This window comes from Phyllostomus hastatus, unplaced genomic scaffold (genome assembly GCF_019186645.2).
Source record: "Phyllostomus hastatus isolate PE091 unplaced genomic scaffold, TTU_PhHast_1.1 phas_contig_113, whole genome shotgun sequence".
Lineage (NCBI taxonomy): Eukaryota > Metazoa > Chordata > Mammalia > Chiroptera > Phyllostomidae > Phyllostomus > Phyllostomus hastatus.
In genome coordinates this window covers 8,007,392-8,069,604 of record NW_025333530.1, presented here as the reverse complement: position 1 = coordinate 8,069,604, position 62,213 = coordinate 8,007,392, and the positions used below count along the sequence as shown (strand labels likewise).

General features: G+C 39.0%; 4 protein-coding genes across 10 annotated transcripts; 2 read left to right on the top strand and 2 right to left on the bottom strand.

The window, feature by feature from the left end:
- Positions 1–27,359: 27,359 nt before the first annotated feature.
- Positions 27,360–38,269, bottom strand: SDHD (succinate dehydrogenase complex subunit D). Of its 2 annotated transcripts, XM_045837864.1 has the most exons (4): positions 38,115–38,269; positions 35,279–35,392; positions 33,306–33,450; positions 27,360–28,308 (listed from the first exon to the last, which is right to left on the bottom strand). In XM_045837864.1, exons 1-4 carry the CDS (start codon positions 38,164–38,166, stop codon positions 28,143–28,145), a joined length of 477 nt encoding a protein of 158 aa, XP_045693820.1. In that variant the 5' UTR covers positions 38,167–38,269; the 3' UTR covers positions 27,360–28,142. The 2 variants fall into 2 exon arrangements, with proteins under 2 accessions (XP_045693820.1, XP_045693828.1); XM_045837872.1 differs by lacking the exon at positions 33,306–33,450.
- A 4-nt stretch (positions 38,270–38,273) lies between these two features.
- On the top strand, positions 38,274–40,268 carry TIMM8B (translocase of inner mitochondrial membrane 8 homolog B). Its single transcript, XM_045837885.1, has 2 exons — positions 38,274–38,424; positions 39,882–40,268. The coding sequence occupies exons 1-2, from the start codon at positions 38,341–38,343 to the stop codon at positions 40,047–40,049; spliced, it is 252 nt and encodes an 83-aa protein (XP_045693841.1). The 5' UTR covers positions 38,274–38,340; the 3' UTR covers positions 40,050–40,268.
- Positions 40,269–40,470: 202 nt separating this feature from the next.
- On the bottom strand, positions 40,471–53,226 carry NKAPD1 (NKAP domain containing 1). 4 transcript variants are annotated; one of them, XM_045837849.1, is made up of 7 exons: positions 53,161–53,226; positions 52,608–52,640; positions 51,933–52,009; positions 49,824–49,924; positions 47,140–47,289; positions 43,414–43,467; positions 40,471–42,782 (listed from the first exon to the last, which is right to left on the bottom strand). In XM_045837849.1, exons 3-7 carry the CDS (start codon positions 51,999–52,001, stop codon positions 42,284–42,286), a joined length of 873 nt encoding a protein of 290 aa, XP_045693805.1. In that variant the 5' UTR covers positions 52,002–52,009; positions 52,608–52,640; positions 53,161–53,226; the 3' UTR covers positions 40,471–42,283. The 4 variants fall into 4 exon arrangements, with proteins under 4 accessions (XP_045693805.1, XP_045693796.1, XP_045693813.1 ...); XM_045837840.1 differs by having other exon boundaries at positions 52,608–52,736; positions 53,161–53,211; XM_045837857.1 differs by lacking the exon at positions 52,608–52,640 and having other exon boundaries at positions 53,161–53,219.
- A 56-nt stretch (positions 53,227–53,282) lies between these two features.
- Positions 53,283–58,811, top strand: PIH1D2 (PIH1 domain containing 2). Of its 3 annotated transcripts, none has more exons than XM_045837812.1 (6): positions 53,283–53,368; positions 54,349–54,551; positions 55,269–55,392; positions 55,761–56,006; positions 56,330–56,595; positions 58,461–58,811. In XM_045837812.1, the coding sequence occupies exons 2-6, from the start codon at positions 54,375–54,377 to the stop codon at positions 58,593–58,595; spliced, it is 948 nt and encodes a 315-aa protein (XP_045693768.1). In that variant the 5' UTR covers positions 53,283–53,368; positions 54,349–54,374; the 3' UTR covers positions 58,596–58,811. The 3 variants fall into 3 exon arrangements, with proteins under 3 accessions (XP_045693768.1, XP_045693758.1, XP_045693776.1); XM_045837802.1 differs by lacking the exon at positions 53,283–53,368 and adding an exon at positions 53,385–53,530; XM_045837820.1 differs by lacking the exon at positions 53,283–53,368 and adding an exon at positions 53,394–53,530 and having other exon boundaries at positions 54,333–54,551.
- Positions 58,812–62,213: the final 3,402 nt, after the last annotated feature.

Here is a 62,213-nt window from a genome sequence, read left to right as displayed (position 1 = left end):
TTTTTAGTTGGCTAGAAGCTAAAATCAGTTTGCCACAGACCATACATCAATGTAAGAAACATCCAAAATTGTAGAGAATTTTTATCAGTTTAGTTGAGCCAAACTGCTGACAATAGCTGGGAAGCAAAATCAAAGCTTTGAGATCATACTCCAGAGAATGACAGTTTTGCACCTTATTTTATACGTTAGAATCAAAGGAGGAGGCATGAAGGGGTTACACGAAATTCATTGGTGGTAGACTAGGGAGGTGGGAGAAAGCAAAATGTGGAAATCTCTGGAACTGGATAAAGAGTACAACAGAGGCACATGCTTCTTGTACATTGTTGGGTACAGAACAGTTAACGGTTAACAATGAAGATTTACAGCACATAGAGATGGTATTCCAGGAACAACAAGACGATGAGGGGTTCTGTGATCTTCTGCTCTGGTGCAATGGGTGTACTCTGAGGGGTCTGGAAAAAAGGTTATTCTGACAGTCCAAGGGTATGTTACTTTAGACACAAAAAGATGATAACAGGGTTAATTAAAGTAACAAGTGACCTTGGTCAAGGAAGCTGAGGGCCTAAGATATGACTACCCACCATGACTTACTTTCAGTTAGGAATTTTTATGTTCACATCATCTATGTGGTTACTTTTGATCTCTGAGTATGTAGGGCCTACAATGTAAGCCTCCCCTGAGCTTGTCGGGTTTAGCTCATGTGTCCCCTTTTCTGTCCATACCCAGGTCTTAGAGAAAATAAATTTGATCATGTGTTGCTCTCTTATCTGTAAGCCTTCTTTTAACAAAGTTGAAAATCTTGAAGTTTTTAATAAAATAAAAAATAATGATTAATACAGAACATAATGCATCTAATAACAGCTTTGCTTCATCACCCCTTAGCAGTTGTCTCAGGCCTTTCCAGATTTAAGAAACTGAAAGACTGAGTCATACCCCTTTGTTTTCTAAACTCCTCTGGTCTTGCTTCCTTATATTTTGACTCCTAAAAATATAATGTGGATATTTCAAGAGGCAGTGAGTGTGACGTGATGAAATGAGAAGAATGAGTTTTGGAGACATGCGACTTTGTTTGAATCTTGCCCCATAACCAAAGTTCTTATCTCTTGTATACTTTGGACTCATCTCTCTGAGGCTCATTTTTGGCATGGACACATGAAATGGATTGTCAGTGGTCAGAGGGGTGAGGGAGGGGGACTGGATGAAAGAATGCAAAGGGATTAGCAAAAATAACCACAGACACAGACAATAGTGTGGGAATAGACACAGACAGCAAGAGGGAAAGGGGGTGGGGGTAGTGGGAGGTAGGTAAAGGGAGGAAATGGGGACCAAAAGAGACTTTGCTTGGGGTGATGGGTGCACAATACAGTGTGCAGGTGATGTCTCATTGAGCTGTACATTTGAAACCTGTATGGCTTTGCAAACTAACTTCACCCAAATATATTCAAATTTTAAAAAATAGCTACTTCATATGGTAGTTGTACAGATTAAGTGAAATAATGTAAAGCTCTCAGTAGTATCTGGCACTGGAACATGGTAGCTAATAAGTATTATTTCCCTGCTTTCACTTCTCCATGCAGCCACCACCCACTTCCCCCTGCACTTTCACATCACACACATGCACACATCACCTGTCAGAAAAAATGGGACCTTTCCTTCCTACAGGAACTAACCCACCCTGTTTTACGTAATTTCTTTTCCTGCAATGTATCAACTCTTGCTCACTCTTAAGAAATAAAAACATCACTGTTTTTCCAACATTTGTTCTGGCTCTTAGACATATGTAGCTTTTCTCTATCTTCTCTCAACACATGGGTTTTATATTTGAGAACATGTCATGTCATAAAAGCCTGTTTTGTTTTGCTTTTCATTCTCCAAATTTTAAGCCCTTGGTTTTGTTGCACAGAAGAAATATAATTTCACCTAATCCATAGAAAATAGCAATTCACAATCTGAAATTTTGCTAAATCTATTAATGATGGTCTCTGGACCTCCAAAAGCCATACAGCAAAACAAAATTTTCTATTCACATCTGAGCCATGCTCAAAATTCAGCCTTTGACTTTTCTTCCAATGGTAATATGTTTGCTTGTGGATAGACCCTGACCCCATGAGTGTACCAGGATTTTTGTCTATCTCATGTGGCTCAGCTCAGGAAACTAGAAAGTAAAACATCAAAGGTGTTGGCATTGGAAATCACCACATTGGGGCAAGATGCCGTGAGACTCCACCTGTCCAGAAACAGCTCCCCACCTGATCACAAAGGAAGCACTTTCTTTCTGGTTCTTCGACCACAGGATAGTCTACAAGATATTTTTAGAATCATTAGCTCTTTTTTTAAAGCCACTTGACAAAAACAAAACAACAGATATTTATTGGAGATATTCCCAGAAATAGCTGGACATCAGAAATATCAAAAACAGGTAGAGCTATTTCCAGAAAACTCTCAGATACTACATTGTTTTTTTTCCATTTTTTTATTGAAATTATTGGAGTGATATTGGTTAACAAAATTACACAGGTTTCAGGTGCACAATTACATCACACATCACCTGTACACTGTATTGTGTGTTCACCACCCCAAGTCAAGTCTCCTTCCATCACCTTTTATTCCCCCATCACCTCCTCCATCTCCCCCTCCCCTGGCAATCACCATACTGTTGTCCGTCAAATACTATATTCTGAACATAATGCCTTTAAGACCAGAGGCCGACATTAGACAGGGTCTCAAGCCTTCCAAAGATATTCAGTAATATCTGAATATCTGGTGGATCCTGACTGGCCCAGGCATAACCCCATTCCTCTTGCCTTAATGGCAAATCCTTAATCACAGTGGTTCTTTTAAGGGTAAGCATGTGACTGAGGCTTGTGCAAACTGAAGTCCAGGACTATTTTTCCACAGTTAGAAAAAGAAGTTCCCTTTCTAAACAGGCAGATGTGAAACCTGGGACTGACAGAACCATTTTTGCTATTAGGGCAGAAGCCAGTCTGAGGACAAAGCCAACACCCATAAGACAACAAACAGCAATGCAGCCAGTATCTGATCAACTCACTCCCACCTCTGACTTTCTTTCTTTCTTTTTTAAAGAGAGAGAGAGAAACATTGATGTGTGAGAGATACATGGATCGGTTGCTTCTTATATGCCCCCAACCAGGAACCTGGCCCACAACCTAGGCCTGTGCCCTGTCCAGGAATCAAACCAGCAACCTCTTGGTTTGCAGGCCAGCACTCAATCCATGGAGCCACACCAGCCAGGGACCACCTTCTGACTTTTATTACTGAACCACTAAAATCCATTTATTGTTTAAATCAGTTTGAATTGGATTTTTTTAATTACTTCTATACACAAGCATTCTAATGAATCCAGCCTACTTTATAATGACACACCTGGGTACATTGAAAATACTCCAGTTCTTCTGGATCCACTGGGGCTCAAAGAATTCTGAGAGGTGTTTCAGGTCTTATCTACTAAACATACCACATAACCATTATTTTTTTTACTGTCTTGCTGCCTCCTAGGGCTCAACCCAGAAGAGGGGGCATAAATCTCTATTCTTACATGTAACAATGCTATCTGTGTGTATTGGGAGCAGGAGTGTCAAATGATCCCCCCACCCCACCCCACCCCTAGAGCTCTGGCTGGTGGGAAATCAGGTCTCCAAGACCTACTCACCAGGAAATCTCTCATTGGTTCCCTTCCCATATTTAACCTCCTCTGCCCTGAGGTTTCTTTTCCTAGTTGGGGAAGAAAAGTGGATACTAGCTGTAGGAGGGTAGCCAGCTCATCCCATATCTCCAAATCAACTGTGTCTCCTTTGGGTCCTCTTCTTTTCCTTGGCTAAACTAGTGGGCTGGGTAGAAAAGGCCAAAGTATAACAGGAAAAATCAGAAACAAAAGGGAGAATGATCACAGGGCAGTGCTCTCTGGCCAGAGAGGACAAAGATCTGAAACAGAAATAAATACCATATAAACATTGACTTTCAAATTTATATTTGAAACTCAGAGCACCCTCCTGAAACACAGACTCATATTCGGCTCTCTACTGAACAGTTCTATTTGAATGCCTAACAGATGGCAATCTTCCTGGCAAGTATCCTCCACCCATATTTGTCACCAAAGCCTTGATGTCCTTCAGACCATGCTGTATGGTTGAAGTCCTTTAGAGGAACCTTCTGTGGCCTAATCAAGACAAGCTCCTCCCAGAAAACAGAGGCATCTCTGCTGCTGTCACCACTAAACCCTCCCTTTCTGCCTACAGTGTCATTGCACGTGTCTCTGCAGGGCTCTGCCTATAGTCCTAGTGTCTAGAAATATCCTCTAAATCCACCCTCTGCACCCACGGTAGTTGACAGCAAGCTTGTATATTACCACTGACTGATTAGGGTACAGTCCCTGGCAAACAGAGAAATATAGGCCAATAGTGAACTGTACAGTGTCTCCAGTTTGATGTCTGTTCTAGCACCACAAGGGCAGATTTCAGTTTTGTGGGGGCCTGAGGCCTATCCAATTGAATAGCTTCTTTAAGAATAACACATACAGAATCAACCAATGAATGCATAAATAAGTGGAACAATAAATTGATTTTTTTCTCTCTCAAATTAATTTTAAAAAATAACAATACAATATGATAAATAAAATCAGGTGCAAAAATAAATATTTAGAATAAGAAAAGAAATTAAATTATAATTTTTAAAGCTTACAAATATCACAAATAATACTATATATACATATATAAATGATATTAAACTATATATAATATACATAAATAATATTAATTTCCTGAAACACCTACATAACATTTTTTATGCTTTAATATATTAATTTTTAAATCAACATACTATAAAATTAACTTCAGTTTTGTGTGCCGTTTATGATTTTAACAAACATAGATTTGTGAAACTGCTAATACAATCAAGATGTAAAACAATTAATCACAACCAAATTCCCTTAAACTGTCCCTTTCTAGTCAAATACACCTCTTCAACCCTAATCCCTGGAAAACTAGGGATTTGTTCATCTTCCATATGGTTTTGTCTTTTCCAAAGTATCATACAAATGGAATCATGTACTATGTAAATATTTTTGAACTGGCTTTTCCATTCAATGAAATCCCTTTGCAATTCATTCAAGTTTTTGCTTGTTTATTGTTGAATTCTCCCCAAAACCTGCTCCACTCATGGTTATTCCCATCATAGTTGATGACTACTCTGTCCTTGTAGTTGTTCAAGCCCAACACCCTTACACATCTCTTGACTCCTCTTTTTCTCTCAACTCCACCTTAATCTATCAGGAAATCAGGTTAGCTCTGTCTTTAAAACACACTGAGAATCCAATCACTTCTCAGCACCTCCACCAAGACCACCCTGCTCTGAGCCACACCATTTCTCACCTGGGTTACTGCAGCAACCTCCCACCTTGTCCCTGGGCTACTGCCTTTGGCTTCCCTACAATCTATTCTCAATATAGAGAATAGCTGCAGTGGTCCTTTGAAAATGTAAGTCAACTCATCAGACATCTCTGCTCAAAATTCTGCACAGGCTCCCCATTCCGTCACAGTAAAAGCCAAAGTCCTTCTGATGGCTTACAAGGCCCTATAGCATCTGGTCTCCACTTACCTCTCCAATTTAATCTCCCACTTCTCTTCTCATTTTTTCAGCACCAGCCACACTGGCTGTTCTGTTCTTCGAACACACCAAGCAAACTTCCACCATAGGGTCTATTTGTTTTCTCTGCCTGAAGTTCTCTCCCTGCAGATGCCCATTGAATAATTCCTCACCTTTGATAAAAATCTCTTTCTCAATGAGGCTTATCCTGGCTACTCTATTTAATACCATAACCTGTCCCATCCCACCTCCAGGCACTACTGATCCCCCTTGTAACTCATTACTTTTCATTTGTAGGCCCATCACCTTCTAATATACTTGATATACTGTATAATCAACTTATACACAATGCTATTGTGTACTGTGAGATTCTCCAATGGAATGTAGGCTCCATGAGGATAGAGACCTTGTCTGTTTTATTCACTGATGTATATCCTAAGCATCTAGTGCAGAACCTGGCATATAGCACGCACTCAATATATGAACATATGTGAGTGAATGAAGAAGGGAAAGTATACATTCTGGTGCTTAATACTTTGATACAGATTGTGCAGGTTGGGCAATTAAATGCACAAATTTCCAAGTTCACTTAAGTCTTCAGGACTCCAGATAATAGCTTCAGCTTTCTGAGGTGAGGGAAAAGGGCAACAACTATGACTTTTTATTTTGCCCATTCTCAGCAGTGGCTGTAGCCGCAACATCTCCCATGGTTAACTACTGAACAACAGAAGAGAGAACACCAATATCTGCTGACCCAGGGCACTGAGGAGAGCTGCAGGCAGGAGCACAATGTACAAAACTAACACAGTGGCCCTGGCTGGTCAGCAGTCCTTTCCCACCTTGTTGACACTTTCAACTCTCACCTTTCCAGCATCCAGAAAGGCTCACCCTTCCCTCCTAGAATCCTGACAGGGATAGTTACACCCAAGAGAGAGTAATGAAACTCCACCTTATTGAATGGCTATCATGTGCCAGACATTATTTCATTAACTACACAGATTTCCATGAATTGAGTTCCAAATGCAGAGGCTCCAAAGGCCATTATAGTCTATGGCAGGTGCTCACAAACTGCTTAAGGAAGTAATAACAACCTGAAGCACTGGGGGTTAGGGCAGAGTCTCCCTATTCCTCAAAGTAGTGATTAAGCCTGAGCTGGCTGCCAAAGTCATAAGCTTCATCAGTTGGTGGTTCCATGAAGACAAGAGCCTGTTTTCCTGGCCCCTTCCCATCTTCCAGTCTACCAGTCTTTGCTCTGTCACCTTACCACCTCACCTCATTGCCTTTCAGTCAGCATGCTTTGCATCCCTGAAGCTCACATGTTAGTTTCACCCACAAGTAAAGGGAAAACCAACATAAGAAGTATCTGAGTGTTTTTCATGCATCCAATAGATAGTTACTGAGTGCCCGCAATGAGCCAAGATCTTTTAAACTCACTAACAATTCAGCAAATAAGAAAGACACATCCCTGTCCTCAGAAGCTTACATTATAGTAGAGGGCAAATGAGACTAGATACTTTTTTTCTTACAGATCAAAATATCAGACAGTGAAAAATGCTATGTGGAGAATTCAGAACCTCTATGAAGAAGTGACAGTAAAACTAAGACCTAATGACCAAAACAGAGGTCCCCATGCTAAAATTATGAAGAAGTACATTCTACACAAAGAAAATGGCTAGTGCAAAGATCCTGAGGCTGGAATGAGCTTGGGGTGTGTGAGGCAGAGAAAGAGGTCTTTGTGGGTGGAGGAGATTTGGCAGAAGGGGGTGTGGCCATGAATGGGGTGGGAGAGGTGGTTGGGGCTTGGTCAGAGGATTTGAGGATTTGTGGGACTTGGGTAAGGAGTGTGGATTTTATCTAAATGCTAATAGGGGGATGATGTGGTCTAATTTATGTTTCTAAAAGATCATTCTGGACACTAAGAAGAGAATGGACTTTAGTGTGTAAAGGTGGAAGCAGGGAGACAAGAGGCAATGCATTAGTCCAGGTGAGGGTTGATGATAGTGAATGAGGACATAGCAGTGGAGACAGAAACAACGCAAATTCACTTGTGTTTTGGAGGAAAGGCAGCAGGAATTACTGGTGGTTTGAACATGAGGGTAAGAATAGTGACCCCTGGTTTCGGATCTGACATCACTGTTCTGACAGACACCTGGCTTATCCAACCTTACCTCTCAAGTAAGCTGCATATCTGAAGAGTATAATTCATTTATCATCTTCTTTCTCTACCAAATCCTGCCCCTCTACATTTACAATGGAGCTGTCTGTGGGCAAAATCACACACAGCTTTGGAGACAGATATCTCCAAAAAGGCCTCCAGACAGGTCTGATATTCCTGAATTGCCACATGTTTGAAATGATGACTACAAAGGGTATCTTTGATCCCTAATGCAACCGAGATAAACCTACCATATGTATATTCATAATAACATGTACAACCAACATACATGCCTGTGACTTTGAAAATTATTTGAGACCCAAAATTAAACTGCAGACCATATTTTTCCAGGCCATAGAATTTAACATACAGAACAGATCTTGTTTAAAATCACAATGCCCTAATGAAAAGACAAAAGATAAAAAGTGTTATCCCTATTGCACAGAAGAATAAACTGAGCTTCCAAGGAAATAAAAGATTTCCTGGAAGCTAAGGAGGTGAAATATTTTGCCCAAAGATCACAAACTAGTCCCTGGTAGTGCCAAATCTCCTGGCCCTTAGTCAATCCAGTGTGCTCTTTCCAGAATGCCATAGGTTTTCTCATAAACCATTACGCTATTTATTGAACATCCCTAAGCCCCGAAGAGAGAATAAAAATGAAGTTCAAAACAAAGAGACTAATTGAGACCTTTATGGGAGCACTCAAGCCAATATGCACTGAGCATGCCTGAAAGAGAGCAGGTAAGATCCCTGCCCTCACGAGAGTTAAGTCAGAGAGTTTGTCACCTGGCAGATATTATTAAGCACCAACAACATGTCAGGCATTGTATTATGTGCTTGACATACAAAAATGAACCAGACACAGTACCAGCTTTTAAGAAATCTGACTGACTATAAGGAACTAAAACAAATATATTGGAAAAATGTTAAAAGCAAACAGACAAAGATGATACTATAGACTGGGTATTGAACCATAATCATCCACCCATTTAGTGAATTTACCTTTTAAAACTGCTTTGTTAGTGGGATTTTTTTTTTTAATTAGGCAGGTTATCTGGCATCTTGCAATTGAAGAAAGGCAATTGCTTAATTTTTTTTACATGTATTAATAATTCTATTAACTATTGCAGTTACTCATGACCTTACAGAATTATAATTATTTATACTGACAATAAGTGTCAGACAGAGCAATAGTATATTAAACACAAAAATGTGCCCTGGCTGGCGTAGCTCAGTGGATTGAGCGCGGGCTGTGAACCAGGCATCGCAGGTTCGATTCCCAGTCAGGGCACATGCCTGGGTTGCAGGCTATGGCCCCCAGCAGCCGCACATTGATGTTTCTCTCTCTCTTTCTCTCTCCCTTCCCTCTCTAAAAATAAATAGATAAAATCTTTAAAAAAAAACAAAAAACACAAAAATGTTTATGTAATAACATAAATACAAATAAATAACATGAATAAACATGGTAATAACAGGGGAGTCAAGTCATGTAAGGTTAACCAGTGAACTCTTCCTAGAAAAAGGGACTTGAAATCAGACTTAAGGTAAGAGACTTGTTTTGGTAGAGAAAAAGGAAAAAATTGCTACATATTGCCAACTTCTCAAAAGTGTCATAATGTGTTTTGTTTGTTTTACAGTAAAAAGAAGAAGACAGTAGAGGAAATTTTGTGTTGGTGGGAACCTCCAGTGTCTTTTCTTTAATAGAGGTATAATGGATAAATAACATATTCATTTCAGGGATAAAACATAGTAATTTGATATTTGTATATTTGCAAAATGATCACCACAATAAGTCTAGTTAATATCACATAGTTACAGAATTTTGTTCTTGTGGTGAGAACTTTTAAGATCTACTCTCTTAGCAACTTTCAAATATAGAATACAATATTATTAACTATAGTTATCTCTGCTGTATATTACATCCCCATGACTTATTTTATAACTGGAAGTTTATACCCTTTTGACCACCTTTACCCATTTCCCACACTCCTTACCTCTGTCAACCACTAATCTGTTATCTGTGTCCTTGATGTTGGGTTTTTTGTTTGGTTGTTTGTTTAATTCCACATACAAGTAAAGTCATATGGTATTTGTCTTTGTCTGACTTATTTCACTTCACACAATGCACTCCAAGTTCCATCCAACTATCACAAACAACATGCTTTCATCCCTTTTTATGGCTGAATTTATTGCATTGTATATACATAATGCATTTTCGTTATCCATTCCTCCATTGATAGACCTACGGAGACTCCTCCAGTTATCTAATTCCAAACCTATGGGAACTATTTTACCACTCTTTAAGTCACACATAACTGCTAGCAACACAAAATAATACCTGCCTATAGACATGCAAGGTCTGTCCTGTGCAGAAGAACAACTGACTTCCCTCCTCCCTTCTAGAGAGCCAGTTTTGTCACCATTTGCACACTTATTTTAATAATCAGAGCACCATTTATCACACACAGTCCATCCTATATTCACCTGGTAATTGGGGTGACTATCTGTGTCAGTTAACTGGTTTTTATATAAAGAAAAAATGAAGTTATGTCTTCAAGGCAGGAGGTAGTTTTGCAGCTGAGAACCAGAGGCCTACGGAAGGAAGGCTCCTCCCACCTATCCAAGCTGGGAGATGCTGGCACTGTCTCCCTCTGATGTTTACATCTCAAAGGGACGACCCCCAAGTCCTTGAGAAAGACACTCCTGAGACCTACAGCTGACAAAATGGTTATTTAACTTTTAAAAGTTATTTGCGTATGTTTCAAAGACACTGGGAAAGAACTTACAAGTTTTCTAAAGTAAATGCTCTAAGAAAAGAAGGAGCATCTCTTCCCCTCTATTTCACAGAAAGAATTAAGGCTCTTATTTTAAATGTTTATTTGCCCTTATATGTGTAAATCATTACTTGTGTAACTATACTATCCAATCCTAGTTTGGAGGTGTGAACAGTGCCCTCCTCCCAAAATGTAATGCTCAGCCCCAGAAGTGTAAGTCCATTGCGGTCTCCTTGGGGTCCTCTGTACCCCTGAGGTGTGTGGAAAGCCAGTGTGAGCACAGCCTCCAGAGAGGGGAAGGAGAGGCCCCAGCCTGCTTGACATTTACAGCTGAAGGATGCCCCATCTCCACCGTATGAGTTGTCCCTGGAAGGGTCACTCTGGGCCCAGTGACCCTGTCCATTTCCACTCAGTATCCCAGTCCATTTCCATTTGCTATGTCTAAACTAAGGAGTCCCCCAAGAGAGGACAAGCTCATGACTCACTGTGAATTTCATTTAGGGGTTCTCAAGATGACAGCTCTTTTGACACAGCTACTTCCCCAGGAGGGGAGTCTGTCCCAAGAAAGCTGGGTGAGGCCAGGTTCCAACACTGACCACCTAACAGATCCAGAGCTGGGCCCTTGTCCTCCTCATCTCACTAGCACAGAGGCCAGTTCACTGGTCCCATCTCCAGCCATCATGGTTATTCTACAGCAGGGAACTGGGACTGCTGGCCTTCCCTGACTTCCTCAGCCACGCACTTTCCCTCCCACTAGGATCCCTACCCTTGAATGGTGAGACAAGGGGATTGGATCTTAGAGCCTATCCTTTCAAGAGGTTCCTGAGTCCCTTACATAAATTTTTCACCTCCTCCTCAGAGTCATGCACATCAAAGAAATCGAAAGAGGGGAGGGAGGATTCACTTATACTATCTTCCTTAGGCAAGGGAAAAAAAGTCACAATTGCAAAGTCGGTAGGGGTCAATCAAGTGATTTCTTTGGATAGTTTCTGCTATGACTCGCTGTCTCCACTTAAAAGTCAAGAAGCAGCATAATCTTGTGGTCTGCCTTACCAGGCATCCAGCTAAACTTGGAATCAATTAGCCTAGAACTTGAGAAGTAGCCTTTCTGTGTTCTGAATGCAAAAATTCAGGTTTGAAATTAAAGTTTACTTTTCCTTTGCAATGAAAATCTAAACAGTCTTTAAAACCTTGAGATAAATCATCAGCCTACTAACTAGTCTCGTTGATATTCAAAAGCAGTCACACTGAGCCCATCCACCCACCTTCTTTTAAAATTAAATGTATTGGGGTAATATTGGTTAAGAAGATCATATAAGTTTCAAGCATACATTTCTACGACAAATGATCAGTATTGGTTTTTGAAAATGCATAAGTGCTTCATTCCCAAACACCCCAATTAGAATTAAAGCAGCAGTTTGTTTTTGCTGTGGTTCTGAGTACTTTCCTCAATCACCTTAACTTTTCATTGAACATTACAATATTCATAATAACCCATACTTTTTTTAAAAGCACATAAAAAAAGTTCAAATTAAAGTACATTAACTACTGTGATTATTCGAATAGCTACAACTCTCACTACAGTATTGCCAGGATACTATTGCCTCAGCTCATCCTGGCAGCTGCCAAATTGAGCAAGAGTTGTAGGGATTTCCACCCAGTTTCAAGGGAAATGGTCTGAAGAGAAAGTTATATTCAGATTAAGCAGCTCCACTACTCATGTGACTAATCTTGGTTCATAAGTTTCATGGGCTCTGCTGACTTACTTCTCTATTTAAGATGTTTACTGCCCAGGAAATAACACTTACACCATCAGAATTCATTTCCACTGTGAATGATGCCAAAGTGACAGAGAAGCATGGGAGAAGGCTTGATTCCTCCTGTGTGAGTTACAGCATGAACATCAGCAAAGGAGAAAGGTGTCACCTGTTACAGGACTCCTTTGTTTATCTGGCACTATTAACCAATGTGGAGAAGAGAAGAGAGGACAGCTGACAGATCAGATTGGGCTCCCCTGTTTGTCTGAGCCTTGGTGGGATCACTGGACATCATGGATAGGGCTTCAAGTTCAAGAATCAGATCCTTACATTTGTCCAGATACCAGTTGAGATTTAGTGCTGACCCTGCTCTTAAAAGACTAATTTATAAGCCAAAATAACAACTCATTCAGATTTTATTTCATTTTGTTTTTTATTGATTGATTTTTTTTTAGAGGGAGAGAGAGAAAGAGAGAGATTAGTTTGTTGTTCCATTTATTTTCGCATTCATTGGCTGCTTCTTGTATGTGCCCTGCCTGGGGATCAAACCTGCAACCATGGTGTATCGGGACAATGCTCTAACCAACTGAGCTACCCAACATGCAAAGAACTATCAAAGGGACAAAATTCCAGTGTCTATAGTCAATATATTTACTTTCCAGTTTTTAAAAAATCTAGTTAGAAACCAAACCATTATCAGAAATTTACTTTTGTTTATAGTATCCTGTCTATTGTCTCATGTGCCTCCCCCCTGAGCCTGTGGGCTCCTGCGAATTAGGATCTGTGTCTTTTTCATTTTTATATTGCCAGGACCCAGCACAGTGCCTAGTCCAAAGAAGACACGTAAATATCTTTTAATAGCATTTTTTTCTTAAAGACACAGACTTTTAAAAAAGATTCTATTCATTTATTTATTCAGACAGGGGAAGGGAGAGAGAGAGGGAGAGAAACATCAATGTGTGGCTGCCTCTCATGCACCCCCTACTGGGGACCTGGCCTGAAACCCAGGCATGTGCCCTAGACTGGGAATTGAACCGGCAACCCCCTGATTCACAGGCTGGCACTCAACCACTGAGCCACATCAGCCAGGGCTTAAATATTTTTTAAGGGAACGAATAATAATGTGAAACCTCTGCAAATTCTAAGGTACTATGTAAACAAAGAACTATGATTATGAATAAGGAATAATGCCATTAAGCCATGACAGACTAATGTACCCACCTCCATAGTAGAAGCAATGAAAGTATAAAAGCAAATACTTGAGAGCAAGTGAAGATGCAAGTGTATAAAATCAAGATTAATGTCTTAATGTCAATTAATGTTTTTAGATAACATTATAAGAAATATAAGGTACAGAAAATGGGCATTTTAGATGATCAAAATATAACAATGAATTAATGTGAAGAAAGAGAAAACCCCCAAAACTTAAACTTCATATCTTTGTACCATGTGTCCAACTCAGAAACTCAGGTTCTATTCAGAACCTGATATGAAACTAATAGGCAACTGGGAAACATTTCCACAGAAGGTTGTTTCCTATTTGAATTTCTTTTCCCTGAGAAGGTTGGAATGAGGAAAAACAAAAATATGGGTCAATCAATCAGTAAAAGTTTTCCAGAGAATATTATGAGGATCATTTTATCTTACAAAAAAATAGAGGTCACCCTGGCTGGGTTGCTCAGTTGGTTAGAGCATTATCCAGATACACCAAGTTTGCAGATTCAATCCCCAGTCAGGACATATATGAGAACCAACCAATAAATGTATAAATGAGTGGGACAAGTCCATGTCTCTTGCTTTCTCAAAAAAATAAAACAAAACAAAACAAAAAAAACCACCACCAACAAAAAAGATTGTGTTTAGGTGAGGTGTTGAGCATATTTAGGTTAAAATGTACCCTGAGTCGGAGATAATCTGTGTGGTTAGACCTTGATCTAACCAGAAGAATACTTTGATTTTTCTAAACCTATTAAGTAAGGCAAAGTAGCAAAATCAAAAGCTACTGAATTTTCTAAGCCTTTAAGTCATAGGAAGAAATAAACCAATGACAAATAAGGCCCTAATTCTGCTGTCACAGCCTTGAAGAAGAGGAACCAGTGATGGTCAGAGTTTGGAGATGGGAAGGAAATGCCCTAACCACAGACTTGGCAGAACCACTGACATGGTGCAGTCAGGGTTCAGGAGGCGCCATTAATTCAGTGTCATCCATCAGTCACATCTACCTGCTTCAGAGAAGAATATTAAGGCCAGAACCAGGAGAACTGGTAGACAATAGAAAATGTCACTTCCTTCTTTATTCATAGCATCCTAATTTCCTTTTATTCTAAGTGTATGGTATTTTAAAGCTAAAAATTTTATATGGTAAAATACTGAGGCATGCCAGGAAAAATTCGGATAAGCTAGTCCTGAAGTAGTAGTGATATCCTTTTATTTCCACCGGAAAGAGCAGTTTTCTTGCTTCTTGTCCCTCTCCTGAAAATCATTTATTCTGTTCCACCACCCCACCCACCCCCAAAAGAGAAAATCATATGTTAGATGTTTTTGTTCCGTTTCGTTTGTCTTTCAATCACCTGGATCTCTTAACAATTGGCCAGCAGCCCTACTGTGACTTACAGTTAGGGGAAGAAGCAAGGAAATTCTTACTAGGAGAGCATTTAAAATTTTTTTAATATGTTTATTGATTTTAGAGAGAGACATCAATGTGAGAGAGAAACAACAATTGGTTGCCTCCCATATGCAGCCCAACCAGGGATTGCACCCACAGCCTAAGTATGTGCCCTCACCTAGAATGGGACCCCCCACTTTTTGGTTTACAGCACAATGCTCCAACCAACTGAGCCACAATGACCTAGCCACAGGGCTAGGACAGAATTTTGTAAAAATTATGATTCCTCATGTACTGGATTGACTGAAGCTCATATAAAACCAAGCAATAAGAGTAAGAGAGAGATGCACCTACAACAGAGCAGAAGTATACTAGGTAAAAAATTGTTGGAAACTGGGAATGAGGCTGGGACACATGCATATGAATATGCCTTCCAGATACAGATTTTAAAGAATTCAACCATCATGCCCTTAAACACAAGTCATATCCAAAGGAAATCCTCACTCACTCTTCTTGGTAGTAAACACTGACTCTAAACAGATGTCATCACCACGTCCAAAACTGAGAACAGAAAATCACCATAGAAACTCTTAAAAAAAAAAAAACAATAAAACAAGAGAAAGGAAAAAGTATACCAGAGATTCAGAAGCTTTACATGCATCTGAATGACTTTTTTTTATCCTCACCAGAGGATATGTTTACTGATTTTTAGAGAGAGAGGAAGGAAGAGAGAGAACATTGATGTGAGAGACAAACATCCATTCGTTGCCTCTGAATGTGCCCTGACCAGGTATCGAACCCCTAGCCTAGGTATGTGTCCCAACTGGGAATCGAACCTGCAACACTTTGTTGCACAGGATGATGCTCCAACCAACTGAGTGACCCAACCACGGCCATTTGAATGACTTTTACCTGGAGCCAGAACAAATTTAGTGGAAGTTGTTGGGCATCTTAAGTGGAATTGAAGAAGACATGAATGTATGAGAATAGGGGAATAGAAAAAATAAGCAAAATTTTGGTAATTGTTGAAGCTAGTGATGGTTACTTGCAAGTCCAACAATTTTTATAGCAAAAGTTTTAAAACTAAAGATCTATTGGAGATAATGAGTTAATTCTTCAAAATTGTAAACCCTTACCCACAGCCACAAAAATATAATTTCACTTCAGTACACAGGTGATATGACTAAAACACATAACTTTTCAAATTCCACTTATAATAGTAAAAGGAAGATTGGGAATAATCTAACATTGATAATAAAAGCTAATCAGAGAAAAATGATTAAACTTATTAAGAGAAATGATGGAACCCTAAAACATATAGACAAATACTCATGGACAAGAAAACTTAATGGACTGAAGATGGCAATGCTTTTCAAGTTAATATACAAATTTAATACAATACCTAAAGCAGTACAATATTCATTGGTACAGATTAGAATTTCTCATTGATATACTTTTTTATTATTTTTACTTATTAATGAGAGAAACATCAAGGCTGTTCCACTTATTTATGCATTCCTTTGTTGCTCCTTGTATGTGCCCTGACTGAGGATCAAACCCACAACCTTGGCATATGGGGATGATCCTCTAACCAACTGAGTTACCTGGCCAGGGCTCATTCATATATATTGTTTTACATAACATTTATTTTAAGGTCCAGAGTTTTATGTATCAATTACATTTTTATTTTCTGTTTTATGATGTTTTGACATCTTTTGGGGGGTGGGGCTTTCTGGTTGGGAAGAGACTGCCCTTTGGGATTAGGTCATTCCTAAAACAGTAAACACCTTGGAGGATCTACCTTTCCCGTGCAAACCAACCAATCCCAAGGCCATACCCCTACCCTTCCTTTATCTGGCTATCATACACAAAGCCAATATCCCCCCCTGCTAAATCAACCCAGTGGCAGATTCCAGACAACTAGGGACAGCCCAATGCCCCAACCCCCACCAGAATTACTCACACTACCCAATCCCAAAGGGTTTGCCTTTCCCTTCCTTGCCTTTCAAGAGAAAACATAATGGAGGCTGTGGCCTGTGCTCTTCCGTCACCCTCTCTGCCTCTGAGCTAACACTGTTTCTTCCCCTGTGGCCCTGCCTAGCGTGGCGTGCCTTCATTTCTGAGCAGCTTTTCTTTCAATAGCATTAACCTCTCTAAATTTTCACTCAATCATTTCTATAAAGAGCTGGACACAAACCATCTTATTTTTCTTCATTCTTTGGCCACAATGTCTAGATTTTTTAAAATGTCTAGTTTGTTTGTTTTTGTCAGAAGCAGGTGCTACTGCCAAAAATATTTATTTACAGTGTCACAGTATTGTTGAGTATCTGTTCATTATTCACTAGCTGCACAATGTATCAGTTATGTTTATAACCACCTCCTTCCACACAGGCATGCTCATAAAAAAACAGAGACTACAGAAGCCACAACTTGTTCATGTATTCAGCAATTTTCCCTGACTACTCAGCATGTACTAGACAGTGTGCTGAGTTCAGGAGTGGGACTACAAAAGAACCTGAAACATGTTCCCAGCCCCTAAAAATGTCAGAATCCAGCTGGGCAACTAAAACATGACCTGAAAATTTCTAAATTATAATAAGATGTGAATTTATCTAATAAAATGAGACAGTCTTTTGATTTTATATCTTAAAAGGTTCTCCTAGAGATCCATCACAGTTGTAATACTGATACTAAAGTCCAATTGGTACAATTGCTTATTTATTTTTCCAGAAGAAAAAATGTTTCTAAATGATTAGTAGGTATTGTGATATTAAAAGTAGGTATTTTCTGACAGTAAGTAAAAGAAAACTATACAAGATTCAAAAAGTCAAATCTCAAAACCTGGGGAGACTGCTCTGTATTGTTACTATTGTTGGGGAATTATGACTCTGCTATGTTTCACTTGGCTTCTAAGCATAGTTGTGAGGGGTTTTTTTTCTTTCTTAAACTAGGAAGCACAGTTGAAAAATCCAAAGGAAAAATACAAAACACACACCCTCATTTCTGTCAGATTATATGACAGTAACTAAACTTTTACCCATCAAGGGAATATATAAATACAATGAGATTCATGTAGCAACAACTTCAGTTTTAGAGCTGGGTTAACTTCCTGAAAATAATATGAAACTAGATTAAGTCAAAATGTAACATAAACCTCTCTAGTCAATTAATTAGGTAAGCAAGTAAAGGAAGGAAGGAAGGAAGGAAGGAAGGAAGGAAGGAAGGAAGGAAGGGGAAAGAGGAAAAGACACTGATGGCAACTTTTTACACACACAAACCCAGAATTCTAGAGAATGACATACATGAATAAGAACAGGAGGAAGAGCTGACAGAAGATAGGGAAGGTCATTCCAGGTGAGGAGATGCAAGAGTATGATAATGTTTCCACGTCAGATTCTGATTGCTTATACACCTGTGACCAGGAACCACTGCCCAATTTTCCCCTAGTGCAGCATCTTAACTTTGGTTTACTACAGCAAATCCAAAATCCTTCTGGGATTTTTATGGTGTATCCCAGAAGTCTCTCTAATGTTCACTACAACTATTAAAGCATCTTTCAATGAGCTTGTCTGGGAGCTTTGCTCTTAATCAATCCTTTCCCACACAAACTTTGAAATACTATGTAGAAAATTAAATTCTGTGACTCCCATGCCCTCTTCTCTCTCTCCTCAGACTTACCTTGTGTACTTGTTCATATTATAGGCCTTTAAAATCTGTATCATAAATTTACACTTGCCTGTGTGTGTGTCCTCTGCCATACTAGGAGCCCCTAGAGTATAGGAACCTCTTATTTCTGTGAATATTTACATATGTGTTGAACAAAACCATACAGGATGTTAAATAACTTTTTCTCACAGGATCCTTATCAAGCTGATTTGTCTTCTTCACCTTTTCTGACTGGTTCACTATAAGTTCACCAGCTGTACTATTAAGCTTTTTTAATCTTTGGTAATCACATGAGTGCCACAGTATCTAATTATGGTTTTTATTATTATAAGTAAAGATATTATACTTTTCCTGTATTTAAAAGCCATTTATCTATACTCCTTGTTCATTTTTCTATAGAGTTATTTGTATATATCACTGACTTCTTTTTTTTAAGAGAAATAGAGATCAATTTGTTATCCCACTTATTCATGCATTCATTAATTGTTTCTAGTATGTACCCTGACCAGGGATCGAGCCCGAAACCTTAGCACATCAAAATGACACTCTAATCAAGTGAGCTTCCTGGTCGAGGCCTGATTTATTTTCTAAGACAACAAATAGTTAATCTGTAAGTCCACTAAAATGATATTTAACCCAATAAAAGCATACTTTTGGAGTCAGGTAGATCTGTGTTTAATTTCTGGCTCTGGGTATTTGTCATGATTTCTAAAATGGGTTTGAAAATAATACCTTTTGTCTCATAGAGATATTCATAGAGATGTCATGAGTATTAGATTAGAAAAGTAGTAGTGTATGTGGTATGCAAGTATAGATAACCACTCAATGTTCACTATCATCATTATTAGGAATAAAAACAACCCAGTAATGAACTTTATGTAATTTTTAAAGATATTTATTTATTTGCGTATACATTTAGAAAGGGAAAAGGAGGGAGAAAGAAAGGCAGAGGAACATCGATGTGTGGTTGCCTCTCATGTGGTCCCCACTGGGCAGCTGGCTCACAACCCAGGCATGTGGTCTGACTGGGAATTGAACTGACGGCCCTTTGGTTTGCAGCCTGCACTCAAACCACTGAGCTACACCAGCCAGGGCATGATTATATTAATAATGCATTTTTTAATGTTCTAAGTATTTTTACATCTTTTAAGATCCTTGGCCCTGAGCCCACCCATCCGGAATCAGCACCAGAGAGGTGCAATTCTCTTGTGGGTAGTGGGGACAGTGACTTAAAGTGGGCCAAGCCTTGAGCAAGGAGCATTGTTCCCTCTCAGACCCCTACCCCACAGATAGCAGCACAGTACAGCAATGTGGGTTGCCCAGCCCTGGTGAACACCTAAGACTCTGCCCCTTACAACATAACAGGTGCACTGAGACAAAGAAATATGACTCAAATGAAAGAACAGATCAAAACTCCAGAAAAAGAACTAAGTGACTATGAGATAGCCAACCTATCAGATGCAGAGTTCAAAACACTGGTCATCAGGATGCTCATGGAAATGATTGAGTAAGGTCTCAAAAGAGAGGAAAAAGTGGAGGTTTATATAAAATGAAATAAAGAAAAATATACAGGGAACACAGAGTTCTGGCCAAGATGGAGGCATAGGCAGAAACGCTTCACTTCCTCGCATAATCAGAAGAAGGATAACAACCAATTTAAACACAAAGAACAACCACAACTGCCAGAACCAAAATGCATGGAAGTCCAACAACCAAAGAGTTAAAGAAACATTCATCTAGACCAGTAGGAGGGGGCACAGTCAGGGGCAAAGAGGATGCAGCAAGGCAAGGTGACAGACCACAGGGGAGATCCCACATTCGTGTGTGGATAAGCCAGGAGGAACAATGGGGGAGCAAGACAAACCATGAAACCCAGGGTTTCCATGTGGGAAACTAGATGCAAAACCTCTGACTGTAAAAATCTATGGATATTGTGGCAGCAGGGGAAATTCCCAGTCCTGTCCCAGTCTCACAGGAGAGCTCATTGCAGAGACCCACAGGGTCCTACGAAATATACAAACCCATCCATCTACAAATCAGCACCTGAAAGGGCACAATCTGCTTTTGGGAAATGAGGGAAGGAAAGGAAACTGGGGTGACAGGTGAGCAATTCTGACCCCTACCCCACAGACAGCATTCAAATGTAGCAAAGTGGATTACCCCACCCTGGAGAATACCTAAGGCTCTGCCCCTTACATTGTAACAGGTGTGATGAGACAAAGAAATATGGCCTGTGGCAGACTCCGGCCAGCAGAGTACACCTGTTGTGACTGAAGACGAGAATAAATGCACAGGCTACAGCAATCCTGTGGAGAAAAAGGGATGGCATGGCCACTCTCTCAAGAGGAGAGCACCCTGACCCTTGCCTATATAGGCTTTTATTGTTTTTCTTGGGTCTTATATCAAAGGATTTATTATCTATTACATAGAATATTATTGTCTACATTTTAGGTACAATCAAGGAAATGAAAATACATGCAGAAGAGAAAGGCGGTGAGCTGATTAGCTCTGCCCTTGGGAAAGTTCACACAGGCTTTGGAAATTACCTTGAAGATAGACTATATACATTTACTGTTTCAGACCAGGGTGAGGGAGTTTTAGCAAGAGCAAGCCATAACAGTCTGTATGCATTTTCTAGGCCTGATTCCCACAGGAAAACTTGGCTCCTGCCCACCACCTCGTTTCTGTAGGTTTTCCATACAGAGCTGAGTCACATTTGCCAGACCAAAACAAACCGGTCCCTTACATGGCCCATATGAAAGAACAGATCAAAGCTCCAGAAAAAGGACTAAGCTACAAGGAGATAGACAACCTATCTGATGCAGAGTTCAAAACACTAGTAATCGGGATGTTCACAGAATTGATTGAGATTGGTTGCAAACTGAAGAAATGAATGCTACACAAAGTGAAATAAAGCAAAATATACAGGGAACCAACAGTGAAGGGAAGAAAACCAGGACTCAAATCAACAATTTGGAAAAAAAGGAAGAAATAATATCCAACTGGAAAAGAATGAAGAGACAATTCAAAAAAATGAGGAGAGGCTTAGGAACCTCTGGGGCAACTTTAAATGTTCTAATATTGGAATCATAGGGGTGCCAGAAGGAGAACAACAAATTGAAAACTTACCTGAACAAATAAGGAAAACTTGCCCAATCTGGTAAAGGAAATAGACTTCCAGGAAGTCCAGGAAGCTCAGAGAGTCCCAAAGAAGGTGGGCCCAAGGAGGAACACACCAATGCACATCATCATTAAGTTACCCAAGATTAAAGATAAAGAGAGAATCTTAAAAGCAGCAAGGAGGAAAAGAGGGTGAACTACAAAGGAGTTCCCATCAGACTGTCAGCTGATTTCTCAAAAGAAATCTTATAGGCAAGAAGGGGCTGGAAAGAAGTATTCAAAGTCATGAAAGGCAAGGACCTACAGCCAAGATTAGTCTCTCCAGCAAAGCTATCATATAGAATGGAAGGGTAGATAAAGTGCTTCCCAGATAAGGTAAAGTTAAAGGAGTTCATCATCACCAAGCCCTTATTATATGAAATGTTAAAGGAACTTAGATCAAAACTATGAAGAGTAAAATGACAACAAACTCACAACTACCAGCAACTGAACCTAAAAAAAACAAAAACAAAAACTAAGCAAACAGCTAGAACAGGAAGAGAATCATAGAAATGGAAATCACATGGAGGATTAACAGTGGGCAGGGGAAGAGGGAAGAATAAGGGGGAAATGTACAGGGAATTAGGAGCATAAATGATAGGTACAAAATAGACAGGGAGAGGTTAAGAATAGTATAGGAAATGGAAAAGCCAAAGAACCTGTATGTACAACCCATGGACATGAACTAAACGGGAGGAATGCTAGAGAGAGGGGTGGCAGGGTGGAGGGAGAAAAATGGGAGAAAAAATGGGACAACTGTAATAGCATAATAAAAAATATATACTTAAAAATTATATATATATTTTTAAAAAGTTAAAGTCAAGCTCTGAGTGATGTAGCTCAGTTGGTTGGGCACTGCCCTGCAAGGCGAAAGGGTCATTGGTTGATTCTCAGGCAGAGCACATGCCTGGACTGCTGGTTTGGTCCCCAGCTAGGACATGTGTGAGAGGCAACCCATCAATGTTCCTCTCACTCTCACTCTAAAATTAAATAAACAAAATCTTAAAAAGAAATCCTTGGCCCTGGTCTGGTAGGTCAGTTGATTAGAGAGTTGTCTGGATACTCCAAGTCTGCATGTTCAATCCCTGGTCAGGGTACATACAAGGGCACATACAAGAATCATCTAAAGAATCAAAAAAATGTTTTACCTAGGTGGCTGGCTCAACAAGGGATAAAAATTTTATTCATTTTAATTATAACCCATAACATATATGAAGAAATCCTCACATCAAAGAGCCTTTGAACATAGGATGAGCTGACCAAATTAACTTTTTTTTTGAGATGCAAAACATTCTGCATTGTCTTTTTTTTACATTACTTTATTATTGTTCAATTATAGTCATCTGCATTTTCTCCCCACCAATCCCCCCAATCCCATCCAAACCCACCTCCCTTCCTTGTTTCCACCCTCCCCCTTGGTTTTGTCCATGTGTCCTTTATAGTAGTTCCTGAAAACCCTTCTCCCCACAGTCCCCCTCCCCCCTGGCTATTGTTAGATTGTTCTTAATTTCAATGTCTCTGGTTATATTTTGTTTGTTTTCCTTTGTTGATTATGTTCCAGTTAAAGGTGAGATCATACAGTATTTGTCCCTCACTCCTGGCTTATTTTGCTTAGGATAATGCTCTCCAGTTCCATCCATGCTGTCTCAAAGGGTATAAGCTCCTTCTTTCTCTCTGCTGCGTAGAATTTCAAAATGATAACTTTTTAAGTACCTTTAAGTGTTTGTAACTTTTCTAGTTAGACTGAAATTTTCCCTTACATCTACATTTTATTCCTAGGTCTAATGATATAGCGATTTCCATCTTAAAAAGCTCATCCAGGTTGGGTGGTTCAGTTGTTGTTGTCTGGTACACCAGTAAGTTGCGGGTTCGATCGCTGGTAGGGGTGCATACAAGAGGCAACAGATCTGTTTCTCTTTCACATTAATATTTCTCTCTTTCTGCCTTTTTCTTGCTCTAAAACCAATGAAGCCTATCCTAAAGTAAAGGATTAAAAAATCCTCAAGTAAGAATTAAAAAAAAATCTTCATAAGCTCTCCTATGAAACTGTTATAGAAAAATCCCATGACACTGGTCTCGACTCATCCTCAACAGACTCCATCCTTGGTGTGTTGCAATTGTTACATTTTTTTCAAAAATGAATCTCATATACAGTCTTAGGACCAACATACAAGCTATTGTATGAAAGACGTATCATCAGACATACTGTGTCCCCCACCATCAGCAGTATGATATACAACTGAGAGACTAGATTTATTAGAAGAGACACCAATAAATGTCAGCCTTAGAACCACACTGGAAGTGACCATTTTGGGTACTCCTAACTTCAAATACAGCTCTTAAAGTCTAGGCCCCAGTATAGCATAAAGGTGCTTAGGATCCTATAACCTGGATATCCAGACCCAATGAGAATTGATCTTGGCGTTCATAAGGACTCCAGAGAAACCCAACTCTCCTGAGCAGACATCTACCTCCCAGGAGCCTATGGGTCAAGAAGACATCAAGGCTAGACTAGACCCCTTTCTCCAAAGACCTTCTGATCCCGGATCTGACAACCAAAGTTGTGTTTAGGCTTCCATCTCATTTTATTTACATTTTGTGTCTGAAAATCCCACCAGAGTCTGAATTCTTTGTGGCTATGCTTCTGCTTGTTATTTGTGCTGACTCTTGTTGAGGGTGTTCTGTAAGATTGGGATTTATTGCTGAAAGTTCACATTCATTGAACTTGGTGTGGATTTTTGAGGCTTGCGTTGGGGGAACATTCCTCTGGGGAGGATTTACTCACTTCTACCAGGCATCTAGGGCACTACCAACCTAGACAAATGTTAAATGTGCAGCATGTGGTCTTTACAGACATGCAGATAGTATGAACTCAGGTCACAGACTCGCATGAAGGTGGACCCTTAGCCACATATTCTTATAGGATATTTTTCCTTCCTTCAACCAGAACCAAAGTAAGGCAGACAAGTTTCTCTGCTCTTTACTTTTTCAGGTACAATTTTTTTTTTTCTAATTCACCTTTTCTCTGAAGGTAAATTCTTTGTAGTGTTCTTAGAGTCTTCAGCCTCTCTCATTTGAGCTCAAAGCTTTGCTCCTGGCCCGTGTCACCTTAGAACTAGAACTGTAGGCCACCTGGGATCAGTAAATGCTACCAGGATTTTTTAAAATTCTCTATAGACATTGATCCCCCTTGGTGTTGTTCTTCCTCTCACCCCAGCCCTCAGTGCACCACTACAGTAAAATGGTGCGAGGGAGTTCTCCATGTGGCCAAAATGGGAAAGACTGTAACTGGATATGGGAATATCCAATACCCTCAGGGAATGCTACCAATACCCTCAGGATTTGCTCACCTCCCTGAATGTATGCTCACTTTGTCCTGGCCTCAGTGGATTTCCCTTTGCAAGTTCAGGGATATGTTTTAAAAGGTGTTAAATTAAAACATTCTTAGGTGTGTAATAGCAAAATAATTTCTACAATTTAGTCTGTCATGGTGTCAAAAATAGAAGTCTATAAATTCTATCTCTTCCTGGATATCTCACTAATACAAATCTTTGGTAGTGACCTATCCCTCTACTACCATACCTAATTTTCCTTCAAAAATAAATGACAGTATTTGCCATCCACCTATTTACAACAGAAAAAAAATGAGCACACCTTCCCTCCTCTTTCAATCTTTCACACCCTAGTATAACTCTTAGAATCTAAGTTCTAAATATCTCTTGAATTTATCCTCTTCACTCTGGTACTGCCTTCAGAATTCATCACTTCTTTGCTGGATCACGGAAATAATCTCCCTGTTTCTGTGCTTACCTCCTTCAAATCCATACTTCACATAGCAACCAGCATAACCTATTTAAAATAAACATCTGACCATGTCATTTGCATAATTAACAATTTTTACTGGCTCTCCATTATCATAAAAATAGTCTCAATTACTTATCATGGCATATGAGGTCCTCTACAACCAGCCCCTCTCTATACTGCAGTTATACCAAATTATGCACAACCTTCTGCTTGATCTAGTACCCTCCAATCAGCCTCATACCATACCCCAGCTTCCTTGGGCACTTGGCAGCTCCTTATCTTTCAGAACCGAGGTCAAGACTCTTCCCTTCCAGGAAACTTACAAGCAAATTCTTACCGCACCCTTTGTTACATTGCTGCTAGATGTGTTTAACTATTATTGCACTTGTCACTGTACTGCAATCATTTACCTGTTCCAGCTAGATTACAAATTCCTTTTAAGGGCAGAGAAATTCTTATTGCTGACCACAGCACCTGGCAGAATGCCACCTACATGAGGTACTCTTAGTACCTATCAATGAATGAATGTTTTTAATTTCTACAATACTTTATGAAATTGAATCATATCTTCCACTGCCACTACCAGAGTTCAAGCACTTTCTTCCTTTGTCCTCTTACAAGTCCTTCTGCCTCTAGTTTTATCAACCTTCCTAATGTCACCTAAATTCTTTCTGAAACACACACAATTCTCACCATGTCCTGCTTAACCTCAGAAACCTATTGCCACTGGCTCCTGCCTCATTTTCCCAGCTGCTGTAGCAGCTCACGGCAACCCACTGTTTTCCCCGAGAGACAGCTCAGCTCTATCCTAATTACAAAACCAACCAGGAGGGGCAGATAGTACTCAGCCAGCCTCCACTTTAATTTCTCAGTCGCCATCTAACAAAGCTTATTAGTGTTAGACATCCTTCCAAATCCAACCTAGCATCTGATGGTACTGGTGACAGCTACAGGATTCCCATATCCAGTTACAGCCTTTCCCATTTTGGCCACATGGAGAACTCCCTCGCAGCATTTTACTGTAGTGGTGCACTGAGGGCTGGGGTGAGAGGAAGAACAACACCAAGGGGGATCAATGTCTATAGAGAATTTTAAAATCATAAAATTGACAAAGGCTCAGTTTGCTTTTTATCACCATCACAAAACTGCAATTCTAAACAATGTCAGTAATAAAATATTCCTTCCTGCCAGGGAGGGCAGGCCCAGCAACACCACTCCTGAGTGAACCACTGCTATTCAGGCATAACTCTTCTGAAATCTTTAACCCACCTGAAAACAGAATTAATCACCTCTTTCCTAAACCCTTCATCCACATCTGAACCTCCTACAAAGCCAGAGCATGTTAAAGGGAACTTATCTTTAACCAGTATAGCCATTCAGGAACACACTTACCCTTCTGGCCAGCTTCCCATCAACAGTTTGCAACAGCTGCCCAGGAAGGTCCTCAGCAAGTGAAATGTGCCAAGTCCCAGTTCCCCTATGTTGCTGAGAGAAACAAACCATCATGCCTTAAAATTACCCTAGAGATGAGGCTAACTGCATACAGAACATAATTTGAATTCCAAAGGCTGGCATTCATAAAATACCATAATCTGGACCTAATTCTCATTCTTCCTAAAATTCTCTTCATACCAAACTACTTACACTAAGTCTATTTCTACCTAATACATGTAAGTCTTTTTGCACTTTGTGTTTCATTTACCTAACTGCTAAGCCCCGTGAGGAAATTTAAACACTCAATCCTGTTTAAGTGCTATAAAGGCGATACTCAATTCTATTGAATAAAACTGGGAACTATTAATATGTAACAAAGTAGAATACATTTTTATTATACAGAATTTTATTTTAAAAAACCTTTATTTTCATAGAATATATTTCACATTAAAGAGTCTCAGTGGGAAAATAACAATTTATTATTTAAAGCTTTATATTTGTACACATTTCAGGACAAGTAAAATTAATACATTTGAAGATTAAGTTTCAGTTTAGAATCTGTAATATTTTGATACAAGGGACCTCTTCCCTACATGGAAGTTCTCTATATTCAAAAGCTCTCCAGGCAGTTTTCCAGAATTTAGAAATTAGTAATGTGAAATATCAGCATTTCCAAACTTTAAAGATTCCCAAAGACGTATAACCATCAGTAACTGGTATCAACTGAACAAAGGAGAAGTTTTCAAACATCAGGTGCTGCCTAACTTTCTGCTGTCTTTACTTATGAATTAATAGTTTTCCCCTTATCCATCTCTCTCAGGGCAAATATAGCAGTTTGACCAGGTATTGATAGTAATAAAGCTGAATTCCCTTTAAGAGTTTGATCAATTAAAATGCAAAAGCTCATATATAATGTTCAGTTGCACTGTGAATCTTGTGGGAAGCTGGGAAGACAACCTTAGTAACTCACCAGAATATGGAATTCAGTCCCACAATTTCTTGGATATAATTCCTCTCAAACCTCTGCCTCACAGATTAAATTCCAAAACTAATCAGGTGATGAGGAGAAGAGGTTTATCTCACCAATGGACTTATCTGTTATTTCCTCCTGACTGTGAGATGAATAGCATGACAGAGCAGAGGCAAAGAGGTGCACAATTGATTCTCAAGGTATTAAGTCAAAAAGGTCAGAGCTTCCACAGCATGGCAACAGCTTTGCAGATGCCCACATCATGATAGTTGAAATAGCAAAGCCCAGCAAAAGTAAAAGCTGAGAGTGCTAAAAGGCCTGCCTTGGCAGCTTTCTGCAATGCATCCCCATGCACGTAGTCGGTAACAACTTGTCCAAGGCCCCTAAGGAAAAAAATCACAGTACAAATGAGAAATCACACATGAAGTCAGAAAACGTACTATACAGATAACTATACAGATAACTTGGCTGCAAAAAGATAATCAGGTACAAAATGCAACAAGTCATAAACCAAAAAAAGGAGTCAAAGTTTTCCTAACAATATAATAAAGTGCCTTCCCATTCTTCAGATTCAATTTTCCAGTTATTATATCAGAGACAGTAATTAATTGCCACTCTATCTACAAAATCTTTGGTTTAAAAAAAAAAACTTAAGCAATGCTCTACAGAGTTTTTCATTAATTCAAAGAGAATGCATTGAACAGACATATGCCAAAACCTGTTAGAGATGTTGGGAGCACAGTAACTAAGACAGCACCCCTGCCCTTATGGAATATTTGCTCCAGTGAAGGAGAAAGAAAGAGTACCTATGTGCTATGAAGTAATGTTTTAGAAAGCATGACCTGAATGAGAACATTTCAAGCAGAAGTGACAATGACCTTGACATCTTTGAAGAATCATAAAAAGGTTAGTGTGGTTGGAGAATGTGGAAATTAGAACACAGGGACAGATTACACAGGGTCATGAAGATCATGAAAAGAAGTTTGAATTTTATTTGAAATACATGAGAAATCACAGATGTGCTTTAAGAGGACAGTGACCTGATTTTACTTTTTTAAATTAACAGTTTTATTTAGATAAAATTCACATACCATAAAATTAATCCTTTTAAAGTGTATAATTGAGTAACTATTAGTACGCTCACAGTTGTCAATGTTATTACTATTTAATTCTGCAACATTTTCATCACCCCCAAAAGAAATCCTATACCTAACAGCCCATTACCCAACCACTTATTTGTTTTCTGTCTGTATTGATTTGCCTACTCTGGACATTTTATGTAAATGCAATCAGATAACATGTGGCCTTTTATATCAAGTTTCTTTGACTTAGCACAATGTTTTCAAGGTTCATCCATGTTGTGGCATGTATCAGTACTTCAATCCTTCAAATGACACAGGCATACCTCATTTTATTGCACTTCTCTTTATTGCATTTTGCACATATTGTGGTTTGTGGCAATCCTGCATCGAGTAAGTCTATTGGTGCCATTTTTCCAACAGCATTTACTCATTTACTCTCTCTCTGCCTATTTTGGTAACCCTCAAAATATTTCAAACTTCTTCTTCTTTATTATTATTATTATTATTATTATTATTATTATTATATTTTTTATGGTGATCTTTGGTATTACCAGGGCAAGATCCTCCACCAGACAAAAGTTATGACTTGCTGAAGGCTCAGATAATGGTTAGCATTTTTTAGCAAAAAATATTTTTTAATTAATGTATATACCTTTTTAGACATAATGCTATTGCACATTAAATCCACTACAATATATACAGTGTAGGCAAATTTTATATGTACTGGGAAACCAAAAAACTCATGTGACTCACTTCATTGTCATATTCATTTAATTGCAGTGGTCTGGAACTAAACCCGCACTACCTGGGAGGTCTGCCTATAGTCACATATATCACATTCTGTTTAGCTATTCATCATCTGACAGACATTTGGAGTGTCTCCACTTTCTGGCTATTATAAATAACACTACTATGAATATTACTGTGTAAGTTTTTGTTTGGGGACATATGTTTTCAATTTGGGGGAGGGATATACACCTAAAAGTGGAATCTTTGAGTCATATGGTAACTATAGCTTTTTGCTGGAACTTCCAAACTATTTCCCAAAGTGTGTGCAACATTTTACATTTCTAGTAGAGAAATATAAGGACTCCAACTTTCTGACATCCTTGAAACACTTGTTATTGCCCAACTTTTTGACTACAGTCATCCTGGTAGATATACAGTAGAATCTCATTATGGTTTTCATTTGCATTTCTCTAATAACAAATGATGTTGAGCACTTTTTAAATGTGCTTACCGGCCATCTGTATATGTTCTTTAAGTGAATATAATTCACTTTGTAAAAAGATCACTTTGGCTGTTGTGCGGCAAATGGACAGTGCAGGCAGGAGACTGAGGGCAGGAAAAGAAACAGAAAACTACCTAGGAGCCAATTGAAGTACTACGGGCAAGATTGTTGGCTTAGCCTAGGCTTGTGACAGGGGAGACGGTATGAAGGGACAAGTCAAGCTATGTTTAAAGGAGAGAGCTAACAGAAAGAGCTGATGGAGTAGATGTAGGACAAAAAGAAATATCTAGAATGACTCCTAGGATTTTTGGCTTAAGCAACTACATTTAATTGAGATGGGAAGAAGAGAAATGAAGGTTTTGTGTTTTTTTTAAGGTTTTATTTATTTATTTTTAGAGAGGGGAGGGAGGGAGATAGAGAGAGAGAGAGAAACATCAATGTGCGGTTGCTGGGGATCATGGCCTGCAACCCAGGCATGTACCCTGACTGGGAATCGAACCTGAGACACTTTGGTTCGCAGCCCACGCTCAATCCACTGAGCCACGCCAGCCAGGGAGTGAGAAATGAAAGTTTTGAGGGGAAATTAAGAGAGATGTGAAAGAGTGATTTTGGCAAAGTTACATTTAGGATAACTATTAAACATAGAAGTGACTAAGATTACACAACTGGAAATAAAAGTCTACAGCTCAGGAGAAAAATATATCAAGTCTGAGCTAACCTCGGGAAAGTATATTGATGAGAAGGCCAAGAAGTGACCCCAGGGTTCAGACTGTTATTATTCAGAGGTCAGTTGAGAGGAGAAGGAGCTGGCAGATGCAACTGAGAAGGTACAGCTGGAGGGGTAGAAGAAAACACGGTATATTGCCTCTAGAAAGCCAAAGAAAAATTATTTAAGGAAGAAATATTCAATTAAGTTGAATGTTGATGAGAATTAAAGTAAGTGGACAGAGAACCAACAACCGGATTTGGAAAAATGAAGGTCTTTGGTGACTTTGGTAAGAATAACTTCAGTTAAATAGCTGGGATAAAACCCCAATTAATGTGGGTTAAGAGAGACTGGATGCTGAGGAACTGGTAGTGCACAGTGATAAGACAATTCTTTCCAGTCACTTCTTTGTGTGTATGAAAAGTAAAAGAGAATTAGTGAGGTAACTGAAGAGGTCAATTGTAATTAAAAAATGTATTACTGTAGAATTCTCTTTGATTTTTCATTAATTTTGATGGATCTCCTTCTAATACTTGTTGAGTGAAATTCATTCACTCAACAAGTATTTACTTAGTGCTATGTGTCAGGTACTGCTAAGGCACTAAAAATATAATAACAAACAAGAATTGTCAAAAACCTCTATCATATTTTTCTTTAAAAAGGGCAAGACTGAGATACAGTGCAGAGGATACACATCTGGGTGATAAAATTATGATGAAATGTAAGGAAGTGACTACTATAAAAATCAGGATGATGACTCCTGATGACTCCTTCTAAGAAACACATGTTAGAGAAAAATTATCATACTTGTAATCTAGCATTTTACATGCAACTACAACACTTTATTTTAATAGGTCCACGTAGTTAAAGGGTAATTCTTCTAACAAACCCTAGAAAGCTAGGTAAGCAAGATCCCCTTTAACACTAGGTAGAAAATGATCCTGATAAGTCACTTAACTTCCCTGGGGTTTAGTTTCCATATCTGTAAAATAACAGACTTAAGTAAGATACTCTTCCAAGTCCTTTCAGTTCTAACAATCCAAAATTCCTCCCCTATCCACGATATCATTTTGTCCTTACAAAACAACATAAAATGAACTCAAGGAACCCAACTGGATAAAATAATTACAAACTAGAAATTCATTCACTCAACAAGTATTTACTTAGTGCTATGTGTCAGGTACTGCTAAGGCACTAAAAATATAATAACAAACAAGAATTGTCAAAAACCTCTATCATATTTTTCTTAAAAAAGGGCAAGACTGAGATACAGTGCAGAGGATACACATCTGGGTGATAAAATTATGATGAAATGTAAGGAAGTGACTACTATAAAAATCAGGATGATGACTCCTGATGAGGCACACCAAACAGTTATGACAGAGATAGGACACAAGAAAGAGACTTCTGGACAAGGAGGCAAAGTTCTATTTCTTGACCCGGGTGGTATTACCCTTATAATTATTCATTAAGCCACAGATTTGATTCTTGAAATTTTCTGTATCTCTGCTTTTATTCTAGTGGGGGAATAAGAAATATGTAAAGTAATAAATAGATGATGTATCATATTAGAATCTAGTAAGTGCTGAGAAAAATGTAACAGGAAAGAGGGATAAGGAATGTTGGGAAGGACACTGAAATTTTGAGTAAGTGTAGAGAAGGCTTCAATAAGAAGGTGACATTTAAGATTGAAGGAAATGAGAGAATAATCCAATTATATAACCAGAAAAGGAGTTTCGGGCAGAAGGAACAATAAGAGTAAATAAAGTCTTGAGGCCTGGAGTGTCCCTGCTGTGTTCAAGAATTATCAAGGAAGTCAGTGTGAATAAGAGAGGTAGTAATTGGACATAAAGAAACAGGGGACCAGATCACATGGAGCCTAGACCACTGTAAGAATTCTATTTTTAGTTTGAGTATGATTAGAAGACAACAAATGGCTTTGAGAAGGGGACTATCTTGACCTGACTTAATATTTTTACAGGATCAGTGGGGCAGCTGTGTTGGGAATAGACAGAAGGGGGATCAGGTAAGAGACTGGCATCAAAGACCACGATCAAGTTTGGGTCATGAACAAACAGAATGGAAATTAATTCAAATGGGAAAGAGCGCTGGAGGAAACAATCTGGGGGGGGGCTTAAGTTTTATAACATCCTACATTCAAAATGCCTATAGGGGAGTGAAGACATCAAACAGGTAGGTGGATATATATATCTAGGCACAGAAACATTTTATGTGTTTTTTAAAGTTTTCAACTGGTCTTGAATATCTCAATCAACTTCTCCCTTACATGCAATAATAAAACATGCTCACAGCAAACACACTGAACAAACAATATAATACTGAAGGCACTGCTGTACTTGCCAGTGACCATGGAGAGTGAGGACTGCAGCCAGGGAATAGTCCATCGTGGAGGAAGGATTCAAATAAGCAGCTGGAAGTAGACCCAGGAGCAAAACACTGACAACCCTCTCACCAGTCCAGTGAAGAGAGGCAGCCTTAGAACCAGCTATAGAAAGAGAAAACCTGATTTATAAGGATCAAAGGGGTAAACCTATCTCTCTCATTTAGTATCTGCCACAACATAACTCAAACTGACGGAATAAGAAACAGTACGCACATAAGACTTAACTCTGAGCATAAAGAGGGTAAGATAAAGACAGAAATGGAAAGAGATACTATCTCCCTTTTTTAGTACAAGGTGTCTCAACACCTGCATATGTTGATTAGAAGACAGATCCACTTTACTTATAGGCAAAAAGATGGACAAAATATCTGCAGAGTTACCAATCTTGGACTTTAATATAATGGATAGATACTTTATGAATATGTTAGTGACACTTGAGAAATTCCTTTAAAACATTACTTTTTTACACCTTCTAATCATAAGTAAGGTAATATTAAAAATCCTCCAACTCTGGCTGGTGTGGCTCAGTGGATTGAGTGCCAGCCTGGTAACCAAAGGGTTGCCAGTTCAATTCCCAGTCAGGGTACATGCCTGGGCTGCAAGCCAGGTTCCCAGTAGAGGGTGCACAAGAGACAACCACATATTGATGTTTCTCTCCCTCTCTTTCTCCCTCCCTTCCCTTCTATCTAAAAATAAATTAATTGATTTAAAAAATCCTCCTAAGACAAAATTAAACCAGCCAACTCAGAGAAGCAAAGTTCTGATGTCAACTTTTAGGATCATGGTCCTTGTTCTGCCCCATTACTTATAAACAGAAATGGAACATGAAAACTTATTTTAAAAAAATGAAAAACAAAATGGGTTAAAGACATTTCTTTGAGAGCCTCTATCTTTTTGTGGTTACACATCCCTTTGGGAATCTAATAAAAGGATAGAGTGACTTCCCAGAAAAATGCACACAGGCACATACATTAAAAACTCCAAATACAACTTTAGGGGCTTTCCATCAGTCCCATGCACCCCAAGTTAAAACTACTCTGTTAAATCTAACTAAACTAAGCAAAGAAATGCAGAAACAAAAACTTTTCAAAGATAAAAGTATTCTCAAAAGCAAGAAGACTACCCTTGTCTGATTTCTCATAACTCAGATTCAACTATAAGTGGCTAATATAAGAATAAAGAGAAGTCTTTTTTAAAAAACAGTATTATTTTTTTATTTTAGAAAGAGAAGAATGGAGAGAAACAGAGAGAGAAACATCAATTTGTTGTTCCACTTATTTATGCATTCACTGGTTGATGTCTGTATGTGCCCTGACTGGGGATTGAACCCACAATTCTGGCATATTGGGATGACGTTCTAACTATCATTGAGCCACCCAGCCAGCACTCAAGAGAAGTCTTTATCTCTGTAAAATACTGATCTTTCCAGACTTCAAAAATGGAAATACTACAGCTAACTTACTATTCACCTAGAGACTTTCTAAGACTAATTTTAATATCTAAACAGTATTCATCTAAGAAATGCCATGATTTTAATATCAACATATATAAAAATAAACAATTATGACTATAAATATGCATGACTTTTAAAAAATTGTACACTATTCTAAATTCTTCATATCTGGCTCCTCTCCATAAGCTAAATAAATAAGAGTGATTAAACTACTGAACAGACTCTTTGTACAGAGCTATTTTCTTTTTTTAAAAATTTAAAAATTTAAAACGACTTATACCAGAAAGTTCTTTATACGTGTAAATGTCATCATTCAACCATGCTGGCATTGCCTGCCCCCAGGTGTAAGCCAGGTTTTCATTTGACAGAGTTGGACAGAAGAGTTCCCCCCACAGACAAGTCCTCCCAAAGACATGATAATTAGCTCAGATGAAGATGGCCAGAGCCCAGAAAGCAGCAGCAATAGAGAAAACATACAATGGCGGCTCGGTGACAGGTGAATGTGCTGTATTCCACACCATCCGGGCGTAGGTTGATCCTGGAGAAATGCTGAGATTTGAGCAGGTCTGACAACTGGGGTTCGGAGGAAAGCTGAAGAGAGATGTGAGGGTAATCATAAGCACCTCTCTTGTAACAGGACAGACAGACTTTTTAAATGGTCATAGGCAAGCTACTTCAACCCAAATAGTTGATAACATCTTGTATGTAAAATAAGGACAGCATCTATTTCACTGGGTTGCTGTGAGGTCAGACTAAGTAACCACAGAAAGACTGCACAATCAAACTACTTATGTAAAAGGGCTTTACTTTTACTATTTTTAAAAAGTACATTATAGCCCTGACTGGTGTGGCTCAGTGGGTTGGGCATCATCCTGAACACTAATAGGTCGCCAGTTGAATCCCAGTCAGGTTACATGGCTGGGCTGCAAGCCAGGTCCCTGGTTGGGGGCATGCAAGAGGCAACCAACCTATGTTTCTGCCTTGTATGGTTTCTCTCCTCTTTCTCCCTTCCCCTACCACCTCCAAAAATAAATATTTTTTACTTTTTTTTAAAGTCAGTTATAGCTTTCACTTTCCATTTATTCATCTGCTCTGCACTGGATTAAAAGATAAAAGATACAGCTTTTGTCCCCAAGGAATTCTGTATAGTTTGGCAAGTTTATCTATTACTGTTTACCTCTTCAAGATCAATTTCTCCACTTGCACTCTTGAACCCATCCATTTGCTGCCTTTGGGATCCTGTCTCTTGGTTAAAAAACAGGCAGACCTAAGTAACTCAACTCTGCCACTTCATAGCTGTGAGATGATCAACACTGAAGCTAAATAGACATTCTAACCTCAATGTCCTCATCTTCAAAATGGAAATAGTAATACTTACTTAATAATACTGTTGAAAATTAAATAATATGGCAAGGCATTCAGTATAATTCCCAGAAAGTTTAAGCACTCAACAAAAGGTACTTTCTCTCCTACCTCTTTAACCTCTCCTTCCTATTGGCCATTTTCCCTCCACTGATGTAAAATACCTCTCTTGATTCTAACACCACTAATGCCCATGTACTCTTCTTTTCTCTCTTTCTCCTCTTTCTAGGTATGCTTCTTTAAAGAGTTATTGAAATCATCTTGAATTCCTCACTTACTTATCATTCTTTAACTCAAAAACTTATTTTTATCCCCACCAAAGCTGCTTTGGTAAGTTGCTGATGATCTCAAGTGGCCATATGCAAGTGGTGGGAATAAGTTTCCTCCCTTCTTTTCTCAGGCAAAACCTTCTCCTGGATCTCTCTTTGATTCTCTGATCATTTTATTATCAGTCTCTTCCTGCATTCACTCTTAAATGTCTTCCCAGTATTCTACCCTCTGCCCATTGCTCTCCTTCCTTCTTGTCCATTCCCAGCCATTCTGTCCACTCAGCTTCTACTGCCTATAAGCGGATAACATCCAAATTCTGTATCTCCAGCCCTGATATCTTCTCAGTTTTAGAAGTTTAAGTGCCCTGCTGGGCCTCTCACCTGATATCCTACATAGTCCTCAAACTCACCAGGCCAAAAACTAAAATCATTCTTCAACTTTCTCATCTAAAATTGTCTCCCATTTGCATGTTCTCCACTTTAATGACATCCAGCTACTCTTCAAACTAACCCAGAAATCTGGAAGTTATATAGGACTTTCTCCCTAAATTCAGTCAATTGCCAAATTGATGTACCCCAGCATTTCTTCAGACAATTTTCTCCTTCTTGTACTACTTTCTAAGTTCAGGACCTCACCCTCCTTGCCTGGACTACTGCAATAGTGCCCTATTTCATCTCCTTCACTTGTGTCTTAGCCTGTCCATCTCCCATGATGGCCATCTACCACATTGTTATCAAAGAAGTCAATCTAAACTGCAAATCTATGTCAAATCTTTCAATGGCTCCCCTTTATTCCACATAAAATGCATACAAGACAAATTCTTGTATGGTGTGATTCCAGTTCACTTTTCCAGATTCATCTCTCATTTTCATCTTGAGCTTCACGCTCTAATAATATCTGATTTATCATTTTCCCTCATAACAGTTCCTACAGCTTCATCGTTGCTTTTGCTTATCCCAGTAGCCCTAACTATAATGCCCTTATTCCTGTGGTCTTCTTTAGCCTCAAGACTCAAATCAGACACAATTCCTTTGGGACAGGAGACAAAGTAATCCTTTCAAACACAGAGCTAAATATATTCTCCCTCTGGACTGGCATAACAATTTATGTACAGCACAACAGTTTTTGTTGGATAGTAAATTATGCTTATAAGTGTTTACCCCATAAAAAGGAAAAGTCTTGAAGAGCAAGAACTATGTTTTATTTACATTTGTATCCCAACCTTACTACAGTGCCCAGTTCAATGCTTACCAAATTGATTCCCTGAACCAACTTCAGGGAACATGAGCAAGACCAAGAACTAAGACTTAGATCCTCTTTTCCGACTCATTCTAAGGACAGTGAATGGGGAGGAAAAAAGAAGTGGGAACATTACAAGGACAGTGAATGGGGAAGGGAAAATAAGAGCTCTTGTGAATAGCCGCAGCAGGACTTTAGCTTCCAGAAAGAATTCTTTCAGATCTGCCGGTTCACCACGTCGGCCCAGAACAGGAGAAATACACGCTCAGCTGAATTTCTGGGCCCGTAGGCAACGGTTTTGGCAGGAGCTCCAGTGGCCAAAGGGAAGGAGGAGGGACTCCTTGCTCAAAAGGTCTCACCACCCCGCAGCCGAATCCTCACCGCACCCGCTTCCCCAGCTGGGAAGCTGTGCTAAGAAACTTCGCCTGACTGAACACCTCACCTCGGCTTCCTCGGGCACCGCAGAGGACACTCAGCCTCCAGATACTCGCCATCTCGCTCCTTAAAGCTCAAGGTCACCCAGCAACCCGGAAACAGTCATACGACAACTCCCACCCGCTGATGACGAAATAAGGAAAAGGAAAAGGCTAGGTGGACCGGAAGTGGGAATCAGCGCGCACCCACTGCGCACACTCGCTGTTCTGGAAGTCGGGAGCACCACGTGGACAATGGCGGATATGGGTGAAGCGGACCAAGCCGAGTTGCAGCGCCTGGTGGCGGCAGAACAGCAGAAGGCGCAGTTTACTGCACAGGTACGGGGGCCAAGGACCGGGGTGGAGATGATAGGGGTCAACTACAGGTCCCAGACACCCATGGAGCTCCGTATGCTAATGTCTCAGGTCACCCTAGTTCTCTGTTAGGCCTGGTTCCCCTCGCAAAAGAAACAGGTAGCACTCTTGCCGCTGGTGACCGGTGGTGCTCAGTGCCCGTTAAGCAAACCCATGGTAGGGAAAACAGATGTAAAGCAGAAAAGAAAGGCGACACAAGGGCCCAGGGGCCTAGTTTGGCAGCAAGGGCTGATATTCAAAGATATAGGTTCTAACCTAATCCTCCCTGTTACTCACAGGCCATGTGACCCTGGACGAGACTCTCGTTCATCTTGGTTTCGCAATCACCCGTTGCCTCATTGTACTGTGAGGATCAAATACAATAATTATTGGAAAACGATAGAGTGGTAGAACTTTATTGGACAGCGAGGGGAGGGCTCTGAAGTAGGCAGTCTAGACTATTGGTTCACAACACGAGTTTTGGAGCCCGTTTGGCATGGGTGGAATCCTGGCAAGGCCCCTTTTTACTTAGGGCTAATTACTTAACCCTGCCTTTTAAACGAGGGTAACAAGTAACCTTTTAGTCTTCTGGAAAGGGTTGACTGACTGCTTGGTTCCAGCCTGCCAATAATCAACCATTGGTCAATGGCCTTTTCTTCTCCCACCCCACTCCCAAGACCGTGGTTACAAATCTTTGAGTCCTGAACTTTTATCAAAGTGTATACATTTTCTGTGTCTGTATGTGCACTTTTCCCCTGGAGAGTGGATCCATAAGCTTCATTGGATTCTCAGATGTGTCCATGACTCCCAAAAGGTTAAAAACTTAAGAACTACCCTTTAATAAGGGATAGATTTAGAATGATTTGGGCACAGTGGTTTGGGGGAATTAATTGGCAACATACCTTCCCAGCTTACACTGGTGCTTATTTGGGAATACAAAAAAAGGCATCCTGCCTGAAAATTTACATTCTGATTGAGGACTTGACACAATTAGAAAATAATAGACAGTGGACTTCAAGGAGGTAAGAATCTAAACTGTTTGATATGGGTAAAATCTTTAGGGAAGGCATTTCCTAAATGGAATATAAATAAAATCTTAAAAACAGTATGAATGGAGGGTTAAATAAGAGATTGAGTGCCTTGAGTGGCTAACAGAAATTGATGTATTAAGCAAGTACAGAGATGACTTGATGGAAAGTATTTTCTGATTACTAAAGAAAAGAAAAATATAAAAGGAGAGTAAAAGGATTGTTGCAATGTAAGAATGAGGATCTGGACCTTATCAGAGACATTAGAAAGTTAGGAAAGATGAGAGCCATGGTTTGTTGATTGAAAGCATGTTTTAGTTAGGTGGCAGAAAATAAAAATGGGAAGGAAATAGGAAAATTAGCAGTTGGGCCTATGTACAGACCCAATGGTTAACTATTTTTCTTTCCTCTCAGGTGCATCACTTCATGGAGCTATGTTGGGACAAATGTGTGGATAAGCCAGGGAATCGCCTCGACTCTCGCACTGAAAATTGTCTCTCTAGCTGTGTGGATCGCTTCATTGACACTACTCTTGCTATCACCAATCGGTTTGCCCAGATTGTACAGAAAGGAGGGCAGTAGGCCATTCCCTTGGAGAATGATGGAAGCTGCAAAGGACTTAAGCAGATTGAAGAGCCAGTGGGGGCAAATTGCCAGCCCACTGTCAGGTCAGCTTCAGGCTAATACCAGGCCTGTTGGTGCTAAAAAGTAACAGATCAAATGTTCAAATGTGAAATTTATTTGGAATTCACAGTTTCATATTGTATCACAAAAGTTATTCAATAAATGTGAATTCCCCGACTTTTTAAAAAATCTCATTTTAGGATTTAATAATATCTCTGATCAGCAGGAACACTAGAAATGAATATGTTCCAAGGCTAGTAGTGCAAGTGGGAGATCATTGGTTTTTGAAGAGTCACCCTAAGCCATATTTAAGGTGCTGGAAGAACCATCAAAGCCCTAGCCTAATAAGGCACAGAAGAAAATTTAGGGTTGAGAAAGGTGAAGAACAGAAAACAGCTTTATTGCTTATATATGACCAAGAAAAGGTAAACATGGCAAAAAACAAAACAGGCAAAGATGTGTATTTGTTCGGAAAGAGGCCTGCTACTATGGGAAGAAGGAAAGCCAGGACTCAACTTCCTGGAGAGGCCTTGTTCTACTCGCCTATCCTGAATCTGTGCTTAGAATCAGTACTTTTATAGCCCAGAAACACTGCTTAAAAAAAACCCACACCACGAACACTCCCTCCAACAAAGATTTCACTTGCTCGAAGAACAAATTTGCTTTAGGTTAAGAGGTAGTAATTATAGACTGTTCTTCCCTCCTTGGGCCCCTACTGATCCCAAAGGTAAAAATGTATGCCACTGAACATTGACAATTGAGTATCAAAGTATTAATAATTCAAATAAATATCCCCAAAGGTAGCACCTGCTTATTATCGGGATAGGGAACCTCTGGTCAACCATGTACTTTATGACTAATCATTTTATTAGAAATCTCTGTAAAGAAAAAAATTTAGCAGTTAGAACTATAAAATCTTACCACCATGGAAGGTTGTCATAATTGTGTTGCTGGTGTCTTACACAGTCATGTCACCATGGAGTATTTTTGTGTATTAACATGGGGTTGAAAGGAAGGCTAGGGAGGTTAATTTACCCACTCCAGACCTCACAACCAAGAGTTGAATTTTCAGGCTTTTTACTCTGCTCATAAAGTGACGACCAGGAAAAACGTCACTTGATCTTATGCCCTAACAAAAATCTGTTCTGTCAGTCCCCTTTCAGTGTTTTGGTTTCTTATGAATTAACATAGTAGGGATTACAGTATGTAGCAAAGGGAAATAATATGGCCTGTGCTTGGTGCTTTAATCCAAAGGCAGACCAGAAAGTAGCTATGTCCCTGAGAAGTCTATTTCATTTCAGATTTGATTCAATCTAGTTTCAGGGAAAATCTAGTTATTAACAGATTTATAAATGGGTATGGAAGACAATGTTTAAATGGCAGAGCTGCCCTGAAGCCTGTTCAGAGCACCATTAGCTTAACTAATTCTTAGTTCTTTAGCATTTGTTGAGGACTTGCCTAAAAGAATTTTTGAAACCAAGTCCATTTAGGCAATATACAGCAATGGAACTAGAAAACCATTTACTATCCAATTACCAAGTACTATCCAAGTTTATGGGCATACTGAGAATAGCCACAGTCCCTGTCCAGCAGGAAAATTAAACAGAAAACCCTAGTTCCTTCTAATAGCTGTCTATGGATGTTATGTCTAGGGAAAGTGTTCTTATGCTCATTTCCCCAATGAATAAGCGACCATACACGTGGGGCCAAAATACAGAAAGATCAAAGCACCAAAGCTAAGACAATGTCAACTGGCACCTGCTGTATAAACCAAACAAAAGCAACACGATATTCCCTCATACATCGTGCACAGCACTGGTTCCAATCCACCTCTTGATCCCAGCCCTTGACTCCCCCAAACTCCACATTCTAATTGGTGTACCCAGGTCATTATCGGATTCCACTTTCTGGGTCCTTTAATTTGCTGTATATGTACTTTATGCCTAATGTAATTAACTGCAAAAAATAATCTCTTCAAGAAACCTTCATAACAAAATACCAGATTCCCTATTAACCATAAGAATCAAGTTTAACAGGCCAAAATAGAAGACAAGTCTGTCAGAATGTATATAAATGGCACAGGACTGCTCTGACCTCAGGCCCTGTGCTGAGTAACAGAGTCATTGGCAAAGCCCCAAGGTGCAAGAGTTGTAAATATCGGAGTCACACGGAAACTGAAGAATGTTTCTCATTTAGTCATCCTCTGAGCTCTCAGCAGACCTCTCATCTGTAGCCACCTTCCAATTTGTGCGTTTGTTTGTCCTCTCCTGTTTTTCATTGCTAACTACAGGGATACTGACTTTATCTCTCTTTCTCCTTTTTGTTTTCTTAGTGTCTCTTTCCTCACTTTCCTCAGAACTGCTGGATGCGCAATCACCTGACTGAGAAGTGTCACTTTCTGCCTCTAAAACTAAAGTAGATTTTTTGAGAGACTTTTTCCTTGATTTTTTCTTACGCTTATGTGGTTGTTTCCTGGTACTAGAAGCCCCAGTTTCTTCTGAGAACTCGTTTGAGGAATCTGCTGTTATATCTGTTGCTTCCTTTTTGCTTTTCTTCTGTTTTTTGCGTGACTTTTTTTTCTGCTTTTTTTTGTGAGATTTCTTTGACTTCTTGTGTTTGTGAGATTCATGGGTAGTAGATGGTTTTATCTGGGGAGATCTTTTTTTCCCATTGGTAATATCTTGCTGATCACTGATAATAAAAAGAAAAACTGCTTTACTATAGAAAACAAAGTATACTAGTATTTTAATATTCTGCACTTTAGATAGGAAGTTAAACATGAATTTTAAAATAGCTTTGACATAGGGCTACTATGAATTTAATCACTCTCACTGAGTTTTTGTTTCCTCATCTTGAAGATAAACATAAAAATTCTAATCTGTAAAACAACATTAAAACCATTAAATACCACTGGACTCAGAAAAAAAGTATATTGAGAAGATCGGCTTACCACTAGTATCCACAACACTAGGCATTATCCAAAAGAATTTTTTTGCCAATCTGATAGGGAGAAAGCTGTTTTGTTTAAAATTGTTTTTAAGTTAAAGAATTTTTAATATGAAATAATTCTAATCCACCATACTGAACTACTGTATGGGACATTATATATGAAAAAACTAAGTGCTATAGATATGTCAAACATCAATCAGGGAAAGGCAAAATACCAATGACCTTCCGTCTAAATTGCCTATTATTTCTCAGTTACATTTTTAATGGCAAATGTTACATGCTTTGTAAAGACTAGGCACTCAGTTTACAGTTCAAACTTTGTATTAAGCTTGGTTTCTAACTTTTTGTTTCCCACTGTGCCTATTTGTCTTACCTGTCTGTTTCAAATTCTTCAGGATATAATTCTTTATAACCACTGTGACCCCATCTGTAAGATGACATTTTATCACAATATTGTTAAAGTAATGCATGTTTTGAAAATTAGACTTTGTAGTGCATGCACACACACATACACACAGAAAAAAGAAAACAGATACAGTAGAGCCAACTGCACATTACAGCTCAGTTAACTTAGCTGGCTACGCTACATTTTTCTGTAGTGCACACTATTATTTCAGACACAAAGGATGCCTTTGCCAATTTGTAAGAGAACTTACCATTCTCTTCCTTAAGAAACAGAAGCAACTCTTATAATGTGCTCTTTAGCTATGAAGTACTTCTTCAAAATCACTTCATAAGATAATTCTGTCTACATTGGTACAATTTTAAAAAATAACTATTGAATATAATTCAAATACTGTAAAAGTCACCCTTTTAAAGTGTACAAGTCAGTGGCTCTTGGTATATTCAGTGAACTGCAACCATTACCACTATAATTTCAGAACATTTCTATCACACCAAAAAGAAACACCATCTGTTAGCAGTCACTCTCCAATCGTCCTCCTCCTGTAGCTCACAGCAACCACTAGTCTACTTTCTGTCTCTCTAGATTTGCCTATTCTGGATATAGCATATAAACAGAATCACATAAGTGGTCTTTTGTGTGTGGCTTTTTTCATCTACCACAATATTTTCAAGGTTCATCCATGTAGGAACATGTTATCAGTACTTTATTCCTTTTACTGCCAGATGACATTACATTTGGTTGGCCAAAATGTTCATTAGTTTTTTTCTATAAGATGGCTCTAGTAGTGTTTAGTTGTCTTTAACTTCATTTGAAACAATTATGTTAGACTATATTGTGACAGCTGTCATATCAGCATACATTTTTTTTAAATATTATCAAAATTGGTTAATTTTTGTGTAGCCATTTTAATATTGAAGATGGAAGAAGATACTCAACATTTTCAGCATATTATGCTTTATTCTTTCAGGAAAAGTAAAAACAGACTTCCAGCCAAGATGGAGGCATAGGTAGACACACTGTGCCTGCTCGCACTACCAAGATAAGGACAACAACAATTTAGAAACAGAATAATCACCAGAACTGAAAACTGAACTATATGGAAGTCAGACAACCAAGGAGTTAAAATAGACACGTTCATCCAAACTGGCAGAAGGGGCGGAGTCGGGAAGCCGGGTGGAAAGGGGTCTTGCAGAGCGTTGGGACTGGGCACGTAAGACTGCAGCGAGCAGACCCTGGGCACGCAAGCAGTGGCTGGCAAACCCCAGCCAAGGGGTGGCAATTGGCAGACCCAGCAAGGTGGCGATTGTGAAGCAGAGCACTGCGCCCAACCCAGGATCCCAGTGCTGGGAAATAGATCCTTGGGGCACTGACTGAAAACACCTGTGGGGGTTGAGGCGCAGGGAAAGACTCCCAGCCTCACAGGACAGGTGGTTGGAAAGACCCACAGGGTGCACAAGCCCACCCACAAGGGAATCAGCACCTGAAAGGTCCAATTCACCTAGGGGAAGTGGCAGAAGGGACTGAAATCAGCAGAGAGGAGCAAGCGCCATTGTCCCTTCTTGGACCCCATCCCCACATAAAGCATCACAACCTAGCAACTGGGTTGCCTCACCCTGGTGAACACCTAAGACTCCGCCCCCATATGTAACAGGCATGACCAGACAGACCAAAAGAGAGAGAGAGAGATATGGCTCAAATAGAAGACCAAATGAAAGCCCCAGAACCCATCCTTTTAAGCAACCAAGAGATAGCCAACCCATCAGATGTGCAGTTCAAAGCACTGGTGATCAGGATATTCACAGAATTGGTTGACTTTGGTCGCAAATTAGATGAAAAAATGAAGGCTACACTAAGTGAAATGAAGGAAAATGCACAGGGAACCAATAGTGATGGGAAGAAAAACTGGGATTCAAATCAATGGAGTGGACCAGAAGGAAAAAAGAAACAACCACACAGAAAAGAATGAAGAAACAAGAATTCAAAAAAATGAGGAGAGGCTTAGGAACCTCCAGGACATCTTTAAATATCCCAACATCTGAATTATAGGGGTACCAGAAGGGGAACAGGAAGAGCAATAAGTGGAAAAGTTATTTGAACAAATAATAAAGGACAACTTCCCCAATCTGGCAAAGGAAATAGACTTCCAGCAAATCCAGGACGCTCAGAGAGTCCCAAAGAAGGTGGGCCCAAGGAGGAACACACCAAGGCACATCATAATTACATTAGCCAAGATAAAAATGAAGGAGTGAATCCTAGAAGCAGCAAGAGATAAGGAGACAGTCACCTACAAAGGAGTTCCCATCAGACTGTCAGCTGATTTCTCAAAAGAGATCTTGCAGGCAAGAAGGGGCTGGAAAGAAGTAGTCCAAGTCATGAAAGGCAAGGACCTACATCCAAGATTGCTCTATCCAGCAAAGCTTTCCTTCAGAATTCAAGGGCAGATAAAGTGCTTCTCAGAGAAGGTCAAGTTCAAGGAGTTCATCATCACGAAGCCCTTATTATACGAAATGTTAGAGGAACTTATCTAAGAAAAAGATAAAAAACATGTATAGTAAAATGACAGCAAATTCACAATTATTAACAACCACACCTAAAACAAAGACAAACTAAGCAAACAAGTAGAACAGGAACAGAACCACAGAAATGGAGATCACATGGAGGGTTAGCAACAGGGGAGTGGGAGGAGGAAAGAGGGGGAAAAAATATGCAGGATAAGTAGCACGGATGGTAGGTAGAAAAAAGACAGGGAAAGGGCAAGAATAGTATGGGAAATGTAGAAGCTAAAGAACTTACGACACATGGACATGAACTAGAGGGGGGGAATGTGGGTGGGGGAGGGTGTGCAGGGTGGAGTGGGATGGAGGGGGTAATGGGACAGCTGTAATAGCATAATCAATAAAATATTAAAAAAATAAAAGTAAAAACACAATTATTAACAACCACACCTAAAACAAAAACAAACTAAGCAAACAACTAGAACAGGAACAGAACAACAGAAATGGAGATCACATGGAGGGTTAGCAACAGGGGAATGGGGCAGGGAGAGGAAGATACAGAGAATAAGCAGCATAGATGGTAGGTAGAAAACAGACAAGGGGAAGTTAAGAATAGTATGGGAAAAGTAGAAGCCAAGGAACTTACATGTATGACCCATGGACATGAACTAAAGGGAGGGGGGATGTGGGTAAGAGGGGGTGCACAGGGTAGGAGTGAAGGGGGGAAATGGAACAATTGTAATAGCATAACCAATAAAATATATTTAAAAAAGAAAAGTAAAAACAACTGAAACACAAAAAACAATTTGTGCAGTATATGGAGAAGGTGCTGTGACTGATTGGAAGATGTTTAGCAGCACCCCCGGCCTCTATCCACTAGAAGCCAATAGTGGGACATAGCCAACATACTCAAAATATCCAAATCAATGAAGTTATTGGAGAAAATGAAAAATGTGACTTATTTTACAGAAAAAAAAACCACATGGACTTTTTGGCCAACTCAATATTACCACTCAGTATACCACATTTGTTTATCCATTCATCAGCTGATAAGACATTTGGGTTTCCACTTTTTTGGCCATAATGAATAATTATGCTGTGAACATTTGTATACAAGTTTTTGTAGAGATAATTAACTTTTTAAAGTATACATTCTCAGGCCAGTATCATTAATGGTCACAAGAATTTAATCACAAACCTGTCTGGCATGTTAGCTTCATAATCATATAACTTCTTGTTCCAGGACTTAGCCTTAAGAAAATCATCTTCCAGTGCCCCAGAAATTTCATTCCTTGGCCTCCAATTGTCTCTTTGACTTTCTTCATCAAAACCATCACTACGCATTCGGCTATATGAGGAAACACAAAAACTTTCCATATTTGAAGCAACTTGTGAGGTTACTTTATGGAGCATCATGCACAAAACTTATTGAACAAGCTAAGAGGGAAAACAAAATAACCTGATACTTTTTTTTAAATCATGTAAAAAGACATGACCTGTTCCTCTCTGTAAGTCTGCACAGTTATCCAGTGAAAATGTGACCATTATTATCCATCCTATTGCAGAATATAAATGAAACAACTTCTGGATTGTGGCACACTGTAGCTCACTCATTAATTCTCAGATAAGGAGAGTATGCAAAGTGGGAAGCAGAGCACAATCACAGTTGGGGGCATTTCAAACTACCCCAGAGATTCTAAATACACTCCCTTCCTGTAAACCGAAAACTTGCTGTAATGAGGTCCTAGTAACAATGGGATCAGAGCCTAACCCAGGGATGTCAAACTCATTTTCACCAGGGGCCACATCATCCTCACGGTTTCCTTCAAAGGGCCAAAATAATTTTAGGACTGTATAAATGTAACTACTCCTTAACTGTTAAGGAGCTGAAATTACATTAGGCCCTTTGAAGGCAACCTCAAGGCTGATGTGAGCCCCGGTGAAAATGAGTTTGACACCCCTGGGTTAGGCCCTAACCTCGGAGAATGTGTTGAGGTAGAAAACCACTGATTCAGCTTGTATGTACAATATCCACTAACCCAGTCACTAAAGCTAGCTGTTTATCAAAAATGTTTAGGGGTTGCCCTGACCTGTGTGACTCAGCTGATTGGCCAACATTCCACAAAGCAAAAGGTTGCGGGTTCAATTCCCAGGAAGGGCATATACTTGAGTTCTGGGTTTGGTCCCTGGTCAAGGCACATACAAGAGGCAACCAATCAGTTCTTACACTGATGTTTCTCTCCTTCTCTATTCCTCCCTTCCCCTATCTCTAAAAGTAAATAAATAAAAATCTTTATAAAAAAGAAGTTTAAGGATTCTTATGTGCCGGGTACTATTCTAATGGGAATATAATGCAAATGAGACTATCAGAATCCCTGTTCCTAAAGAGATTATGTTTAACCCTGGCTAGTGTGGCTCGGTGTACTGAGCACCAGCATGCTAACCAGAAGTTGGCTGGTTGATTCCCTCTCATGGCATATGAGCTGGGCTGCAGCCCAGGTCCCCAGTTGGGGGCATGCAAGAGGGAAGGAATCCATGCTTCTCTCCCTCTCTTTCTTCCTCCCTTCCCCTCTTTCTAAAAATAAAGAAATAAAATCTTTTCTAAAAAGAGATTATGTTTGAAGACTTATTCACCATGACAGGCATTATAGTCCACTCAAAAAGAGTAACATTTTGTTCCTGGAAGTGCCACTTGGAATTAAATAAACAACACAAAACAAATCATTATCTGCACTAACAGTAATTCTAAATTCTCAAAAAAACACCTTCAGAGAAAAACAGACTGAAAAGATATTTATTTTTATGTTGTAACTCTGCTTTCTTTACCATGGATACCCTGCATACTTTCTTTTCTAAAGCCATTTGCACACATCCAGCCACACTCCAAAGTTCACATATTCTGCAGGCACACTCATTCTTTTTAAACATCCTACTACGAACTATTTCCCCAGGTAGCTTTAGAAATCTGCACTATTATTTTTAGTCATTTTTCATACACACAGCTGAATACTAACAGGCATATGAGCCCAACAGATGTTCCTAACAGATGTTCCTATACTGCTATAAGTAAGACAACTAAGCCAGCATACTACTTCATTTTTACACTAAAATTAATAAGGTAATGTGAAAGGCCGTGTGATCTGGCAAAAATAGTGAGTAGGTAGGGCAGGAAAAAAGGGTGAGGGAAGGAAGGAAAGGGAAGGAGGGAGGAAGGGAGGGAAGGAAAAAGAAAAGGAAAAGGGGAAAGGAAAGAGAGAAAGGAAAGAAAAAAGGAACTGAGAGAGACTGAAGACTAACAGGGGAATGGAGTAAATGATCAGCTAAGTGACCATAAGATACAAATAGAAAATATAAGGTTAAAAGCCATCAGGTATAATCAGAATCCACCGAATACTCAATGTTTACAGTTGTTCAAGGTAGACACTTACAATTCTTTTATTTATTTGTTTATTTGTTTGTTTGTTTTTAGAGAGGGAAGGGAAGGAGAAAGAGAGAGAAAGAAAGAAAGAGAGAAAGAGAGAGAGACACACACACACACATCAACGTGTGGTTGCTGGGGGCTGTGGCCTGCAACCCAGGCATGTGCCCTGACTGGGAATTGAACCTGCGACACTTTGGTTCGCAGCCCATGCTCAACCTACTGAGCTATGCCAGCCAGGGCTGACACTTACAATTTTTGATTGCAAATAAGTACAAAGAATGGGACCATATGCATCATAGCCACTACCTTTATGCTTGGGTCTAAGTTTGTGAAAGAAGGAAGGCTTAAGGACTCACAGAACTGAATTCATATATATTTAGAATACCAAAATGTTTTTAAACAAAAGTTGATGATTCTGAATAAGATGAAAATGATTTTGGTTCTCATAGCTCCAACCTCACCTTGAACTGCTGGGTAACATTTTCCTTTTGGTTCCCCGGTAAGCATCTTCCATCTGTTTCTCTAGTTCTCTTATTTTCCACATATCTGATTCCTCCTGAATCTACATTTTTTTAATAGGGAAGAAATTAAAATAAGTTACTAAGAATAACATTTTACATAACAAAAAAGCAACCAAAAATACAATCTTCTCTAATTATTGGATTTTAGATTGAGTTATGATCAAGAGCCTGAGAAACTGCCCTAGCTGGTGTGGCTTAGTGGACTGAATGTCCGCCTGTGAACAAAGAGTCTCCAGTTCAATTCCCACTCAGGGCACATGCCTAGGTTGCTGGCCAAGTCCCCAGCAGGGGGACATGTGAGAGGCAACCACAGAAGGGATATTTCTCTCTCCCTTCTCCTCTCTCTAAAAACAAATAATAAAATCTTAAAAAAAAAAAAGGACCTGAGAAACTAATTCTAGCTTCTCTAATATGATTAAACAATCCAATCCAGTAAATCTCAAATATGTAGAATTCTGCAGCAACAGAACTTTTAAACCCCTTCATAGACACACTTACCTTATCAATTTTGCAATTATGCTGTAATTATCAAATGATAATCCCTTATGTTTCTAAAATGCTTTGTGATTTTAACTGTATCATCTCAACTGAACCTGAAGCAATCTTATGAGGAAAGCCAAGCAGATACCATTATTATAATTTACTGAGAAGAAACAAAAGCTCAGAGGTTTTACCAAAGTCAAAAGGCTTACTTAGTAGGGCCAGGTCTTTAAACTTTTCAGGCTAAGTTTCTTTTCACATTATAATTTTTATTAAAAACAAAGCAAAACAAAAATAAAACATAAGACTTGCTAGAGAATTTCCAGAGAAGCAGATTACAAATGACCAAAAAACAAGAATATGTCTTATATCTAAGCCCTCCTATGATTCTGTGTTAAATCTGTGCTAGATTTATCTTTTTACCCATCACTTTCAAACCTAAGCTCACTATTCAACTAGGGGTGGTTTAATGCAACTGCAGAGGTTGCTTAGGTAACAGTTACACACTTAAAAAATATCAGATGATATGACAGAGATACCATTTATGATCAAACTAGAGTTGTACAGGTCACGAAAGGAAACTAAACAAGGGTCCTTGGCCCTCTTTTCATTATATGTATTCTCCAAGGTGACCTCATCTACTCTCATGGCCTTTTGGGTATATCAATAATACCCAAACCTCTATGTGTAGCCTCAATATTTCTCCTCCAAGTCTGAATTTCCAACTGTGTGGACATCCTATAAGCACCTCACTATCAATATGTTCAAAATCAAATTACATTTCAAATCATACTTGTCTCTTTTCTTTTGTTCCCTATCTTAATAAATAGCATCATCCAGCCATCATTCACACAGCCACACAGGTAGCCACAGGTAGTTTTATGTTTGATTCCATAATTACCATCATCATCCAATCAGTCACCCAGTTTTTTGAATTCTGCCTCCTAAATTCCTCATTTTCATCCCTGCTTTCATGCGAACCCTCCCCAACATCTCTCACCTGGAACATTGCAATTGCCTCCTAATTAGCCTCTCCACTGTTTCACCCTACTTAATCTATCTATCCCCTGCCCAAGTGAACAATCATCTTTCTAAAATTACTAATACAATCAAGTCACACTTGGCTTAAAAATATTTGATAGTTTATTTATCACGTAGAGGAAAAAAAAATCTAATCTTCAAGCATCATAATCCACTCAGGCCTCATCTTCTATTGCTATGCCCTACATTCCTTACTTTCTGGATGCATACAATTTCTCAACATGCCCCAAGTGCTTCATGCATTTTCTTATTGCCATGTTAGTACATGATTTTCTCTCTGTTCATCAACTAGTTCAAATATCAGCGCCTCAAATACCACCCATCCTCTGAAGCCTTTCCTAATTCCCCAAGGCAGATTGCATTATTCCCTCCTCAGTGCACAACATATGTCTCTAATACAGTAATTATCAAATTATTCTGTAATTACCTATTTTATTCATCTTGTATTACCCAACAGTGACAAAATAATGTTTGGCACACTGTAAGCCCTCACTTAGTGTTGAGGAATAACTAGGTTGCACCTCTCACCTTATTGTGAGCATCAGTGTGCCGGATGACATTCCTTAGGAGGACTTTTCCCAGTGGAACCCGGGACATTCTTCAATCTGAAATGAATCAATAAATAACATTTAAAAATAATAATTTCCTTTATCACCTTATCTTTTTTATAACGTTATTTTAAAAAGTATGAGGTAAGGGAAAGATCACTTAAAATTCATAGGTCTTGAGTAATAGTTTTTTCTTCACCATTAAAAGGGAAAGTGCCTGACCACAGAAATGTGAAGATAAAAGGATAGTGTACATTGGAATTCTTAGAAATGACACTATTTTATTTACTCCTCAAAATTATGTTTTATATGAGGCAAGTGTTTTCATTCCTAGTTAGTAGATAAAATTCCCTTAAAGCCATTGTCCCAGGCCAAAGAGTCCAAGACAAACAACGTCCGGATTAGAAATCAATTCTCAAATCCTAATTAGTGTGCGATGACGCAAATATCTGGATTTGAGAGTGTCGGGAACACAAATATCAAAAGTAACAAAAACTGACCCCTAAAATCATCAAATACAGAAATACCCTAAATTTCTCCATTCAGGGGAATTTTATTTTCTATTTTGTATAGACGCCTCCAAAAAATATGACAGGGCTATTCATGTGTGTGTTGCTAGCAGGGGCTTTGTGCAACCACCCCACCGCTCACTCACCCCTCGATCCTGAGGAAATCAGGCATCTTGTTACTGTGAGACGAAGAACCACTCCATTACAAGATCTCCTCCGACCAAGGAAGCCAAGGAGTCAGTGCTCAAAGGCAGCTCTGCAGCTTCACCCGAGTCCTTCATGAAAACGCAGCCTTCCCACCGGTTATTCTGCCCTCACCCGTGCCCCAGGCCACCGCTGCCTTTCCCTCAGCCCAGACCCACCCGCAAAGTATCCGTCGGGACTGAAGCCGGAGGCTGCGCCGGCGAAGAGTCCGGACGCCCGGGTTGGCCGGGGCATTCCCGGCTCAGGCTCCTCTGGAACGGACCCCGGGATTAAGTTTCGTTCCCACTGGGAACGCTTTGGACGAGTACGGCCGTCGACTGGGCCCCAAGAATATCTAAAATGCCTAAAGGAGGGGCTGAGGCTTCCAAGTGGAAGACAGAGAAAATACCCCCATCTCTGTCACCGGAATCCCTGCCCCCCAAGCGGCCAAGAAGCTCTCGGTAGCCTTCCCTCCAAACACCCTCCCCACAGAAATGCACATAAACACTCCCATACCGTGCACCGCAGCCTCGCGTGGCGGGGGTGGGGGGCAGGAAGCGGTCTGGGAGAAAAGGGGGCGCGCTTCCGTTTCAGGCCGGAAGTCGTGCTGCTGAGAAATTCTTCCCACCAACAGGAGACTCAGAGATTTTTACATGGAGGGTTTCCAGGTCACTCAAGAAGTCAACAGGTGCAGAAGGGAGGCGGACGCCTTCCTGGAAAAAAGGTAGGTGGTGCTCAGCAGAGTAAGGACCAGAAGGGGGAGATTCCGGAACCGAATGTAAAAGGACCTTTCTACCGGGAGCTTTCCGGACCCAGTTGCATGAGGTACCTAGCCTGGTTACCCTGGTAACAAGAGTCACGGTTTGTGGAGAAGCCGAAAGGAGAGGTGGGTTCTCAGGCCTTTGGAATGATTGTCCATTAGTTAAGTTTCCCCTTTAGTCTAACCCTAATATAGTATTTGAAGAACTCAAACCTCCTCTTTTCCTCATTCTATGGATGCTCCGGAACAACCTTCAGTAGAGGGGGGGGTGGGTGAGAGGGAACTTATCTTAAAATGTAGAGAAGATATCATCACTTCTCTCACATATTGTTGACCAAGTATTCCAGCCTCTCTGCATTAGCCTACTTAATCCTCACAATAACCCCATGAGATAGGTATTATCGTCTTCATTTGGAGATAATTAACTGAAGCGCATATATAAATCAGTTGCTCAAGATCACGCAGCTAGTAGGTGATAGAGCTAAGATTAGAATCCAGGCATTCTGACTCCAGAGTCCATGTTTTTAACCACTAAGCTATGCCGAGGATTGAGGAAGTCTCATGTAGCCCTCACCACACACACACCTCTGGCGATTTCCAGACCGCACAGGGCACCAGTCAGCTGAAACCCAGGTCCTGGAAAAAGGAAACCACCGGGAAATCCAGACTCAAATGGGTACTCGCCCCCCTCACGGCTTGTGAGGGTGTAGGTAGAGGTAAGGCCTTACTATCTTGAGGACGACTTGAAAATTCAAGAAGGGATAGTAGATAATTCAAGAATAAGGAAAAGATACAGTGGTTCTGATCCACAATCTTTAGACATGTGTTAGGGATAACAGCTAACTTCACCAAAACAATTCCTGACCTGTTCCTCTCCCCACCCTCCAAAAGAAATGAATCAATAGTTACACCGTTATTTTTCCTTAAGTCATGTCTTTCCACAGACTCAAGAGGCCTATTCACCTCAATCATGGAATCGTCCTCAAAGGGTCTGCTCACCCAAGTTAATCAGTTGTGGAACCTCTTAGATGATCTTGCTGAAAGTAACCCCGAGAGCTACAAGAAGTTCATTCAACAGCAGCTGAAAGAGGGCAAACAGCTCTGTGCTGCCCCGGAACCACAACTCTGTCTACAAACAAGAATCCTGGTAGGTAGATGTGGTGCCCAGGGAATTTTTCCTTTTTCCAGCACCTGGGTTTTGGCTGACTGGTGTCCCATGTGGTCTGGAAATTGCCAGAGGTGTGTGTGTGTGATGAGGTCAACATGAGACTCCCTCAATCCTCAGGTCCTGAATGAAAAGACCCTGCAATAACCACAGAATAGCTTACCCCTAGCCATTGCTATTTCAACACAAGAAAACAGGAGGGAAATTGCCACTCTAAGTGGGGAATGAAGTGTATGTAGTGTGGAAGATTGCATCGAAGGAGTGAAAATGGGAAATTAATATTGATATATTTTGGAGATCTCAAAATGAGACTTTTTTCTGTTAGAATGAAATAAAAAGTAACAATGTAATAATTTAATAGAGAATCATAGACTAGGAGAGTTTTCAAATAAAGAGAAGTTATTTAGTTGGGGACGTAAGGAAGTAGTACAAGAGCGTCAAACAAATTTACCTGAAACAACTGCTTAGATAAATTCCCCCTTTCTCCTCCCAGTTACTCTGAGAGTAGCAACTGGATTCTTGATGAAAAGCTTTAGGGAAACAAGGTAACAGTATTTCTCAAGCAGTTTTAATGCATGTAATGACTTACTTGAAGCCTAAAGTTCTTACTATTCAAATTCTGTGATGTGTTACTTTTAGGATATTATTTAAACATAAAAAAACTGGGTTTTAAGATATGCAAAATTATTTGATTTCTAGAAACCAAAAGAAAAAATACTTTTTATCAACTTATGTCAGTGGAAAAGGATTCCAGTTCCACAATCAACCACTCATCCAATACCTCTAAGTGTTGGCAGACCAGAAGATATGTCTGAAACATCAGGTACATAGAAATATGGGACCCAAAGCACATTTTAAAAATTGTATTGGGAATACCATGAACCAGATTTTACTTGATAAAAGACATTACATGTAAACTATTTTATTTGGTTGTAATGTAGTAATTGAGTAAATGTACTTTTATGCAAATTGATTCTGTTTGTCTAATAATATGAGCTGTTTTAAACCCGTATAAAATGCCTACTTGAAATTTTGTGTACATAGATAGCATCATTATGGCTGCCTCTGAACAATATAGGAATAGAATTTATACATTCTAGCTTTATCAGGATGATGACTTAATATATTACTTGACAATATCATTGTGAAACAAGCTGACTTCATTTCATACCCTCTGAATCTCACACGCAGATGTTTACACTGTCATCGATGTTGCCTACAACCCTGATGTTCTCCAGGCAGCAGAGAAGGACCAAGTGAAAAAAGACCAATTAATACAGATGGCCATGAAATGCATTGAGGAACAATTCCAGTTCACTCTCTCACACTTTTACCATATTACTAAATTTAAAATAAAAGGAAGCATTCAAAGGATGAAACAAAATCTAATGAGAATCCAAACTGACCACACAGATTTAAGAGAGAACATGAGAAAGGGTAAGTTAATGAATATAAATGAAAAACTCACTTAAAATTTTTGTATCCTGTGTACATTTTGCAAACTAGAAATCTCAATTTTAGAAGATGAGAAACTTAAAAAAGAAGAAGATTAGATATTAGAAATATTCACATGTCCTTAAAGATTTTTAAATCCTACAAGGTTTAAGTTTCCAAAACTAATTTAGCTGCAGTTTTATCTGCCATCTTGGCTAACACTATATATATATATATATATATATATATATATTGCAGCTTATAGTTTGATAGTAATTTATGTTGATTAATTTTGTGGTTTTTATCCCCCTCTTTATTTCATAAAGAACTAACCCTTGAACAGATAAGAAGTAGTAGTGTGAGCAATCCAGATCACTTCCCTCAACTTTTACTACCAAAAGACCAAGTTTCAGACAAAAAAGGGTGCCTGATAGAAGAGATTTCCAGTACAGAGATCCAGGTAGACATGGAGCGACCAGCCTATGAATTAAAAATTGTGGCGGATCAGAATGAGAAACCACTGAAAATGGAATTAAAAGTTGAATTACCTGGTATTAATTCAGTATCTCTCTGTGACCTTAGTGTTTCTCAGGTGGGTTGAATAGTTTATACTATAAATTTGTATCAGTCAATATTCTGTATATATTATGCTGTAGTAACAAACTCCACAATCTCAGTGGTTTAATAATTTGGTCAGGTTACATGTCAGCTAGGCCTGCTCTTATTGACAAATCTTACACATTTCAAGATACAGGTGAAGAAGCGATTCCCATCTGACATGTCATTTTCCTGGCAGGGAGAAAATAGAAATGGCCAAACCATGCAATGGATCCTAAAACTTCCTCTCATATATGGCATATATCACTTTTACTCACTTTCTATTAGCCAAAGTAAGTCACTAGACCAAGTCCTACATCAATAGGGCAGGGAAAAATATGCTTCTCAAGAGTAGTCACAGCAAGTTGCATGGCAGGGATATATGTATAATCCTCTTATGGAAGATCAAATAATTGGCAATAATCCTCACTCTACCACAGTCCACACTTGGTCACAAATATTTGTACCTTTTCTCAAGGAAGACACTTGCAATTCCATTATCAGACTCCAAAATACAGGATTTTGCCATGATAGTCTACATTCCGCTCCTCTCAAACCAGACCTATCACTGACAAACACAAGTTATCTACTCCTATAACCCCATATACCATACAATATGAAATAGAGAGATGATAACCACAATTAATAGTCTCAATTCAGAAATGGTAAAAATATGAGGTACATAGCAGTTCTGAAATCCTGGTTGACAATATTTTCAGGGTACTGTTCCCTGAATGTAGACTATGTTCTCACTTAGGGCCATGACAGATTTCTTTATTACCGACCCTCCTTGTTCCCATTGTTTTCCACTATTTTCAGTTCCATTCTTTGAGAGGTCACCACCCCCTCCTCCCCACCCCGGCCCCAACTTTCACTATCTACCTTGGCCACATCTAAAGAGAGCATGGGAGGGAGATTATGCCATCCTTAGATGCTGAGCAGTTTACTCAGCCTGTTTCGTGCCCACAATGTTGGGGTCCAAAGATGATTTTACATTAGTTTTAGTCCAGGCTGGCAACATTTTTACTTCATTCCAGTCAGTGCTATACCTAACAGTTTATTTTTAGACATGTCCATTTTTCAGTGACCTGTGTTTTTGACTGAATAGCTATCATCTGAGCCAAATGTAAAGATTTACTGAGGTCTACCTTAACCCAGGTAGAAATTTTAACAAAAGAATAGACTTGTGATTTAGTCTTTGCCTCCAGGCTGTCTTAATCAGTCTTGTTGATATTTGAAAATCTAAATTTTATCTGTTACTGGTTGAAAATAAAAATTAGTTGCATTTTTGTCAAGTCTTAGAATTTCTGATCTCTGCATATTCCAACTCTGTTTGCAAACTGGTAAATTCTAGTCTAAGTTCATCTTTTTGTTGTACCTTGTTAGACGTAGCCAATAAAACCAATGCACGCTACCAACATTTTATTTTCTCACTTCTTTACCTAAAGCCACAAATTAACTAGGTACACAATTTGTCTTCCAAATTATTTATAGTTTTCCTAAGGGTTTTATCATTATGAAACATGGATCACCATCTTTCCAGTCTCCAATAAGTTTCCTTGTTATTTGCTAGCCTGCCCCAAAGTCAATTCACATAATTTGGGATCACAACATCTATCTTCTGGTACTGCTACTAGTAAACTTCTGATGTATTAAGCAGCAATGACAAATAATCTCAAAAGCTCAGGGATTTACAACAGCAACTTTATTGCTCATCGCAAGTCACATGGCAGTAAATTGGGATCCTTTTCTTATGGGAAAGGAGTAACTTGGGAACAGTAATTTAATAGCACTAATTTTAACCAGGAAATACTTTTGTATTTTCATCCTTTAAAATCTTTCTTGGTTTATTATTCTTAGGATGATTTATTGATTGAGGTTTCTGAGAAGTACAGATTACATCTGAATCTTCCAGAATCTGTGAATACTGAAATGACTACAGCAAAATTTATCAAAGAGAAAGCTACATTAATCGTCACAATGCCATTGGTGTAAGTCAAGAGCACTATGTTTTTCAGGTTTTCAGTGATAATGTTATGGGGATTATAGGACCTTCATTATGGGTGAAGAGATATTGATTTATCTTAAGCACTAGTTTCATATTTTCTAAGAATTCCTTTTGATGGAATGAGATTTTCTCATCTACTGTTACCTTAAAAACCAAAAAAACAAAAACTCTCCTCAAATAAATTTGGCACCAAGCAAAAACTACTAAAAATAGTATTGCCTTGATATACTTGTTTTGAAGATATCTGTAATAGTCTTAAGTAACAAATACCACTTGGAAAAATTCTAGTTGTTTCCAAGTAACATGTGAGAATTCTGTTTGCTGGTTGAAAAAACTTTTGTCTCTGGTTATTTTTGAATCAGAAATAAATCCCAGAATGCAAGAAGTTTTTTATTATCAAGATGGGCCACAGTAGTAAAAGTTTCCTCCAGCAATAAAGATACAAAGCCAATATAATAATGCGAACGTATTGCTTCTGTGAACCTCTGTACTTCTATAAAACAGCTCTGGAGGGAGTGCAAGCTACCCAGATAGGCCTTTTAATATTAGATGTGAACCTTTCTGTGGATTGGATACAATGAAGCAATAATAGTACTTAAATATTATTGCACATATGATGCAAAATACATCCAATTCTAACTTAAGAAAAAGGAGTTGACTTGGGGACAAGTGCCTTTCTCCTAGGAAAGTAATTTTTAAAAATATAGAGGTGACATACTTTACAATTCCCATTCACCAAGTTCTCAGTTTAATACAAAGGTATCAACTTTCCAATTTATATCCCAGGTAAGCAATGCTCACATCAAACTACAAATACCCCTTAATTATCTTTTCTACATACAAAACAACTTCCTTGTGATTGGTTTCTAGTTCAACAGTCTTTTTAAAGTTACTAATTTTAAAACTTTTTAACTTTAGAAACTTATATGTATAATAGATATAATTGATACATGACATTTAAAAACATTTTTTATTTAATATTTTACTTATTTTTAGAGAGAAGGGAAGGGAAGGAGAAACATCAATGTGTGAAACATTGATTGGTGGTGACTGATTGCCTCTCACACACCCTCAACTGGGGATCCTGTCCTTAACCCAGGCATGTGCCCTGACTAAAAATAAAACTGGCTGCCCCTCGGTTTTGTAGGACAATGCCCAGTCCACTAAGCCACACCAGTCAGGTCTAAAAACATAATTTTCTTAAACTTCACCTGGATTTGAATCCTTCTAGCAAATAGGATAATTTATCATCTGAAAATGGTCTACAATTTTATGATGTCCTAAAATTAACAAACCTGTTATATTCTCATCCCTCAAAAAACTTGGAGTGCTTTCACATTTTCTTCTGCAAAATCAATCAAAACTGATTTCCTGGTTGAATCTCTCTACTCTTGTACTGTCATCATTAACATAGGTCAGCATCTGTGTATCTGTACATATTGATGAAATGCATATCAAGGTACAACACAATGATTAAATGTTAAATTAATATCCTAATTATTTCCCAAAATATTTTCACTGATATTATTTCAGTGGACTTTATCTTCATAAAACCATCTGTCCTTCCCCCTCCCTACAAAAAGCAAAACTGCCCAGGAGGAACATTAACTTATAATGAACTGTGGAGTAAATTTGAATCTTACAGACATCTTTTGTCCTCAAAACTGGAAATTATTTGAGATTGACATAAATCAACCTTGATTTAGAAACCAGTTTTCCATAAACTTGGTTTTAGATCAGATTATCAGTAATGACAGCTTGGTTTTGAAGGCTAGAGCCACGGGAGTTCTTGTCCCTGGACTGGGTGAGCCAGAGGAGAGGAGCAAGGAAATCTAGGTGCCTAGATAGCTTCCTAGGAAGGCTTTTGGGAATCTGAAGAGATGGACCTGGTGAGTACTTTTAAGTCAAAATGTCGAGTCCGAAAGGTGTTCTAGCTTACTTGGGAAGACTAGGAACTAGATCCTGTAAAAAATTTGAAGAGCCACAGGAAGCACAGGCAGTGGGAAGCGCTCTTGGAAGCAAGATTCATAAACTGAGAAGTCTGTGAGATAAACTGAGGGCTGAAGTGAAACAATGTCAAGCCAGAGGGGTGATTGTTGGCCTGCTTTCCTAGGATGTAAAGGACGTGATTTTGGAATTGGAAAATTTGTGTGTTTTACCTGTGATCTTACTGGATCGATTTCAGTCCTTGATCCTTCATCAAACCTGTACCTGTAGCTATTGTCTTTGTGCTTCCTCCCGACTCTATTGGAATAGCTCAACTATTATCCACATTTCAAGTTCAGTGGGAAGTGAATGCGAAAGCCTAGGATATTACTGTACTGATAAATATTTATCAGGTGATTTGAATGCCAGAATTGTTGCAATAGTCTGCTTGTTGGTTCTCTTCCAGTATTTATACTTCTCCAGTAAATCCTGCACAGCCAAGAAAATGCTTTCATGACACTGCATCATTTCCTTGCTCAAAAACCTTCAATAACCATTCATTGGTTAGGATATAGTCAGCCTTTTTTTTCTCACCTTCCCACCTCTCTTCCATTTCCCTCTTTATTTTTTCCCTCCTTCCCTTCACTTCAATTAAAGTAAAATATATGTAAATATATATGAAGTGCAGAACCTTTTACAAAGTAAACCCACCCTGTACCACACAAATCAAAGCAGAGATTATTATCCTTGCCCTCGAAGTCTCCCTCTTGTATCCTCCTAGTCATTTCCCTCAAGGTAACCAGTCTTTTGATTTGTTATCATACATTGGTTTTACTCGTTTTTGAACTTCCTATGAATGTTAAAAATCTAAAACTCTTGTCTGGCTTCTTTGACTTAATGTTACCTCTGAGATTTCATTGTGTTATTGTGTGTAGTGGTCCTTCTTTTTTATTGCTGTATAGTAATACTATCTTATGAATATTCTGCAATTTATTTACTTATTGGACTGTTGGTGACATTTGGGTTATTGGAACTTTCACTTTGGGACTATTAAGAATGATGCTGCTATGAACATTCTTGTCCCTGTGTTTTTGGTGTAAAAATATACAATTTTCTATTAGGTGTGAATTTGGTAGAATTGTTGCATCACAGGGTATGCATATTAGCTTTAGTAAATAATGCTAAACAGTTTTGGAAAGTGATTGAGCCAGTTTTATGTTCCCAGTAAGTTTATATGATCTCCATTGTTTTGCATCTTTATTGTCTGTTTAAATCTGACATGCTGATGGCAGTGTAATAGTATCTCATTGTGGATTAATTTTGCATTTGCCTAATAAGGGATGATGTTAAGTAGCTATATTGAACTCTTCAAAGTCTTATGTTATAAAGTATGCTTCTCAAGGCTTTTGCAAAAATTTTATTGGGTTCTCTTAATAAACTGTAGAATTCTCACATATTTTGGATATGAGTTCTTTGTTGTGTATATCTATTATAAATCTTATATACTCTGGCTTGCCTTTTCACTCTCTGATGGTGTCTTGTGATGAAAACAGGTCTTTGTTTTAATGAAGTTTGATTTAGGAATCTAATTTTATACTTACCATTCGTTTCCATTTAATAAATCTTTCTCTAACTTAAAAAAACAACAACAAAGAGCTCTGGCTGGTGTGGCTCAGTGG

Excerpts from the sequence above, each read along its gene's own strand:
- SDHD (XM_045837864.1), bottom strand. The coding sequence starts at position 38,166 with ATGGCGAGTATCTGGAGGCTGAGTGTCCTCTGCGGTGCCCGAGGAAGC. Across the intron at positions 33,451-35,278 it reads CCTGTCACCGAGCCGCCATT|CTGGTTCTAAGGCTGCCTCT; the intron begins GTATGTTTTCTC and ends CTCTTTCTATAG. Across the intron at positions 28,309-33,305 it reads CTCACTCTCCATGGTCACTG|GGGCCTTGGACAAGTTGTTA; the intron begins GCAAGTACAGCA and ends TTTTTTCCTTAG.
- NKAPD1 (XM_045837849.1), bottom strand. The coding sequence starts at position 52,001 with ATGTCCCGGGTTCCACTGGGAAAAGTCCTCCTAAGGAATGTCATCCGG. Across the intron at positions 47,290-49,823 it reads ATGTTACCCAGCAGTTCAAG|CCGAATGCGTAGTGATGGTT; the intron begins GTGAGGTTGGAG and ends TTCCTCATATAG. Across the intron at positions 42,783-43,413 it reads GAAGAATTTGAAACAGACAG|TGATCAGCAAGATATTACCA; the intron begins GTAAGACAAATA and ends TTTTATTATCAG.
- PIH1D2 (XM_045837812.1), top strand. The coding sequence starts at position 54,375 with ATGGAATCGTCCTCAAAGGGTCTGCTCACCCAAGTTAATCAGTTGTGG. Across the intron at positions 54,552-55,268 it reads GTCTACAAACAAGAATCCTG|AAACCAAAAGAAAAAATACT; the intron begins GTAGGTAGATGT and ends TTTGATTTCTAG. Across the intron at positions 56,007-56,329 it reads AAGAGAGAACATGAGAAAGG|AACTAACCCTTGAACAGATA; the intron begins GTAAGTTAATGA and ends TATTTCATAAAG.
- TIMM8B (XM_045837885.1), top strand. The coding sequence starts at position 38,341 with ATGGCGGATATGGGTGAAGCGGACCAAGCCGAGTTGCAGCGCCTGGTG. Across the intron at positions 38,425-39,881 it reads AGGCGCAGTTTACTGCACAG|GTGCATCACTTCATGGAGCT; the intron begins GTACGGGGGCCA and ends CTTTCCTCTCAG.